Consider the following 60948-nt stretch of genomic DNA (forward strand, 5'->3'; position numbering starts at 1 on the left):
CCTTTTTCAACATTACTGCAATGTGGCTTCTGAAACAAAAAGATTGTATTGAATTAGTGCAAGTGGAAAATTGGTTCTTCGACCAAAAAGGAAAAAGCAGGGGGAGGAGGGAGCTGCGTGGGAAAGATTCTTTTAAATAAACTTTTTTTTTTTTTTTTTTAATTGGAGAATTTAAAAAATAAGAGGTTGGCAAATTTTTGTCAAAACATTTCAATAGCCAAAGCCCAAATGCTGGATACATTTCACTGTACAAATGACAAAACCTTTTGAAAAATGTCAATAACAAGAGAAAAAGTTATTTTTGTTTTAGTTTTCAGAAAAAAAAAAGAGCCTGTGAGAGTACAACTCTCATTTCAGTCTCTACCCATCATAAGCTCCACGGGCAGATGTTCTCTCCTTCAAAGGACTTCTGTCCACTAAAACTTTCCTGGGGAAGGGAAAACAAGAGAAAGAAATGGGAGGAAGAGAAGAGCAGTAAAGGAATCACACAGTAAGGGATACAAGAGAAGAAAAGAGGATGAAAGTTCCCAGCAAAATACCAGGAAGTGTGGAAAAAAAAATCAGCAGGAAGTGTGAAAGAAAGCACAGGGATATGTTTTTCCCCACTTCCCATTACAATGAGTTTAATTTTCTTCAGGTGTTGCAGGAAACCCAACATGTTTCTGATTTAAGTGGTTAAGACAAAGGCTGGGAAGGGAAACAGAGCAAAGCAAGTTTTACAAGGTCATGGCCTGTTTCATCAGCTGAATCAAGGTCTACACCTTTGTGCACACTACTTCAGATCTAATTGACATTTACTGATCTGCTGTCCATTAGCTTCCTAAGCAGCCCATAGATAACAAGATGGCAATGAAAAATTTTAAGTGAAACTGATTTAACACTGCAGCATTTGAGAAAGTTATAAAATGTCAGAAACTATTGCTTTAAAATGCTACAAAATACATTGCTCTGGGGATTTCTGGCATGCAAGACAAGAGGACAGCCTCAGTTCTGAGAACTTATCTGCCTAGCATTTTCATGACACAGATACAGAAAGCTGGCAGCTCACACTGCTCTTTGGTGTGCCAAGAGACATCTAGCATTTTGAAAATGCCTACCCACATCCATAGTTCAGAGAAGAGCTGTTTGGAAACAGAGAGGTCAGGAGCTGGGAAATATTTGCAGGGAAAAAAAAATAATCATTTTCTGTAGTACATTTCTTTCAGAATGCAATGGGTAAACAAGCCCATATTAAAGAAATCAAATAAGAAAACCTTTCAGAGACACAAAATGGATTCATGCACTGTTTTGCTTGCAAAATATTAGTTCTTCCCTTGAAAACAAATGTCAAATTGGGATGGAGATGCTTAGCCTGCATACAGTATTGACTGCTTCTTCCTTAATATGCCTATGCTATTTATCCCTTGAGGTATGCTTATCACAAAACCATCCAACCATGCCAGATAACCAAAGGACTATGGATGAAAACAAACACAAGAGCTGTGCCTCACCCATCCCCTTCTCTGCAAAGTCCTGACTGAGCAGATGGGCATCAGCCCAACACTGAGAAACTCCTTTCTGAGCTGCTAGCAGAGCTTGTTGACTGTCAAAGACCTGGCAGGGTGGCTGCAACAGGGAATAGCTTGCAACACTTTAGGCACTGAGCATGTACTTGATTTGGTGAGCAAGGAGGTTAGAGAAGCCCACTGCCACTTGGCTGCCCAGCTGATGCAGGTGCGTCCCTACAAGCTCTGGTGGTTTGTGGGGCATGTGGGCGAGACGTTTGCATTGTTTTTTGCCTTGGCCACATAAGCACATGGTGAACGTCCCTGGTACATGGAGTTCCTGCTGGAAAGGGTATGTTCACTTTTCCTGAAAGCTTGGCAAGAAGAGGTGGTGAGCTGCAGCCATTTGTGCTGAGCTGAGCTGAGTGACATGCCAGCAGTCCTGGTGCCCAAATGTGTGGCTAGGGGAAGAAATGAAGCAGCAGGCTCTGAGCAGGACACGATAATACCGCCAGGCATGGTGATTCTTTATGCCAGGGATAGTCCAGCTCAGAAATCAAGTGGTGAGCTCTCCTTTCCACCTTTGAGCAGTCCTTCAGCACTCAGAGACCTGAGTATTTCAGTATGTACCTTCTGGAGTCTGGAAGTGGCTCAGAGCACACAAACACCTTTTTGGAGCCATAGGGCCAGGGAACTGTGTCTGACTCAAGTAGAAGTCTTCTAAGCAAACTTACTTCTGATTGAGTGGTTCCAGGCTGCAAACCATAAAAACCTAAATCATTCATTTAGCCATAGAAAAATTCATAGGAAATACCTCTTAAGGCTTTACAAAGAGCTATTATTTAACTGTATTCCCCCCCCCCCCCCCCCCCCCCCCCCAAGAATATTGCAGATGAACATACATTTCTCAGAAAGATTTCAGTAGGTTTTGACAGAAAGTGAATTTATCACTGCTGACTGTGGGTACTCTTGGTGGAAATCTCAGGGTTGCACTCATGCAACTGTGGAATAGAAATGACATTTTGACTACCTAAATGCTCGTAGGCAAGCTACAAATAAATGATTATTCACAGAAATTATGGGCAGTATTATTTGAAACAACAAACACATTCAAGAACATGCAGGCAGGCTCACAAATAGTTTGCAAACAGAAAAAAGGCCAAACACTTCCATTCAGTTACTTGCTGTAGATTATTCACACAGCTCTAATAACAGTCCCCTGTCTCCACAAGCCTGCATTAGATGCGGTCCAAAACTAGGGTGGTGGTGAAAGCTCCCACTCTATCATTATGAAAACCCATAGTTGAAGCTTTTTTTTTTCTTGCCCATTCATTTCTACAAAACAAAAACAAAGGATGGGATTTTCTTCACAGGGGTTGGTTTGGAGTTGCTTCATTTCAGTGGTATGCAGATATTTTCACTGTGATTTTGCAGGGTGACCAGAAACACCTGTTAACTCTAAAAGAAAAGCACAAAATCCCTGAAAAGCCTTTTCTTCTGTTTTTTTCTTCATCCTATAATGATCTGGTCTTGACATTATGACAGCAAACACAGCTTGCAGCTAACATTGTTTGGAAGCTGTGAAAAAAAAAACAGTAATTGCTGTTGATCGGTGCCTGGTTGCACAGTGTATGATAAATGGCCTACCAATGGCTACACTTAACACAGCCACCAGGCTCTCAGCCAGATGCCCTCAATGGCTCACAGCTTCCCACCACCCCTCTCCAGAGGTAGCATCCACCTCCCAGCTGCTCTCCCTTCCCTTACTGATGCTGTGAAATACTCTTACACCACACTCAGGACTCAGGCAGCTGGGATGCACACCACAAACATCAAGCATTAACCCTCTCTCCTGAGGTAGGGAGCTGAAAAGGGTGTCCAGTGGAGCTGCTCTTGCTGCAGGCAGCTGAAGTTATTGATTTCCCTGGTTCAAGCCCATCCTCTTCACCCTTGGTAGTCAGCATGGCTCAAGACACTGATTTGGACTGGTGGTATGCACTGCTGTTCACCTGGATATGCTCCTGTCTTTCTCCTAGAAAGGTTGGTTGCATCTTCAAGCTTTCTGTGAACCAGAGAGTGGTTTGATCTCTTCAGCTCAAGGGTTTTCAACAGCAACTCACCTTTTATGGGTCAGTCTGAGAACTGGATAACCATACTACTGTAGCCCTGGACCCAAACTCCCATCACTTGATGCGCTCTTCACACATAGAAGTAGGGCTGTGTGGCTTTTGTGCCAACTCTGGTTCAAACCTGGTCCCCTCAGAAATGCTGAGCACTGTCTGCCACAGGCATTGCCTGTAGGGGCCCCCTTTGCTTGAAGGATTTGCTAGTGTGCCTTAATTAAATGCTATGCAGGTCTGCGGTTGTTTGCTGCAAGAAATAAACTGTGATACATCTGTGCCAAGCTCTTAAACAGATGCCTCTGTGCTGTCAGCCAGCACTCCAACAGTGCCCTGGGCGGCCTGCCCATCGGCATATGAGGGGATGTGCAAGGCAAAGGTGCACATTTGTCCAGGTCAGTCATACAGCACTTTATTTTTTGGACTCACATGGGTGAAATTCAAAGGTGTTCCTGCGCTGCACATCAACTGGGTTGGTAGAAGAGCAAGAGAAGGGCTGACAACGATATGCCCTGCCACAGCCAGATTCTCTGCTGAAGGAGCACAGCACATTAGAAAGATACTGTTCACTCCTGTTTATCCCAACAACCCTTCTGCATGTCTGTTTCCCACACAGCCTGACTCAGTGTGCCAACTTTACATGTTATGTGGAAGAAATCCAGGGGGTAGTTCTCCTTATTCAGGAAGAACGGCATGAAGTTGTCTCTGCCTAGGGATGACCCACCTGCCAGCCCAGATGAGAGTGTCCATGTAGGTTTTAGCCCGTGGGCTCAGCCAGTTCAAGTTCAGAGAGCTGCCATGGGCAGGCGAGGAGATCTGATGTGCTTGCAAGGAAAATCAAACTGGATTACTTTAGAGGGAACCAGGCAGGGGCTTCAAGGACCCTCTTTTCTCCCACTGGCATTTTGGAGTACTTACTGTCCTCCCAGGACAGCAATTGCCCAAGAGGGTCATGCCTGTAACTTACTCTGATCAAGGATGAAACGTCTGCAAGGAGATCTACCCATCAAAGCAGCCACACTTGCATGGATGCCTTAAGGGTGGAAGCTCTGCCCTCTTCAATTAGGCCATATCTGTATGTCCATGAGAGAGGGCTCACAAGCTGCTTCTTGGGTTTATGACTCTATGTTTCTGCAAGAGAGACTGGGAAGTTGTCCCATGTGCTCCAGCAGACTGGGCAGCACCATCAGAGAGCGCAACTGCTTGTTTTCCAACAGGTCTTCCTAAACCATGGAGCAGGATGTGTTAAAAGCATGTTAACTTCTTTTCAAGGCCTCCTGTCAGAGCTAGTCTTTTACCAGCTGGCGTGTTTTGAAAAGAATCAAATTACATGCCAAATTGTGTTTAAAATCATAGGCAGGCCAATACATTTTCTAATAGGCTTGGTTTCTTGGCTCTTACCTGCTGGAACAGGCAAACCAGTTCTAGCTTCAGTTGCAGGGTTACTGCATCAAAACTCCATTTGAGACCCCACAGGGGATACACTCCTTGTTCACTGCAAAAAGGGAAGAAGTGAGGAAAACAGAAAAGGAGCTCATAGAAACATCATGTCTGATGCCTTGGGCTGGGCCTTCACATCCTGCCCAATATTGACACAGCTTTTTATTAACTTCTTCATCTCAGTTAAGTCATGGACACATAAACAAACAAAAGACCCACCTGCAGATGTTTTCAGACCTCAGCATTCTGGGATGAAGAATCAGGAAAAGCTTTCCAATTGTGACCAGAAAGGTTCTTTGCTGGTTTTGTTTCAAAGCTATTGTTGTTTAACTGTTATTCACCTGAACAATAAGCAACCATAAAGGCACCACTGCTATCCATCTTCTCCTCTGCCCCTTGGCCTGGCACATGAACAGCTTTTGTTGAACCAGGGCTGGGCAAACGGCTTCTCAAACACAAAACTTTCTGGAAAACAGGAAGTTTCCAAAACAAAATCCTAATTGTTGTTGAAAAGAAAACTCTGTTAACTGGAGAAGCCAATGTTTTCACACAATGATTGTCAAGGAAATGAAAACCTTTCAGATGAAAGTTTAGAAATGTTAGGTTTCAACCCCTCAAAAAAAAATGTGATGAAGAAAAGCAGGCATTTTCTAAAAACAGTCATTTTACTAAAGCCTGAGTTTTCAATCAAAAAATTAACAGTGAAACAGTCAGGCATAAAAAACTCACATTACCCTCCAAATAGTCTCCTTGTTTGTCAAGAGAGCTGGCGATGGAGTAAAATGACCTGTAAGATCAGCAGCAATAGGTTAATATTTAACACAGGGAGGCTGTTGGGGAGCTGCTGTTTGAAAGGAACACCTCTTTCCCCAGCCAGCACACACCAGCTCTTTGGTGGCAAAGCCAGGCAGCAGGATGTTTGGACAATTTCAAGTACTATAACTACACTGAATAGCAAACAAGTTTGGACAACACAGACAGACTCTATACGGAGCAATACTCCTTCTGCCAGAGGAACGACAGCTGCCCAGGGACGTGGTGGGAGATCTGAGTTTTATAGCACAGCGTCACAGGAGCAGGCTCTAAGCGCTTCCTAAACTGCATGGGCAGCATAAAATACTCTAACACGGGAACCGTGTGATGCTGCCTAGCCATTCCTAGCCCAGGCAGCAAGCTCAGGGTCCCAGGGGAGGGAGGAAAAGGAAAGTAACCTTTTCTTTCTGAGCTGCATTAAGTCTGCTCCCTTCCTCAGCTCCAGGACTGAACACAAAGCTCCCTCTGCTGAGCCTGCCACACAACTGTTGTCTGCCGGGCGCAGCCTATGAGGGTGGCTTCCAAACTCTTGACATGTCCTGCACCTTCATCTCACCTTCTAGGCAGATGGCAGGCCATGGAAAAGCCAGAGAAGGACCTCTCTCCCTGCTCCCCTATTGCAGAAAAAAAGAGCTGGAGGCGCAGAACAGGACAGCATCAGCTCCAGGGGAGAATTTTTCTCAGATAAATGTGCATGTATACATAGAATCCTAGAATCATAGAAAGGTTTGGGTTGGAAAGGACCTTAAGATCATCAAGTTCCAACCCCCTTGCCATGGGCAGGGATGCCTTGCACTAAACCATGTCACCCAAGGCTTCATCCAACCTGGCCTTGAACACTGCCAGGGATGGAGCATTCGCAACTTCTTGGGCAACCCATTCCAGTCAGCACCCTCACAGTGAAGAACTTCTCCCTTATATCCAATCTAAACTTCCCCTGATTAAGTTTTAACTCGCTGCTCCTTGTCCTATCACTACAGTCCCTAATGAAGAGTCCCTCCCCAGCATCCCTATAGGCCCCCTTCAGATACTGGAAGGCTGCTATGAGGTCTCCACGCAGCCTTCTCTTCTCCAGGCTGAACAGCTCCAACTTCCTCAGCCTGTCTTCATACAAGAGGTTCTCCAGTCCCCTGATCATCCTCATGGCCCTCCTCTGGACTTGTTCCAACAGTTCCATGTCCTTTTTATGTTGAGGACACCAGAACTGCACACAATACTTCAAGTGAGGTCTCACGAGAGCAGAGTAGAGGGGCAGGATCACCTCCTTCTACCTGCTGGTCACGCTCCTTTTGATGCAGCCCGAGATACGGTTGGCTTTCTGGTCTGTGAGCTCACACTGAAGCTGGCTCATGTTGAGTTTCTCATTAATCAATACCCCCATGAATACTTAGCTATCTCCAAAGTCTTGTTAAAGATCATTGTTGCAGTTTCACTGAAGGACAGTAGCTCAGCCAGCCTCAGTGTCTGGGCTGAAGACCTATCAGCAGCTGCTCAATCTGGTTAACTGGAGAGATGCTATTACCAAGATAGGAATAAAACAATCTCTCAGATTCAAACCAGATTTTGGAGGCTTCTATATCAGATGCAGGCCAAACCAAGTGTTGTCTCAGCTGGAAGCTGAAATATGGTATGAACAGGCAATTTTACTTCAGACTATCTTTGTGATTTTTCCATGTTACCCCAATAAAATGTTAAGTAAAAGGTGAGAATTACCTGTTGTATATGCACAGGTATTTTTTCTCACTGCTACATTACTCCTCACTTAACTACACACCTTCATAACTGTACTATCCTGTTCTCAGAGCCTTACATTTCTACACATCCTCCATTTCCATCACTTTCATATCATGGCTTTTCAAAGCACATGCCTTTTTCCTCACTGCAAAAAAAAATTAATTCTGCCTTCCACCTCTCAAAATGCATTCTTATCTTCCCACAGCCCATGAAAAAAGCTTGCAGCTACACAATCCCTTCCCTGTTTCCTCCTTTAACTATGTTCAGGTCTTCTGATTTCCATTTCTACCAAGTAATCTAACTAATCTCTGTAAGAAAACTCTCATGCCTAGGGTTGCCAGGAAATCCATTTGAGGCATTAAGACCCATATTAGATCCTTTCTTTCCTGAAGTCAAGCATTTGGTGCCCACAAGTTAAGTGGATTAATCACATGCCTTCTATAGGGTATTGTACAGTAAAGCACCAAAGTGCTGTTGCCCATAAGGACATTGCTGCAGGACCTCAGAGTTTCTGTCACCTGTACTCGTCCCTCATGCTCAGAAATGCCAAATACATCTCCAGACGATACTGTGACTTGTTATTATTTTATGAAGGGTATTTGAGCAGACAAAGGATTCCTGGTATTTTTTGGTAGCCTTCAGTTCCTCAGCTCCAGAACTTCAGAGCTCAGTGGTATAGCAGCAGCCTGTCTGTAAGCTGGATGAGTTTCCCCCCAAAATCCATCAACATGCTCCATAACCAGAGAGGCAGATTAGGAGCAGCCTCTTTCCTCATTCCCTGTCCCACAGACAGGCTGAGCAAGTCCATCTCTAACCCTCCCTCGCTCTGTTTCCAAAACATACACTCTCTTGTTTATAAAGCCATCTCTGTAAATTGAATAGTAAATAATAATGTTCTGCCTATATGTTTTGCCACCACAGTAACAAGACAGCAGAAAATACCACATCCCTGAGGTATTTATACTGTCAGCATAGCTGCAAAGTATCCCTATCTATATCCTAAGAAAAAGGGAGCTGAAGCACAGAAGGATTAAAGGCTATAGATAAACCACCTACTGTGGCATCTGTAAGAGACTTACATTTATGTGGTGCCTAATTCAAAAGACTGAAGGAGTGTTTAGACCTCCTGTTCCCAGGGCTGCCAGCCCTTGGCTCCCTGCAAGACATTAAAAACAAGTAGAGTTGCATTCAGTTCCCCTCTCCGGGTAACTTAGCTCAAATGTTGTGTCACAATACAACGCCTCACTCACTATATAAGAAAGTTGTCTCCTGACTGCAGAGCAGGAGCTGAGAATCTATCCTTGCTCCTTTTAGCCCAGACCCCAGACCTTATCTTCTGGCAGCCACAGCTGGGTATGATTCCCCATAAGTAGCGTGGACAGCACTGGTAGGGCCAGATAGAAAATTCCATCTACGTCTAACTCAACCTGCCACTGCCACCAGCATTTCATTAACTCACCACCTCAGAAACTGGTTTTTACACAAGAGAATCATGTCAATCTCTGCTGTGTGCATCCACCTCCAGCATAGAGCAGAGCAACGATGAAAGGCAATTTGATTATACCTGCACCCATTCAATTACTTAGTCTAGATCTCAAAAGATAGTCACCATGGGCTTCACAGCTCACTTATAAAAAGCAGCATTGTTCCCAAGCTACACTTACCAGCTGTCTTTACAAACCAGCAAAGTTGTCACTTTCGCAGATGAGTCCAAAGATGGCAAGAACGGAGACACTGCACAAACGTCCCCATCTCAGGGCATAGCATCTCTATTCCTAACATATTATAATTGCTTGAGTCAGGTGTGCAACAAGTGATTTGTGCTGTAGCCCTGGCACACCAGTTTTTTACCATCTTTATTTTACAGATGGGCAAATCAAGGCCTGTGAGATGAGGCTATCTGCCCAAGGAAACCACACCAGCAAAGTCAGGATGAGGTAAATCTGTTTAAAACATAGTGGGGGACTTATCTATAGAGTGCTAAAAAACTTAGGAGCATGTTTTAACCAGTCACAAAGCTCCCTCCTGCAGCTTTCCGCAGTGCGCAGCCGACAGTGGGGAGCTTACCCTAACTCACCGAGGAGAAACTCCCCCAAACATCCCTTGTCTCTGTGACATTGCTGTCCTCGCACTCCATCCTCCACTCATTTGTCTGACCCATATTTCTTCTGGGTTTCACCAGGGTTGTCTCCGCGCAGGATGCTCGGGAGATGGGCTGGTGGGGCTGGGAGCGTTGGCTGGAGCTCGCTGACACCTACTGACTGAAGCAAGGAGTGCACAGGGGCTGGGAAGCAGGGCAGGAGGTAAGGACAGGCTGCCCGGTGGTGTCTGGAGTCTCCATCCCTGCAGATATGGAAAACCTGAGTGGACATGTCCCTGGACAGATTGAGTGTGTCTGCTTGAGCCGGAGGTCGGACCACACAGCTTCCAGAGGTCCCTACCAGCTTCAGCCATTTGTGTGTGTGCAAAGAATGGAGAGAAGGAGAGGAAGGACACGGCTTCCAGATGCCACGGGACCAAGAAGACCCAAACGCTGTCAACGAGGCACTTCCCACCTCTGAACTAATGAGCACCTCACATGTGCAGCCTCACAGGGTCCAAATTCAGTCACGACAGGCTGATGTGCTGATGTACACCCAGGGCCTTGCTCTTCTGTAACTGCAGAGCCTCCATGCCTGCTCTCCACCTCTGGAAGTCCCCCTAGGCACCTCTGTTACAGTCCTGTTCCTTTCACACCATGCCCCACCACTGGTTATTTGCCTTGCAGCAGCCATGCCCTCCTCTCAAGCACTGCAGGCCAAAGATATCTTCCACAACCCCTTGGCAGTCGGTGCCTACATGGCCTGATTCAGCATCCCTGTGAGATAAGAAAAGTGCTGCTATACTTTACACATAATGGCTGACACACAGATTGTTTAAGTAGCATCCAGTGTTACAAAGACCATGTCTTTCCATTAGCACCCAGGAGCCCTTCTCCCCTTGATTCCCAACATTCTGATAACCCAGCTCTTTGCTGTCTTGAGACCAATCTATGTCATGTCAGAAGCACCAAAGACAAACCATTTTCAACCCCTTCCAATAAGATTATTCATCATTCCCATTTACAGGTACTCACACCTAGCAGGCCATGTCCATCTACACAAATTTCAGGTACCATATACCACCCAGTTTAAGCAGAAAGGTAGGATTTAACCTTAAATGAACAGAATGCTCCCTCAAGTATAAGCACTACAACCCAGAGACAACTCTTAGGAAACATAACCCCTGTCATCCCAAGAGGCCGCTGTGCACCAGTATGTGCCGTAGTAGGGTGCGCTTTTGTTAGCAAGCCAGTGCCCCACACACAAGAGAACAGCTTTGCCAGCTCTCACTGCATTAACTTGGGTCTCACAATACCTGGCAGTTTTCCTATCATCCCGTTACTGATATTCTATGGCTGCTTTCATTTTAGAAGAGAGGAAGAGAGGTTTTAGCGCTCTCCGGTTGCAGTAAAAGCCTGATCCAGGCATTTAGACTGTGCCAGGGGAAAGAAAAAAAGGTATAAATTGATACTTATTTTTTAATCCTTTCTAAGCCAAATTCACGGTTTAAGGGAGGGCTAAACACTTTAAAAGAGTAAAGTCTGCAGTGCTAAATCTACAGCCTTCTACAGCAAAAAAGAAATATCCTCTAGTCACCTGATCTACCTCATTTCACGAAAGAGCCCATTAAGGACACTTCCTTCCTCTCCTCTTCCCTGAAGTGCTCACATGCTAAATGATACACTGGAGAAAGTACAGGAAAAAAGGTCAGACAGTATGAATAACAACAGGGGAGACATCTGTCTCAATTTTCCTTTCCTAAGAATGTCAGGATTCCCATAACTTCATCGCTACGGAGCACCAGCTAGCATAAACCAGCACAGCAGCGTCAATTTCAGCCAAACTTGGGTTCATTTGCAATCTAAGGCTGGGGACACTGGTATCGGCAGATGTTTTTGTGAATGATGCTGGTTTGGAAGAAGAGAAATAGCATTGTCATAGTGAAACACATGCTGAATTTCACCAGACTATGCAGGTCCTGGGGGAAGAGGTAGCATGAGGCCTGGCTTGCTGAGGTGAGGCAAGTAATTCATTTCAGGGCACCAGCAGAAGGTTTCCAGCAGCAAACTGGGGCATTACAGATCTGACCACTGCTCTTAAAGCCAGTATGCACATACAGCACCTGCACATCAACCATGTGGCTGATGTGCCCTTTTATTACAGAGGTGGCAACCCTAAATCACCCGTAATTACAACCCTAATTATATATAATGCATTTTAATCTGCTACAAGTATGGTCCCTCAGCACCAACTTACATGCCCAGCCATTTCTCAGCGCAAGTAATACCTCACCTGGGCTTCATTATACTTCCTATGAACTTCACATCTGACAAGCATTAAAATCCAGTCAAAAAATAGAAAATCTGCTTCTGCAAGAGCAGTCTTGCCCTCTGGAGCGATTCCTTATGACTCTTGGCTCCCCTTCCCAACTATGGAGCTGGGGGATGGGAACACTCAAGAGATGCCAAATTTTCCCCTCAGATGTGCATACCCTCAGATGCTGATGTCAGCAGGATTTGCATGTGAGGAGAGAAGTCATCCTGGTGTCTTTCTGTTCACAACATTCGAAGTGTCTCTGTTGAAACAGGTATGCCTCTTGGTTGACCCACTGCTCAGCTACAATAAGCCCAGGTGTGCTGTTTTTTGTCTTGCTTATGGAAGCTCAAGTAGAGCTGAACTACACTGAAACATGCAGGTGTATGATGGTGTAAATGAGACCAGAGTCTGGGCTTCTTTTATCCATTAACCCCTCTAAAAACAGAGTGATGTGGTATAAGAAGCTAGCCCCAGAAATGCTATTAGAAAAGAGGAGAAATAGTTGGTCAGAGCTGTTGGATTTCACTCTGTCTTGATCTAACTTTTCCTGAAACTCTTCATCTGCTGCACTTTTTCCTGTAATCACAAGGCCAGCTTCTGCTCTCCATACAAGGGAGTCAGTCCAGTTACTCCAGTTACTCCAGGGTAGTTACTCCAGATTTAAACTTAGTACAGCATTTAGCCCTGTTCAACACATCACCACCTCCCCAGCGTGCCAGCTGTTAGCCAGCATAGCACATTTGTTTAATCTACAACCGCTGTTGTCTTGACATTCCTTCACTAAAAACCCTCCCTTGCTGAAGTCTCATTATAGCAGTGCAGGCATCTCTGGCCCTCGATGGCCAGCAAATGCAGGTCATCAGAAGTGTCCTGGATATTTTTTAGTACAAGGAATGGGTGTATTTGTGTGAAATAGGGAAGATAGATGAGACAGTGTAGCCTCTTGAAGAGCCACCACATTCTCCATCCAGTGGCTGAGAAGTCCTAAACAGGCAATGCAGTTAAAAAAACAGGATTCAGGGAAGCCTGGCTGTGGTCAGCACTGTCATTGCCCAGAGACTGTGCAGGCACCGATGGCTGCTCAGGCTCCTGAGTCTGCATTGGTGGTCTCGAGTTCCCACTCCAGGGAAAAGGGCAATTTTCTCCAACAGGCAATGATGAACAACTCAGTTAAGTTTATCTGTTATCATTCTGTTTTCATTCTTTGATTTACCAGGTGGGAATTCAGACTCAGTCACCTAATTGCGCTGTCAGAATGGGGGGAAGTGTGAAAAGCCGGAGGGTGGAAATCCCACTGCCTGACGGCTCTCCCTTCTTCCTCCAGAGCAGAACAGTCACGCAGAGGTTGATGGACATACGCAGTTTCTTCCTGGCAAGGAGATCCCGAGGCCGCAGGAGGGCAGCATTGGTTTTCTTTCGAAGAGCCGCGTACGGGCTCTCAGATAAATCCATTCTTCAGGGAGGGAAGAAGCTTTTGCAAGAGAAATTACGCGAAACTGTTGTGAGTCTTTGTCTCGGTGAAAGTGTGAAAAGTTGCAATGGAGTGTCACTAAGAAAGTATAAATGCAGCCTTGGCAGACCGCTGGTGGGCAAAGGCAGCACCTCTTTTCTGGTTTATAAGATACTCAAGTAAAATTCACAATGGTAGAGACTCCTTGGCTGGGACAAGGAACATTGCTGTCCTGAAAGCATGCTGAATATAGACAGTAAATAACAATAACCACCTATGGCCACTGCTTTGTGTATCTCTTTGGAGTATATTTCTCTCTTGTATAGTTTCATGCATATGAGAATTTTCTATGCCGTGACTATGAAAATCTGTTGGGGAGGTAGGGAGGAGGTGGAAGCCCCTGTAATGTGCGTCCTTCTCTGTCCTGCTAGAGCAGTTCCTAAGAGGTGCACGCTTATGTAAGCTCTCCCAGCTCCTAGCAGCCTTCAGAAAGCGGCTCAAAGAGTAAAACCTGAACCTGTCTTAAGAAGGATTAATGACCTGGGTGCTGAGCTGATGCTCCAGAGAGGAATTTACATCCTGACTCTAGCACGTCCCTACCAAATCCACCTCAGGTACCCTGCAAGCAGAAGAGGTCATCCTGGTTACCACCACCTCCCAAACCCTTGCTGCACCCCCCTTGGTGCAGTATCAGAGCCGGTGTCCCCATGGTCACCCCCATCTTCCTGCATCAGCATAGTCCCTGGGATTTGACGCTGGGATATAGTATGCAGCTACTGCTTCCCCCAGGGAAGACAAAGGACCTGGACCCGGCAGCACTGCTGTCGACACTTCAAAGGGGTGACTCCTTTTAGGCTCTTCCCAGCGAGACAGGGTTCGAGCTAAGGACTGGAGCACTTCACAAATAGCCTCAAAGTTTATTGCACAGTGGGGGAAAAGAAATTACCATATCTGTTCAAGTAAGAAAATCTGGTGTCCCTTGTGAGTGACAGTTGATGCAGTTGATGGCTATTTTTATAATAGACACATATAATAGCCTCACACTCATTTTTAAGAGCAAATTCAGAGGTTAGGGGAAACAAGAGCCAATATGTGGCAAAACCTGGTGCCTATTTGCAGGGCTTGTCCATCATTTGTTTTATTTTTGTCTGAAATCATTTCCCCATTTCTCTTTCACAATGGTAAAGCTAAGCCAGAAAACAAGTTGCCTTTCTAATGATACATTATGCACAAAGCTTTCTATCTCATGTTCTCCTGGAAATATATTTCACAACTGTAGTAACATTCAGTTTACCAACCGGGTGTTCTGTAGACATCAATAGTGACTTGGGTTTCCAAACTTCGTGCGCAGCTTTCTGACACAGAAGTTACTTGCTTTGTTAGTCAAGATTTATAACAATATGGCACTTATAAGTAGTTCATAAAAGACTGATGGATAAGCATGATATGCCTATCAGCAGCATTTATCATGGGTGCTGTGAGAACATCAGTCAGGAGTGGTTTATCAGCAGCCCTTTGACCTCTGGTCTCTGTAAGAATTGAGTCATCAGTTATTAACCCTGTAATAAGTTATTTATGTAAGTAGCTTTAAGACAAAGCCTGACCTTGCTTCCCTTGTGTAACTCAAGCAGACAGTTCCAGGGTAGGAAATTATTTCCATACTGAAGTCAGTATGAGTCTTTTTATTGATTTTAATGATACTGCCATCAGGCTGAAAGCAACTGTGCCTGTAGCACTTCTTGGGTGCATTTTCTTTGCTACAGCAAGGAAATTCCATTGATTGCATCTTTTGGAGGGACCTGATTTTCCAGCCATCTTTGTCAGCCAGGCTTGATCAGAAGGCTGTGAACAAAGATAATCAGAACATACAGGACTCCTAAGCCCTATGCCAGATTTGGTGAATGCACTCCATCTTAGAACAGTCAAGTAGCTAAATGTTTAAAAAGGCAGCATGAGAAAGGAAGAATGTAACATAAGAAGGTCATTGAGACCTCATGTGGGCTCAGGCTGTGTAGGAAGGTCCCTGGCCCTCCTTCACTGAAACAGAAACCAAGTATAACAAGGCAAGATTTTATGAAGGGTATCTGAAAATAGCCATTGCACTAAATGTGAACATGTAAAAATGCTTATTGGAGTGTTTATCTGAGGAATCCTTCCAGTTTAGATTACTTCCTGGGAAAACTCAAGAAGTCCATATTACTGATCAAAAAATTAATATGTCCTATTACTTTATTTCCCTAGGCCAAGTGAGGAGCATGCTTTCGCTGTTGATAAAGGCTCAATTCACAGTTCTACCAGTATCTAGCATTTTACTTCTTTTTTCTTCTGTTTCTCCAAGCATAAGACAGAGCTTATCAGAATTTGGCCCAGATAGTGGAAATATATTTAAACATTGCTGTAAAGCAAAGTTAACATTGTGGGAACCCTACCCTGCCTATTGATAAGCATGTTAAACTTACAATGGGGATAGTTCTTCTAAGGAGAGCCATGGAAGCCTACAGTAGGCCAGTCTTCTTACTGTTTTGATTCGGTTTGGTTTAGGGCAAGCTCACATTGTCAGTTCTGGCCTACACCAGGCCCCCAAACTCAGCTGACTCACTACAATGGATCATTTCTGTCACCTCTCTCACACCAACCCTAAGAAAAAATATACAGTTCTTCATCAGGAAAGTAAAAGCTCCTTTTTTGCTCTGTGAAGTAGAAGATAACAATCCAAAGAAGATCTCCTATTCAGTCATGTTCAATCAGGAATGTGCATCAGATTAAAATAATAAATTGTGACTCCTTTTTACTTCACACTGGCTGCCTCCATGCCTCCTGTGCTTGCCATAGCACCCTTTATAGCACTACTCTCCCTGTTTAGGATTCCTTGATTGGCATTGCCAGAAATCCTTTCTGTCCTGATCCTGGTGACCTGACTTTGACATCATTGCATGACTGGAAACTCCCTCCGAGTAAGAGGCACAGGATCAGTGTCTCCAGGGAAATGAGTTCCTCTTTGATGCAGGTACAGATCTTACTGCTGCTTCTGAATGAATGCTTCAGTGTCAGTCTTTCCCCTCGTTTTAAATATATGCATTAATTTAAGAATGTAGATGTGGCCGCCACAGAATTCTGACTCATCCCAGCTGCACTCTGTGCATGTAGGTCACATGAAATGTCATCTGTTAGAATGCACAATACACTATATTAACTTCAAGGGCCAGAGAATCCTGCTTTGCATGCGATGCGTGGGGAGGAGACAAAGAAAACAAGTTCACATTAAGCTTTGATTAAAGAGAAACCTAGACATTCCCCCAGTTTTCTGAACGCAAATAAGAATGAGTCATATTTCTTCAAGGCATCTTACTATTTCCCACACCAAGAAGATATGACATGACCCCAGAGCTTATTATCCCAGAATTTCACTTCCTTTTCAGGGGTCTGTGCTCAGACCTTACAGGGGTCTAAGCACAGCTATGCAAAGCTGTGGCTTTTGCTCAGCAGTGGGACATTTCTCACTACTCTCTGAACTACTGCTGGGATTTAAACAGGTGAAACCAACAAGCAAACCCAAAAAACCCAACCCTTAATGGGCTGTCCATTAGGGGCACAATTCATACCAGACTTAAAGTCCAAAGGGATCTTGCCTGAGATATATAGCAAGTCGCCAGCCCATCGCTCAAATGAAACCAGGCTGAAAGGCAGCGTTCTTAGAGAACATGGAGTCATTCATGAACTGGTCCCAGTTCTCAAAGCCCTGAACAAAGTTCCGCTCAGAGTTTGGCCCCATGAATAAATCACAGCTGCTTTCCCATTCTCTGATCCTGCAAATACAGAGGTACGTACCTTGTGAAGTACCTCAGGCATAATGGTCCCAATACACAGAAGGCACAGCATAGCATGTATTTTTATCTGCACCTATTATCCCATATCTCTTAGTATGATTTGGTTTTCTGCTTCTTCCCTTTCCCCCCCTAAGCAAACTTTCTGTCACTGAACGCCCTTTTGTCTCTGGTCAGGTGTCAGCTGAGGGACCTGACGTCTCTGTCTGGGTTTGTTGCTGTATTCATTGATAGGAATAAAAGCTTCTTTAATACCAGGAAAGTGACAGGTGTCAAAAAAAGAATTTGAGATTTACTTCCAGCTTTGGTCAAACAAATGCACAATTCAAGACAGACCAATACTGAGTGAAAATATATTTGCCCTGCAAAAACAATTCCAAAATAATCAACAGCAACTGTGACTCTGGCAACAGTTGACAACAGATTTGGGATAACCTGGGTCATTCGGGACAAACTTAAGAGAACACTAAGGTCTTGTCAGAGAAACAAATGTCCAAATAACAGCAGCTACGCCGAATGAGGTGCACATCATCGCCTCTCTTCCAGTTTATCAATACTGCAATAAGGTACTTAGATTTTATAAAGGCTCGATTAATTCAGCAGTGACTAGAAGAGATAATGTAAGCTAAGCTCATGAGAAACCAGTATCACTGTATTTCAAGCTCTGATCCTTATGTCGAAGTAGCAAGAAAGAGAAAATGAACCCCCAAACAACTGTCAAGTTCTTATGCTTTCTCTCAAAACATCGTGCATTTACCACTGCCAAAGGCTGCAATCCTAAACTAGAGGAACAATCATGTGTGTCAGTCCAGAGGTTTCCATGTCCCTGTGAAGCACTCCATCACCACCAGTGTCAGATAACCTTTCTTCACCTTCCTTCACTGTCAGTGAAAGCATGTTTGAAAGAATGTGAAAAATAAGATTATCTTTCATTGATACTGAAAATCACAGGGAAGAAAACAGTCAAAATAGAAACTTGCTCAGGAAAATCAGCAGTTTGAAATATGGAATGTGAAATATCTGGAAATGAGCTGGTGGATGGTCAAGCTGCCATTACTACTGCCATTCTCTAGCTGGGCAAGAATATATTGTAGATGTATTTGGAAAGTCACACTCCCACCTCAAACTTTATAAAATCATTGGCTTGATTATAACTTTCACCGAACCTCAGTACAATACTTTCTCTAGGAGTTCTCCCAACTTCCAACTGTTCTGAGCTCAGAGTTTAGGTCTGTTGAGCCCTTTTCCAAACATTCATTCAATCTCCCCTCACACTCACATGAAGTTCTGCACCCACAACATCGTTTGGCAAGGAGCCCCATAGAGCTACACCCACACTTCGGGAAACCCCCACCTTCTGTGTGTTCTGAACCAGATTCCTGTATTTGATGTCTCCTTCTAAGTTCTTCAAGTTGGAAGATGAACAGAAAGTCCCTGTGCATACTCTTCATGTAATTCGCTCTATCAATCAAATTTGTTCACATTTAACCCATTTCTAACTGAGAAACACAGTCCTCATCTAATTGAACCATTCCTTGTATAGAAGCTATCCCATATTTCTGACTTGATTCCCAGGGTACCTGCTCCACTGCAGGTAATGCACTACGAAAATACAAAATACAGGAAATGAAACTATCCTGCAGTAATTACTCGGGGGGGTTGGGGGAGGAACACTGTTTATTTCAATGTTCTTCCTTGAAAGTAACTTTCAAAAAGCAAATGTACTGCTCCTTCAGTGCCCTAAAGACATGTAGTAAAAACCATAAAATTATACCTGGGGTTCTCTGCTGAAAAATGAGGACAAACAAGGGAAAGCACCCAGCCTTTGAGTCAGCCTGTGTTGGTTCAGCTTACCCATGTACCTAATGAGACATCCTGGAACAGGATAAATCTATCCCCCAAACAAATTTCTTGGTTAGCTCACAAGCAGAAAGTTTGTCAAGGCTATAATGATATATTCCTGCCTTAAACTGATACTGCAATATAATTCATGGATCTGTTGTACTTCTGTGGGACAAACATGGAAGTGATCAGTTCGCTGGTGAGAGACTGCTCAGTTTGATTTGGGGACGGTTGTTGTTACTCCACCTTGCTTAATAAAGTGTATGTGGCAGAGAACATAAAGAAATGTTGTCAGTGTCATGCCCTATAAAATGCAAAAAAGAAGGTGGCCAATGCTGAAAGGGGGGACCAGACAATTTGATTTCTCCTTTTTTCCATAACGAGTTTCCGTGTCTATGTGGTAATTTAAGAAAAAAACAACAAAAAAAAAACCAAACAAACAAACAAAAACCACCATAAATTCCCAGAGGCATCTAATTAAATATTCTCTTCACCTCCTCCTCCTTATTCATTCGCTCTGTTTCTTTCAATGGGCAGGGTCCCATGACGACCATCGTGGAAGACAAGCATCCTCTTCAGCAGCCGCACCTCGCCATAGCAACCGTCACGTCAGCGCCGGCAGCCAAACCCGGCGGCGGGCCGAGGGACAGCCCTGCCCCCGGGGCTGCCCTCCCCTGCCCCCTGGGGCCTTGCGGCGGGGAGAACGGGGACCGTGAAGGGATCGGGGGGCTACAGAGAGCCCCGCCGCTACGGGGTGGTGGGGACGGCACACGACACGTCCCGGTGCCCGCCCCGTCGGGGTCCGGGCGGCTCGCCGCTGTCCGTGGTGCTGACCGGCCCAGCGCCGCCGGGCACCGACGGGGCGGAGGGTGGGCACCCCGCAGGGAGAGGGGAGAAGAGAGAGGAGGCGGCGGGCTTCTGGGGAGGTCCTGGGGCGTCTGAGTGCTGAGGAGGGACTGCCACATGATCCGCATCCCACATGACACAGAAAGAAACTGGTGGCAGCAGCCAGCCCCGAAAAACGTCATCTTTTCCTCCGTCAAAGAAGAGGGGTAGAATACCCCATCCCTCCCCCTCAGCCAGATTCGCAGCTATTCAGGAAGAGGAAGGCACAGATGTGAATATACTGTGCGGTTTCCAGTATGATTGGCACCTGCCCAGAGGTGCCTCCACTTGGGATAACAAGCAGAGAAAGGACGAGACCGGCGCCTCTGGGATTATGCTTTGGAGCAGGTATGTGGATGGATAGGTACTGTGATGAAGACTGCTGTAGCTAAAAGGATAGCTTTCTTTACCGAGGTGATCTTTCCCAGTAATTTATCTTCTTATATTTACTTACTTGCATATAAAATCCTTGGGGTTTAGCAAAGAGGACTCATTCCTCACGAGCAAATGCCCTGCAGGGCTTGAATTTTAAACTGATTCTGCTGAAAGCAGGGAAGTGTGTAGAATTACTGCAGAATAAATGTCCATAATTTCTGTACAAATCTACATTGTGTGCATCTATATTCATTATTTTTAAATTATGCTACTTATTTGTCTTAAATGAGTCCCCTGACATGATTAGTTCGCTGAAAGCAGAAAATTATTTTAACTGAGATGAAGCAGACCAATCTGCCCATCTGTTTTTTCCCTGTCTCTAGATACATTCAAACAGCTTCTTCCTTCCTGGTGTTACTGCACTAAAACATCTGCTTTTGTATTTTTCAGTCATTAATTTGAAGTCACCCTTTCTGAAAGCCTTGTCTCCCTTTTTTTTCTGTGGGGATGCCTGGATGCAGCTACTTAGGGCAACACCACAGGCATAGTAATCTTTGCTTATATGTAGCTCGCAGAGACAAGAAGGCGATTCTGGTTTTGCTAATTCAGGCACATACTCTCTAAGAATGCATTGCAATATTTTTCATTCACCCAGCTGGCTTCCGGCATGTCAAACAGTATGTTGGCTCCATGGAGTAATGGAGAAGTAAAACTGCTCTCAAAAAGTGATTTGTGTGTATGAGGCAGGATTCACAGCCGGTTCTTTCTGGCAAAGGTTTTTAAATGTGGTTCTTGAAGATTTGTTGTTAGAGACCCTGTTAATGGCTTAAACAAGTGGCTTGATTTGCAGGAAAATTGGGTGCCAACCCAGAGGCATCCTTAAAAGCTGATCTTTATTTGGGTGTCTTCGGATTTTTAGAAGCTTGATTCGTGGGTTTATTTTAAACATTTTGGTCTTGGATGAGTCAGTAAGGGGAGGAATTTCTATACCTCAGGCACATTCAGGGAGCTCTGCTCCTTAGCTTGAAGTAAGAGCTTTCAGACTCTTACTCCCCCACAGTTCTCCTGTGAAGCCTCTATTTGCAAACCTGTGCAATGCAGTTCCCCCATCTGGGTCACACCATATGATCTCCATCTGCATCTTCCTTTGCAGCCCCGCCAGTCATCCCTCCTCAGGTGCTTACCAATCTATGGAGCAATTTCAACCAGATGCAGAATAGCCCCTAACATCCTCAGTCTGCTCCCCTTCCCCACTACAAACACAGTTCACCACCACCAAAACATGAAACAGCACTTATGTGTTTGGGATTTCTCCATTCCAGCAGCTTCCATCATTCCCTAAACTTCGTATCTGACAGGCAGACAAAATAGTTCTTGCCACTGGCACCCTTTGTAAGAAAACATCTCCAGTTCAGCAGTTACCAGCAGGCCAGCACCTTGCCTCAGTGGTTTTTCCTACCTTTTTTTGTCTACCCTGAGCCTAACTCAGCTGAAACATCCATTCCAACAAACATCTCTGCATCAGACATTTCCAGCCTAACTATGGCTTTTGCCCTTGTGGCTTCTCCAGGAAAGTTAATATAGAAAAGCTATGGAATGCTCTCACTAATGGCCATATCCTCTGACATAGGAACACCCTTTTACTGCTCATTCAGGTCTCCTCCTCTTATTCCTGTCAGATAAGTCTTCCCGGAAGCATCTTAAGATCTCTGGCAACTCTATCCATAGTATGATTATTAGTCACCAGTGCTACCCCGCTTTCTACCACTATGTCTTGCATAGGTGACCTCTGTCTTGTGAGCACTACATCCAAGTTACTGAGAAAGGTCATTAACCATATGACAGGGACTCCTAGATCCCAGCACAGTTGTTTGCACCAATGTGAAAATTCTGTTACCACATTAACTTCTTGTGTGCTGAAAAAAACAGTTTTCACAAGATTTAATATCAAGAATTAACTGTAACATGACATCTTCATACAGAAAGAACAAAAAAATCCCACACTTAATGTTCTCCTAGGATGACAACTTGTGTTTATTGCTAGTGAGAGGGTGAGCTAAGCTGCCAGAGTCCTCACTGATGCTGCTGGCATGTTCTTCCTGTGGGGGAGAGGACACTCAGCAGGGAGGGGGTGAGAATTGCCAAGAGATGGGCAGAGAAATCAGCCAAGTGTGAGATTCACCACAGCTTATCTGTCAACACCCACCGTGGAAAACCAGCCCTGGTAAGCACTGTGTTCCTCACATCAAGCAGGAGAGCATGCTGTGTTGTGGGCAGGACCTGGCGTTGCCAAAAAATAATATAAGTGTGTGGGAGAGAGCATCTATTTTTTTACCTCTGAATCAGGAAAGGGTCCAACCCAGCTGTGTCCAAGGACAGACTCAATCCCTATTAAGAAGGCAAACAACCTGCAAAGGTGTATTTCAAGCTTCTCCACACTCTCCTTGGACAACACCAGTGGGTGAGAACCTAGCTTGACAGCAGAGTTGGAAATTAGGTCAGTCCCTCTTCTCCTTGTTCCCACTTTTTCATGCCCCCATAGACACACTGGGCAGAGATCTGGGTTTTGCTATCATTTTTAGAACAGCCCTAACCTAGAGTTTTACTACTAGTCGCTAGTAATAATACTAATAGTAACTGCCCCCATAGACGCATTGGGCAGAGATCTGGGTTTTGCTATCATTTTTAGAACAGTCCTAATCTAGAGTTTTACTACTAGTTGCTAGTAGTAATACTAATAGTAACTACTAGGATGATAGAATAAAGCCTGAGACATGATAAAAGTCTGACACACTTAAAACTCTGTGGGTCTTTCCTTTGGGGAAGAAAAGCTCCTACAAGAAGCCCATATCCACTGTGCACCTGTTTGTAAACAGTGTGTTGTACTCATGCTCGTGAGGCAGTAGACAAAGCACTGTGCTATGTGTCTCTCTTATCATTAGCCAGACCATGCTGTGGGCAAGAGTAGAGGGAGCAGATTGAAGAAACAGGCAGTCCAAAGGCCATTACAGACCCAACAATTTATTTGGCACAGCCCAGGTCTGTGGAAGGAAGACTGTGTCCTCCCTGGGCCTTGCACATGACCCCACCCTACAGCTACTGGATGATTAACTTCCCACTGCATGTGATCCTGCCTATGTCATCCTTTCTACAGATCTGGAGGTTGCAACCTCCACCTGTGCTTCAGCATAGCCCTGGCTGAAGAGAGTTACACCTCTGTCCCTCACTCTGCAGATACAGATGAGGTAAGGGTGTCTATCTAGGCAGTGTTGAGCACAAATATGGCTCATATTTTACCACTGTCTGTCGCTGAACCAAAGAATGATGTTTGGTATAAGTGGAATCTGCAGTTACCATAAGGTCTCCTTCCCACCACCAACAAAGAATAAACATGCTCTTAGGGTTAGGTGCATGAATAAATTACTGGGTCTTAGAAACTCACCTCAAGTTAATAGACCTATGGTGGCTGCCTGTGTGTCAGTCTTAACCCACAGTAAATACATGAGAAAAAGTCATTGACTTCAGATGCAGGAAAAAGCTAGTGTTCTTACAACCTTTAATACCACAATGAGCTTCAAAAGATGGCACTGTCTCTTAAGTAGACTCAGCCAATATACAGTAACTTATGACCTACATATGGTTTTGAACCCTGAATGTTCATCAGAATCATGGCCCATGAATTTGCCCCAGGCCAGGCCTTAGTGCTACAGGTATGCAGAGTAGTTAACTCCAGATTTCAGCTTACAGACCCAGAAGCTTTAGATGGACCCTGTTCTTGGACTATTTAGCTACTGCATGGTTCACCACTTATTAAGCTCAGTTAAAACGATAAAGCTGAAAAAGCATTATTCCTTAGGCAACCAGTACAAGAAATATAAATTTGCTCAAATCCCAGCAAGTGTTGTAGTATATTATATCCTTGTTCTCAGCTTTAATACCTTGTTAAAATGGTCAGGAAAGAACACAAAGAGTTGATGAAGGTTGAAGGCAAAGAGACTGTCTACTTGCCCTTACTTTCCTCAAGCATACAGTAGAAAAATCTTGTTTAGATTCATGCTCATGCAGTAGCTAACAGCATCTTCACATCTTTAGATGTGCTGGAAATTAAGTACATTTCCTTCCTTTATTTGATTCCATCTGTATTTCCTGCTCCCATGACCGCACCCTGCAATACAGGCTAGGCTCTCAGATGCTGATAAAAGATGCAATAATGTGTATTGACTTACATCAGCAGTACAGAATCTGTAAGTTGAACTGTGACCACACTGGTACTGAAAGCTTCATCCATGAAATAGCCCATCCACACTTCTAGTCATGTCATCTTTAGCTACCTATGCTGCAGAACAGGAATCTCCACCAGTGGAGTAGAGCAGGGAGCAGGCAGAGGCATATGAGAAATGCCTATGGATCACAAAAATTTCCTTGTGTCCGACCCATGTTATTATCCTGATAAAATAGAGGCAGATGTTTTCTATCCCCATATACTGGAATGCAGAGAGCGAGGAAGAACACACTTCACTTCAAGAGATTTTCAGGCTTTGCTCTGCAGAGCTGCTCGAAGAATAGAAAAGCCTTCGTAAGGGCAAAATAGCTGAGCATTTTTATGAGCACTAGACCAGAGAGAAGAACTGGCAGGGAATCTGCGTGCTTACAGAAGCATGTGTATCCACATTCCTCCACTGCAAGCAGAAGTGCTGGATGGCCTCAATATGCGCACAGTTATCTCTACATAGCAAGAAACGGGTTAAAAGAGTCTGTGTTCTTCTATAAAAGGATTATTACATTGAGACAATGCACACACAGGGTAGTTAACTTGAATTTAGTCAAGGATGAATGTTGCCTTCTAGCACCTTACACCCAGACAAAAGTCCCCCCATTCTGATTCAATTTGCTCCCATTTCTAATGTTGATTAAACTCAGTTAGATGAAGCATTTCTCTTCCAGTCTGGCAGCTATTGCTAAGATATTCTTCAGAAAGGGAATTTTATGGAGTAAATGACCAGCTTAATGCTTTTCAAATAATTTGCTGGACCAAAGCTTGCCTGGTATTTTGAAGGTATGATGCAGAAAGGTAAAATATGTTGACTAAAAAAGCCCCTTCTGTTAGTGCAAGGTTAAATAATGTATAGCAATCTATTTTTTAGCTACCTTTTTAATCCTGAAAAGCTATGGCTGGGAAACAAAAGGTATATTATTTGGATTAAACATTTTAAAAGCCATTTAATGCATTCCTTTGCAAATCTTATTAAGTTTTACTCTTCCAAATGGCAGTGAACACTTATTTTGTTGAGAGGACACTAAACATGCAAACACACAGCAACTATGCCATATGGGCTTTATGCAACAGCAAAGTAGACGTGGCAGTGATTTTATGAAGTTCTGGTGGCTCAAAGACTTAATCTCTAAGAAACAGATCTGTTTTGGAGAGTTAGCAAGAATATATTTAACTTGCTATCAACCCAAGGGATAATCCTGAAAATGGAATGTTCGTGCCTTCAAACTGCAAATTAAGGTCCATGACATAGGAACTGTGGCACCAGGAAATCCCTCTGATAATTATGAGTCATTTCACATGCCCCTTATTTTTTCAAGCAAATGCAAAAAACTTTGGGGTTTTAAACAGAAATACAGGAAGTCCTTATACCAGTTTTAAAAGGATTCCCACTCTATAATGTTCAAAAAAAAAGTGAGATTTTTGGCACTGCTGCATTAATGCAGACTCAGTAACTAGAAAGTAGCCTTTCACTCAGCACAGTATTACACAGGTTTAAAGGTAAAATCAAACAAAAGCATTTTTCTTAAGCAAAAATGTAATTAGGTCTCAAGTAATTTTTACTTTTGTATTTCTAATACTTCCTTTTTGACCTGCAAGCAGAGGGAGACTAAAGAGCTCATTCCTATTTTCTTATGGATCTGGTATTTGCTAGCTGAGCAGTTCACTAACACTTAAACCATATTTCAGTAATGATGCAGCAGTCAGGGATGTGGGATACCTAATGTAGCAATATAGAGAATCTGTGGTTATTTGCATCCCAGACCCAAGAAGAACAATGCATACACTGAGATTTTCTTGCTCATGCTGCCAACAGGAGCATTACTTATTATGTAGAAGTTTATGTCTCCATTATAAAAAACAAACTTGCCCACCGAAGAAGAGATGCTGGGCAATAGACACAAAGGTTCTTACTGCTAAATCAAGGCATGATTCTGATCTTGTTACCACCTACGAAAAATAGGGTTGAATACAGATCCTTTAATATAAAAGAAAATCAGCTTCTGGTCCCTTTGACAGAAAAATATTTATGACTAGGAATGCAGGAATCTCAGTGCTCCTTAATCAGATAGTATTTATTTTTCAGAAAATAAAACAAGTAATTGACATTCAACCAGAGCAATTGAATGGTCAGGATAGTTAAAGTCGCTATATTGCCCTTATACATTCACCTGGACCTTGGGGGCAGTGTGCTAAATGACTTTAGATTTTCCCAAGGAAGAAAGAATCACAAAATAAAGTATCACTTTCACCTGTGTTTGGTGCCTCTCCTGTTACACTCACAGTGGAGGAACCAGCACCACCACGGACACATAACCAAATACTCTCTCTCTCAATGCAAACACATGGTATCTGGTGAAGGATGGAAAAAGGAAGGTTTCTCCCATTGAGGTGCTGCTTCTTCTGTTAGCAAAGCTCAAACACAAGACAGCTGGATACAGCTCTTGCCATTGTCCTTTCTCTGTAGGCACCCACTAGTTAGCTCACCTCACACACCTCTGAGGATGACACATACTGTTCCATGGTGGGGTTGCTGAATTCCCAGCTTCTTATAGGCGTGCTGGCAGATAACCTGAGTTCTCCATTAAAGAGTGTCTGGGCTGACTTTTAGTCAAAATGAAACAGAAATACTATCTGAGTGTTACAACCTGCATAACTAAATGTCTCGGGTCTGAACTGACACAGACAGCAAATTTGGCTTGCCAGGAGAATTATCATGAGAACAGCGCTAGAGAGTCGGCGTATTTTAACAGCTTAGGAAGGTCATTTCATTCTCGTGCCTGACTTCCACTGTTCTTCCGTATTGGTCAAGAAAATGTCATCTGGTTATTCTTCTATGAAGCGTAATCTGTGCAGCTGGTTATTTTTAAATAACACGTGCTTCTGCATAGCAAGAAGCGAAATTAAGGAAGCAAAATAGCCCATAATGTTCTTTTCTATCTGGTTAATAGGCTCCATGTGTATCATTCTATTACAGATAATTCTAACATGTAATTTAGTGGGTTGTACTGTCAGTACATCCTGCCATTCTGCCAGAGACAGCAGTTCAAATACTGTGCTGACAGCTGGTGATGGCAGGATATCTCCAGGGGGCCAGATCCACCCGATGGAGGGTAAGGAAAGGCAAGCAGGAGCTGTTTGAGAAACCAGGAATCATCTGCCAGGAAAAGCTAGTAAGAAAACAATGAGAGAAGGGATGAGGGAAAGTGAAGGCCAGGCTGGGCAGCACCCACAGCCCTCCAGCAGAAGACGGGATGAGGGGCAATGTATCATCTGCAGATGGTGCCCCTTGCACAGTTGGTAACTCAGACACCAGCAACACATTGGGTCTCACTGCTGGTGTCCTGAGTGCTATTTTGACAGGAGGCTAGCATGTGAAACTCCTTGTTTAACACACCCCTGAAACAAACCCAGCTGTTGACTAGCCCCAGACTGCTTCAGCTACGAGTCCAACTTAACCTGAGTCATGCTGTCAGCTCCCAGACACTACCTGCACGCAGAAGCTCCAAAATAAAGCTAGCTGCACTGGAAGCAGCATTGATGACATATATTGGCCCATTTTCTGCTGATGCAGAGTAGGCAGCTGGGCATGGTGCAGGGCATAGAGAGGTACAGGGGGGTCCAGCAGCTCTGTGGCTGCAGCTACACAGACTGGCAGTGCCCATGCAGCTGTGCCACACTGCAAGCACACTCTGCATTTTCAAGTATGCTAAATTCATGCCTGTGCTGTGCAGCTGATTGTACATCAAGCCTGTTCGTATGAAACATGCATATTTTATGTTCTAATAAGTGCAGCTAATGAATACAGCTAGAGGAAACAAAACCTTTAACCACATGAAGCAATTAATAGATCTTTTTCTCTTCCACATCTGACTATGCATTGCATTATTGAAGATGACACATGAAACAGCACAAAGATTCCATGTTCATCCAGTGGCTTTGCACCATGGAGCTCCGGTCTGAGTAGGGAGACAAGGAGAAAGTAATTGGTGATAGATGCAGAGCTGGAGCAGGCACAGCAAAAAGCATAAGGATAACACTGGGGACAAAAATACTCAGAAAGGAAGGTTGGGAATTTGGATTGCTTGGAAAGCTGAGGAGGATGCTGGTGGCTTTTTGAACTTGTCCATTTGGTTTCTGGGATGAACACTTGAACTTCTGATCATTAACTGAAGACAGATTTATCTTTTGTGGTATCAAGACTCTGGACTTACGCATTCACACAACATATCCACAGAAACACAGATTTTCTGTTTCTAATGAATAAGAATTTGCATCTAAACACCATGATTTGAAAGGATACTTCGGGATCATTAGGCCCAGGCAAGGTGTTTGCATACACACAGCCACTAATATTTAGCACTTTTACATTTTAACCCTGTGATAGCCTAGGACCAAGACAACAGACTAAATTCAAGATTGCAGACTCTGTCTAGTAATATATTCATTCCTGTCTCACTTCTTAAAACAGGAAGTCATATATATGTCATACCATGGTGTGTCCCATATCTGCCACAAAGGACAGGCTAGAGTTTGATCCAAGGACTGATCCACTGAATCCAAGGATTCAGTGACAGCTTGGAAACACAGAAGTCATTAGAGCACCCTGGCAGCTGAAAAACACCATCTAAAAAGAAGATACAGTAGTGATTGTGTTTGCCTTAGGGTGGTGGTGGTGTAGTCAGCGTATTCCTCTCACTCAGTTTGCAGGTCACCAACATGGGTGAAAAGGCACCTCAGTCTCTAGCTGTGAAAGGAACATTTATCTTTCAGAGGACAGAGGTGGATGTCCTAAAACAGTCAGGTTCTTAATAAAACTCAACACAAAACTGAATGGCCTCTGCTGTAACAGAGAGACTAACCGTATACTTCTGACTGTTTCTCTGATATCCATATGTTAAGCAGTATGTAGGTTACTTAAAATTATCTTTCATTGCTTAAGGTAGGTTTTTCCCACAGACCTGTTAAATAGAACCTTGCTTCTTCTCCTTTTATGCAGCCTGAGCAAAAGACGTGGCCATGATTGCTCACAGCATGGATAACAACGGCGGTACTGTTGTTCTCCCTACCTTCCTGCTTCTCCTGCAGAGCGAGAGCTACTCGAACAGCCCCATCCCCTCTGCTGGCTATGAGATGACAGCATCACCCACAGGACCCAGCTCAAGCAGGAACCTCACTGCCTCGCTGTATGACCTGCAGCAGGGGGAAATTACAGCAGCCAGCATGGTTTTGGGAGCGCTGTGGCTGGTGTCCTTCGTTGGAAACTCCCTCGTTTGCTTAGTGATCCATCGGAGCAGGAGGACGCAATCCACCACCAACTATTTTGTTGTCTCCATGGCTTGTGCAGACCTGCTGACTAGTGTCACAAGCGTGCCCTTTGTGCTGCTTCAGTTCACCTATGGCAGGTGGACACTGGGGAACTCAATGTGCAAGCTGGTAAGGTACATCCAGCACATCACCCCTGGAGTCCAGATATATGTGCTCCTCTCTATATGTGTGGACAGATTCTACACTATCGTTTACCCCCTGAGCTTCAAAGTGTCCAGGGAGAAAGCCAAGAAAATGATTCTGGCCTCTTGGCTCTTTGAGGCTGCATTTGCATCACCGGCTTTCCTTTTCTACAGCTCCAACAGTGACGACCACTGCAACTTTTTTCTCCCCAGATCTTGGGAAGGAGTTACCTATGGTGTCATCCGCCTCTTGGTGGTGTTTTTGATGCCGTCTACCCTCATTGTCTTCTTCTACCAGAGGGTCATCAAGTACATTTGGAGAATAGGCACTGATGGCAGGACTGTCAGGAGGACAACGAATACTGTTCCGAGAGCAAAAGTGAAAACCATCAAAATGTTCTTAATGTTAAACTCAGTCTTTCTCCTCTCCTGGCTCCCTTTCTACATGGTACAGCTGTGGCACCCACAGGAAATCAACTACAGAAAAAGCTCCCTGGTTTTCCTGTTCATCACCTGGATCTCCTTCAGTTCTTCAGCTGCTAAGCCAACCATCTACTCCGTGTATAATGCAAACTTCAGAAGAGGGATGAAAGAAACTTTCTGCATGTCTGCCATGAAATGTTACAGAAGCAATGCATACACCATCACCACCAGTTCCAGAATAGCCAAAAAGAATCATGTTGGGATCGCAGATATCCCAGCTCCAGCCAAAACTGTCATGAAAGACTCCATCTATGATGCTTTTAACAGAGAAGAAAAGGAAAAAAAGGTTGCCTGGCCTATTCAGTCCAATCCCCCCAATACATTTGTCTAGTTGGCTGCATTGCTTTGAAGAAACCACTATGTACCCACAGAACAAGGAGCTTTATATCCTTTCTGAATATTGATGTATATTTACATATTTTTAACACAGATTTGGGGAAGAAGACAAGATGTTTTATTTTATTAAATGCCTTGATTTTGATGTGTCCAGTTTATTTAATTCCCCTTACCTTCTGCTTTCTGGAAAGACTCTCCCTGAGTCACAAGCATCCCTTTTCTACAAAACAGGAAATTTCTTAGACTTTCCCTAGACAGGCAAAAAAGGGTAGGAAGAAACACTGCTTTTTTTGAATCCCTGTACACTGGCCACTGTGTATCAATGCATATATCCACCCAAGGCCATCTATACTTCTGTCTGTTATGTCCCTGCAAATACCAGCACACTGTGGTTTTCCTTCTTGTGCAGACCCCATGGGCAAGAGGTCCACAGGTGGGCAGTCAGGCTTAATCCTGACATCAGTGGTGAAACTCCCAGAGCCCCACAGGGTCGGCATCAGTCCAGCATTGAATGCTTTTGCACTTTCGTTGTTGTGCCTCTCCAGAGGTCCTGTGGTCCAACCACCTCCTCTCAAGCTGCTTCTACACCCACCCTAGTGCATCCACACAGAAGATGGGGCTGGGCACAGCCTGAGAGAAGACCTGCTGGTCAAAGCAGTGCCAGGCACACAGGGACTCCTCACAGCCTCAGTTTGGTGTGTCTCCTGGCCTGAGTTCCTTCTGCTGAGGTTTTCTGCACTCACACACCCTCCTGGGAGCATCCTCCTCCATGGGAGCACCTTTGAATAGGTCCCTCACAGGCATCCCGGAGGAGATGAGCTGGCAGACAGCCGTGGCTGCAGGTGGAGCTGACTCCTGCCGCTCTTTATCTGCCAGCACAGAGAGAAAACAACCCAACAGCACCAGTCAGGGCTTCAGCTTCCCACCAGTGTGAGAAGGGGGATGGCACCTCCTGTGCCATCTGCACTTACTGGAAGAGACAGGCTGGGTTTTGGTGGGGTTTTTGTCAGTTATTGACCTCATTAATAAGAAACGGGCTGAATCCGTGAGATGAAAATTGATTTATTCTCCTAATTCTCACAGTATTTCCCAGAAGTAAAGTAGTCCACCCTCAGAAAACACTGATAATACATGTCTGGTTGGTGAATTCCCTTCCCTCTGCCCAATTAATGTGTTCCCGTGAGCTGGACATGTGGAACGTCCAGGCCAGGCCACTCTAGCATTTGCCTGGGAAGTTTCCTTTTTGCTTTCCTGCAGTGTCTACAGGAGAGTCCCACAGGGTTCAGACCAGACATCCGTCCATGCCAGTATTTTACTGTCTACTGCAGCCATCAGCAGGTGCTTGAAGATAGAGCATAGGTACCAGGGAAGCTACAGAGTGGTCTCCTGACACCTCATTCTAGTCTCTGGCAGTCGCTGCTAAGAACTAACACCTCTCACAGGGCAGCTGCCAAAAAGCAGTGCCATTCAATAAATATGGAGCAGGTCCAGAATGGGCTTAGTCATAAAATTCCACAGGTGGGAAAGAACACACACCCCCCCACCCCCCACCCCCCTGCTTTTCAGGCTCCATCTGAGTGGATTTCAAGAGAGTTTTGCCTGAGAATCAAGGTTTTAACCTCTTTTCAGTTGAGAATCTCAAGTGCTTTTTTTCCTACTCTCTATTTCCTTCTCAACTAGCTCTGACAAAGTCAGTACCTGGTGAATAGCTGTTCCCCACCCACACTCTCTGTGCCACTCTTGCGTTTGTAAACATCTATCATGTATTCTCCCAGTTATTTCTTTTCTGCATTCAAGAATTTCATCCTACTCAGTAATTTCTTGCACAGAACTGGCTCCAGACCAGGCTCTCCTTGGAGCACCCTAATGTAGCAGCCAGGGCTTGGCCAAGCATCCTCAAATCCAGAGTACTAGCAGGCATTTCACCCTCCAGTCATCCTAACAGCATTGTGAGAGCTTTGATTGCAGGTGTCAAACTGGAAGACAGTGTGCAGGTGACAGTTACTCCTCCACATACTCCTGGGTTCAACCTTAAACAGTGGAGATTTGTGTTAGATCTTAGGAAGAAGTTCTTTACTATGAGGGTGGTGAGGCACTGGCACAGGTTGCCCAGAGAAGCTGTGGCTGCCCCATCCCTGGCAGTGTTCAAGGCCAGGCTGGATGGGGCTTGGAGCAACCTGGTCTAGTGGAAGGTGTCCCTGCCTGTGGCAGGGGTTGGAACTGGATGATCTTAAAGGTCCTTTCCAACCCAAACCATTCTATGGTTCTATGATTCTATGACTCGACGATTCTATTACAAAATCTCTAGCTCCCCACTGTATGTCTAAAAGAGACATCCCTCAACCACAACCTCCTCAGAGAAGGATTGTCTTTTTCTTCTGCTTTCAGAGCAAATGTGGCACAGTTGGGCTCCTGCTGGTGCCTAGGGACTGGAAGTGCTGAGTTAATGAAAGTTAATAGACCAAGAGCAGCAAGTACTACAGGGTGTATTAAACACACTTGGGTACCTCCCTTTCCCATCAGCAGGGAGCAGAAGCACACGTGGCGGAGCCCCAAGCTGACATCCTCTGAAAAGACTCTCATGCGGGCAATATGGGTGGGGAGACTCCTTTGTTGAGAAACAATCCTGTATGTATGGTAGAAAGCTTCCTTCTTCCTCCTCTCACGGTTGTGAGAACCCTCACGGATTGCAGGAACACTTCCAGTATCTATTTCACAAATTCAGAAATCCCCATTAAATGAGGATCTGGTATTTCTCACTGAAGTCATTAGCAAAAACTCCCATGAACAGGGAGGAGAGAGGATCTTGTAACTGAGACAAGACCAATATTTTCTGTGTGGTTCATGTTCTGAGCAAGTTGTTTCTCCCTTAAACGTCACCATATGCTTAGTTTTTCTTTGCCACTTAATTACCTCTGTCACGGTAAAGTCAGACCTAGGGTATGCAGGCCAGGTCAACCTTGCAATGTTATTTTTAATGTTGGGTTGTGAGACCGAAACCCAACAGTTGTTCTTTCGGTTAGTCACTTTATTAAAGAAATGCGACTGAACAGAATAAGCCCTGAGATTGCAGAAGACCACAGGGTCGTGGTTGCCCACCTCCTGCTAGGTCTGATTCCAGAGGGACCCAGGACACTTGTTCCTTCAAGTCAACATGAATAGGAGTGCGTGAGGAAGCCTTTCTATCTGGACATAATGGACAGGACAGGCCATGACAGTCACTGTCCTGTCAAGGTGCAACCAGAGGTACTGTAAGGGGCGAGTCCTTGAACCGTCGGACCCCAAAGATGTTCCAGTGAATGTTGCCTGCGCACTTCCAGCCCACAGATAAAGGACACTCCTCAGACCATTGCAGATCCCAAAGGAAAATACTGCTGCAGCCACCACATGCAGGGCTGATCTCTCAAACCTGCTCCACTGCTGAAAAGGACAGGAGAGAGGCAGTCCACCCCTAAGGTGCCAGCACCACGCTGCAGACCCACAGCCTGCCAGATGTCTTTTCACATAGAAAGCCCAAAGAACACACTGGCAGGTGTGAAACCACAGGCTTCTGTGCAACCTTCCCTCTTCTGAACTCAACCATGTTCCTCCACCCCCCAGAAGCCATAGAACTACACAAGCTGGCCAGGAAAAGTGCTATGACACAATAGGTAGGGACAGTGTCCCCAGGTTGAAGAAGCTGGCAGTTCTTCCCTGAAATCATGGGCCTAACTGGCCCTGCAGCCATCAGTGAAGTCTGGAGGTTGGCTTTCCTAAGCCACCTTTCCCTATCAGTAAAGCCCAGTCACAGCTGTATCAGAGTGTGACCCTGCTTATATAGCTTCTTTTAGCCAAACTACACTGGTAAAAACACATCCTCACAAATACAAGCTGCATTTGAACTTGGAGGAGTTGGCCAGTGCAGCTGCCCCTTTATGCAGTTATACTGATAAACCTTCCTGATTTCTACTTCTGTATGACACAGCTTTTGGTACAGTTAAAAAAGATTATCCAGAGCAATCAAATAAACCCCGTTGCTTCAATTGCTGACATATCCTCAGTCTGAAAAGCCAGCCTTCACCACACAGCACAAGCAAAAGGAGCACTGATGTGCCTGTACGTCAGGTGCATATGCACGTGCTCACTCCCATCTCCTTCCTTTTGCTTTTTTTCCAAGTTCTGCCAGGCATCTCTATCCATTCTCCCAGCAGCCGTGGCTGCTGACCAGGCTCAATGCCCTGGTGAACACTGTGCTTCTGGGAGAGGTGCCTAAGGAAAGGCTGCCTGAGCCACCCCAGCAGCTCCAGCCCTCAGGTAACATCCAGCCACTGACAGTTTGGCGCTGCCACTGTTAGAGCTGAAGAAAACACCACAGTACAGCGGTGCTGAAGATGGAAAATATCCGGCAGCTTGACTTTTGAAATGGCAGCTACTCCATGCTTAGTGCTGACTTTGGAAACCTGTAATGAAATGGATGGACACTGACAAGTGCTGACCTGGTGCCAGAACAAACAGCAAACTTTTCCATTCCTTCCATCATTTTAGGACAGGTAATGGATGGGTTTGATAGCACCCATCCAGGTCCTTCTGGTCCTTCTGGTCTGCCAAGGCCCCAGAGGTGCCAGAGACTCAGAAGGAAGATCATGCGTTACCTAAGCAAGAAATGGAAAATGATGAAGGATTTGCCTGATCAATATAAACAAATCTCTCCACACTCCCTCACAACTCCTCATTGCCAACACACAGTTTCAGTGATACATCTAAAGCAACAATAAAATTAATGAGGTGTGGGGAAAAAAGAAAGATTGGCAAGGAGGATTATAAATACACTCAAGTGACCTGCACCTGTGCAGAACACATATACCATACTAATTGTTGTTTAGCCTTGTCTGTCAGACAGGTAGAACATCTGTGTTTCGGTAACATAAGCCTGTGATAGAGGCAGCTTGAGATTCCTGCCCTGCGGTAGGAGATATCAAGGCACTGTGGTAAACTATGCCTGCCCTGAAACATAGGTGAAACCAGGAGGTTCAGAGATCCTCTAGCACGGACCGAGCATCATGGTACCTGCATCCACGCTTGTGTGCCTCTGCTGGGTACCCCTTTGGGGCTCCCTAATTGGTGAGGTAATGAAAATAAATTTACTCTTTGCATTTCATCCATGGTTTGTGGTTGTTTCTGTGTCCTGCATCCTTTGTGGCTGTTTCTGTGTCCTGCATCCTTTGTGGCTGTTTCTGTGTCCTGCATCCTGCCTGTGCCGGCTCATACAGAGAGGTGTGGAAACTTCAGGACTAAACCAAGCAACACTCCTCAGATAAAGGCATCTTGAAGAATCCACAATTTAATGTGGGAATAGCCAGTGACTGTCCCTGGAGCTTGATACGGAGAAAACTCCAGGAACAAACTTGCCAACAAAGTTTTCAAGCTGACAAGCAGGTATTCTTTACTGGGGTGCCGGGAGGCACGGGGGGTAGCTCCTCCTAACATGTGTCCCCCAATTGCCAAGCAAGCCGTCCTTTTATAGCCACTGGGCATACATACATATTCATGAGGCTATGTATGGATTACATCATTTTCCAGAAAGTTCCCCGCATGCGTACAGAATTGTGGTGGTGGTCTCTGAGGGTCGTTTACTTCTTCCAACAATCTTCATCACTTCTGGCCACCTTTGGAGCACGCGCAGTAGATGCTTATACCAGCTTAATTGGTTCGTTAGCACCAGAGACATAATAATCCTCCTGTCCTCCTACTTATCAGTTAGTTTAACTGTAGCCCATCCTGGACACCTGCCATTCCCAGATACTCCTTATCCCTGCGTCCTGTTCTTCTAGACTGTTTTTCTTAGACTATGTCACAACTATAACAATTTATCCTGTGATAATTCTCAGTATGTTCTCTAGCTGTACTCTATTTCTTTTCTCTATGTATCAAGCTTCACACAGTTCTTGAGACACTGTGTCCCCCTGAAAGGTTGGTAGGTGCCCAGGATGACAGCCACTGCTCCTGCATGGGTACGTGTGTGTGCTCATGAGCACACATCTAAGCAAGGAGGAAACCAGCAGACATGGGCTGAAGCTGGCAGGGTCACAAGGGCACGTTTGGCACTGAGCAAACAAAACCTCCCAGTTCTCAAACACATCTCAGCCCCATCTGCAAACAAGCAGTTCTGGGAGAGAGTACTCCTGGGTCTCTAGCCATTCACCCCTTAGTCTTAACTGTTTTCTGTGTAAGAACATGACAGTGCCAACTATTAAACACTTTTTTTTCCATTAAGTGGACATCCATTAAGTGGAAATTCCATCACTGCCGTTTACTTTTGGTATCAAGTGGCTTGTACTTGGGAATTACTATTACAAATCATTAAATTATGTGTGTGTCCCCCCTTTTTTATTTCAGCAGAAAGCTGGATTTTTGGCTAAACATACTTTACAAATTTCCAGTTGAGGGGTGAGGGCTAGTGAGAAGCAGACACACACCACTTGAACCTATTTTTCAGCCAGCCTCCTGGAGGTGATAGCGAGGTGGCTATCACTCATAATTAGACTTAAGAGTTTCCATATGGCCAGTTAAGTATCCCCTGAGTTTTCTAAGTCTCCTCAACTCAACCAGTTTGACTTCAGAATTAATTGACATTGATTTAGGAGTGGGTTTTCCAAGGTGTTGAACGCACGCCATCGATTTTAGCTGAAATTCTGAGTGCTCAGCCTCTCTCAGTATCAGATCCTTCCTGTTTAAAAGAACAAAAAACAGATTTGAAGTTTATTAAAGCCAGACCCATGCACTCAAAGGAAGGGTTATTAGCCCCCTAAGTGATTTTGTAAGTTAATACGTCTTTATTAGTTGGCTCTTTTCAACCTAGCAAGTGTTGTGGAATAGGCCATTATGAATTACATGAGCTTTATTTGAACTGGCTTCTAGTAAAACATAGCGCACCTACTGGAAGATTGTTATATAAATGTCACCTTCTGGTGAGCAGCCTGGCCTAAACCACGGATTTATTCTACATTACTGCTAACACACACAAAGTCTTCTTTCAGTTTATCTCCTGGATAAAATTCAGAAGTGGCATAGACAGCAGTAATTCCCTTGTGCTCAGCATCTCAACCATTTTAGGCCAGCTCTTGATTTGGTCCTACATTTGCGGGGAATAGAAAAGATTGCATCACCAAATAATTTCATTTGTCCTCATCTTATACCTGCCCAGACACATTTCATCACACGTATCACACAGTAAGGGTTGAGGGCTGCCTTGGTTGCAGCGACCACGAGATGGTGGAATTCAGGATCTTGTGTGGTAGGACCAGTAGAATAGCAAGTAGAATTGCACCCCTGGACTTCAGCAGGGCAAACTTTGGCCTTTTCAAGCAATTGCTAGGGGAAATCCCATGGGCAAGGCTGTTTGAAGGTAAAGGGGCCCAAGATAATTGGTTGGCATTCAAGGATTGCTTTTTCCGAGCTCAAGATCGGAGCATCCCGACACATAGGAAGTCAAGGAAGAGGGCCAGGAGGCCTGCGTGGCTAAATAGGGAATTGCTGGGTATGCTCAAGTGGAAGAGGAGAGTTTACAGGTCATGGAAGGAGGGGCTGGCCACTTGGGAGGAATATAAAGCTGCTGCTAGAGGATGTAGGAAGGCAGCTAGGATGACTAAGGCATCCTTAGAATTAAACCTGGCGAGAAGGGTCAAGGACAGCAAAAAGAGCTTTTTCAAATACATGGCAGATAAAACTAACACCAGAGGCAATGTAGGCCCACTGATGAACGGGATGGGTGCCCTGGTGACAGAAGATACAGAGATGGCAGAGTTACTGAATGCCTTCTTTGTCTCTGTCTACTCTGCTGCAGGCAGTCCTGAAGAGCCCTGTACCCCGGAGACCTTAGATGAAGTCAGGTCAACGGAGTGGTATGCCTTAGTCGATGAGGAATGGGTTAGAGACCAGTTGAGCAATCTGGACATCCATAAATCCATGGGTCCAGATGGGATGCACCCGCGGGTGCTGAGGGAACTGGTGGAAGTCATTGCTAGACCACTCTCCATCATCTTTACCAAGTCTTGGGAAACGGGAGAGGTGCCTGAGGACTGGAGGAAAGCAAATGTCACTCCGGTCTTCAAAAGGGGCAAGAAGGAGGACCTGGGTAACTATAGACCGGTCAGCCTCACCTCCATCCCTGGGAAAGTGATGGAACACCTTATCCTTGGTGCCATCTTAAGGCATATCAAGGATAAGAGGGTTATGAGGGGCAGTCAACATGGCTTCACCAGGGGGAAATCATGCTTGACCAATCTCTTAGCCTTTTATGAGGAAATAACATGGTGGATGGATGATGGCAGAGAGGTGGATGTGGTCTACCTTGACTTCAGCAACGCATCTGACACAGTCTCCCACAGCATCCTCACGGCTAAATTGAGGAAGTGTGGTCTGGATGATCAGGTAGTGAGGTGGGTTGCGAACTGGCTGAAGGAGAGAAGCCAGAGAGTTGTAGTCTATGGGGCGGAGTCTAGTTGGAGGCCTGTAACTAGTGGAGTGCCTCAAGGGTCAGTACTGGGACCAGTATTATTTAACATATTCATCAATGATTTAGATGAGGGAATTGAGTGTACTATCAGCAAGTTTGCTGATGACACTAAGCTGGGAGGAGTGGCTGACACGCCAGAAGGCTGTGCTGCCATCCAGCGAGACCTGGACAGGCTGGAGAGTTGGGCAGGGAATAACTTGATGAAATATAACAAGGGAAAGTGTAGAGTCCTGCATCTGGGCAGGAACAACCCCAGGTTCCAGTATGGTTGGGGAATGACCTGTTAGAGAGCAGTGCAGGGGAGAGAGACCTGGGGGTCCTAGTGGACGACAGGATGACCACGAGTCAACACTGTGCCCTTGTGGCCAAGAAGGCCAATGGCATCCTGGGGTGTATTAGAAGGGGGGTGGTTAGTAGGTCGAGAGAGGTCCTCCTTCCCCTCTACTCTGCCCTGGTGAGACCACATCTGGAATATTGTGTCCAGTTCTGGGCCCCTCAGTACAAGAAGGACAGGGAGCTGCTGGAGAGAGTCCAGCGCAGGGCAACTAAGATGATTAAGGGAGTGGAGCATCTCCCTTATGAGGAAAGACTGAGGGAGCTGGGTCTCTATAGTTTGGAGAAGAGGAGACTGAGGGGTGGCCTTATTAGTGTATATAAATATATAAAGGGGGAGTGTCACGAGGATGGAGCCAGGCTCTACTAGTGGTAAACAATGATAGGACAAGGGGTAATGGGTACAAACTGGAACACAAGAGGTTCCACTTAAACTTGAGAAGAAACTTCTTCTCAGTGAGGGTGACAGAACACTGGAACAGGCTGCCCAGGGAGGTTGTGGAGTCTCCTTCCCTGGAGACATTCAAAACTCGCCTGGACACATTCCTGTGTAACATTATCTAGGTGTTCCTGCTCTGGCAGGGGGATTGGACCAGATGATCTTTTGAGGTCCCTTCCAATCTCTAGCATTCTGTGACTGTGACTGTATAAGTAAAAGCGAGAGATGCTTTTGTTTCCATGGTCTGGGGAGGAAGGACTGATCAAGGCCTTTAATTTTGTTGAGGGCATGTAGAATTAGATAGCAGAGACAACATACACATAGGTGTAATTACCCATCTTATTTCCAAAGTCACTACAGCAGTTCTCTTTATCCCTGGAGATTTAGTCTCCACTGCCATACACATTCTGCAGAGCCCCTCTCTGTACTGATCCAAATACAGGAAGGAAAATGATTAAGCAACATCCAAAGCCAGAAAGATTTCAGATTATTTACCAGTTAGCTGTAAATGTGGTAGGAGTAGCCCTGATTTTCTTATTAACTCACAGCATTGCTGAGAGCTGATCTGCTGTCAAGCTTTTTGCAGACTCTGAAACACCTCTTGCCACATCATTGACTTAGTCTTTTATATCGATCCAGAGCATCTTTCTTGGAATGAAGTCTTGAGGGTGTATATTTTTTCCTTAAGAGGAGGGATGTTAGATGTGACCCTTGGCCCTCATACCAGGAGCTGCACTGCCTGCACCAGACTATGGCAGAAAGCATCAAGTTTTCAGAGCTAACCCACGCATAATCTTAGAACAGCAGCAGAAGGCAGCCACCACTTCAGGCCAAAAAGAAGTTAGATAGACATATAAAGGGCTATTTCAAAATATTGCAAGGGAGGGTGATGCAGCACAAGGTGGCCTTCCAAAAACTGCTCTTGAACTGTCAACAGCACCCATGACTCCCACCCAAGAGCTCCAGGCCTGGGTGCAATGACAGACACACTGCCTTTCCACTATCACACTACTGTTCCCTGCCCCCAAACAGCAGCTGCCACCTGCACATCCTGACACTATTAATAGCCAGGTCCTAACAGCCATACAATGGTTTTGATGGTAGTCACCTAGTTGTATCTTAAAAGACCACTTCCTGCTTGTTCATAGCATTAACCATCATGAGAAATTCCTATCAAGGTAACAAAGCATTTGAAGTTTTGTCTTCAAGGGAAATAATAATCTCTTTCCTCCACTAAAAATCTATTCATACTAGGAAACATTTTTTAAATGTACATTTCACATTTCAGGTATTTGATGTTATTGTGGACACTTTGCTTGAGAAAGGACACAGGAGGAATGTCTTTGATTGAAAACGACACTTTCAGCAATCTACCAAGACTCTCCACAGATCTGGCGCAGCTGGAAGAGTGTAAAAGGAAGGACTTACTGCAGCGGCTTTTGTAGCACAAGCAGAGTGTGCACAGGATGTACAATAGCATCCGCCTTGCACAGTTCCAGCTCACACTGCACATATGCAGAATCAAATTCAGTGCGACCTCATCATTAGCATGCAGAAATCTTGCTGGGAGGTGGTACCTCTCTTTAGTCTTCCCAGCTAACCTCCAGCTTGGTGAAGGGAGGAACAATGGTCTGTACAGAAAACTCTTCTCAGAGCCCAACTACCCGCCTGCCACACTGATCTAGAAATGAGTGTTCCTTACACTTTTCAGAGCACTCTGTAAGTCGTTCCTTACATCCAGGGTTTTTTTCCCCAACTATTGAAAAACCAGTAGCATTCTCACCCTAGTTCTCAGGATTACTTTCTTCTAAATTTCCATGAAACCACACTTTATTTCTCAAAGGTTTTTTAACTTACACCATAGAATGGTTTGGGTTGGAAAGGACCTTAAGATCATTTAGTTCCACCCCCCAACCATGGGTAGAGACATACTCATGAAGACAGGAAAAAAGATTTTTCAGTAACAAAGAAAATAATTTTAGTCAATATTAACAGGTAATATTTAAAGTTACAGCAGATTATTGTATTTCTGACAGACCAAGGCAAAGTTGTGCTAATAACAGGCAAATTTGTTCACTTTATATGACTTATTTCATGCAAAGAGCATGATTCAGAAAAAAGCTGCAAGGTGAATGGAAGCAACCCCGAGAGGCCATTCATCATTGTGCCTACGTTTTCTTATTAATACATCCACTGAACTGCAATTGTGGTCATTCCACAAGCAATTCATGGCAGAGGGATTAAAACAGACAGCCTTTATAATCATTCTCCAGCTGTCAGTCAGCCTTTTTTATCTGCTAGCATGTGTAGACAATATCAGCTTCATTAACAATGCCACTCCTTTAGTGTGGTGATGACAACGATGACAACACTGAGCAGCTACTGCGAAAAGACACAAGATTACGTAAATCCAGAAAGCTGTAGTAGTTAATTGGCTGTTTCTCAAACACCTGCAGTAATCCACTTTGGTTCCATTGGTATATTAGTAATTAAAAAGCTAATTACTATTTTATTTCAGAAAGCAAGAAGTCCTAAGAATAAAGTAATGAGAAACGCAGCTTGCTGAAGTGAGAATGGAAACGCTCTTGGTTCTCATCAACAGTCCCCTGCAGTATGAATGAGCTACCACCCTGTGAAGGTTTACACAGATACTGGTCACAAGAGTAATTAGCTGAGCAGAAATCTAGGAGATACCTCTGGCCTCTGTCTCTAGCTGAGATCCCAGACAAGATTTTAGGTTTAAATGGAAAACTAATGCTACTACTCTGTTTGATGAAACCTCTTCTGGCTGATGTTCATGAGGTAAAGGCCTTGGGGCCAAAATTTTCTCTCTTGCAAACAAATTCTCCTCTAGCTCCATAGAGTGCTTCAGGTACGTAAATCTAAGCTGAATTCACCCTTTTGTTTAAGAACCTTGTCACTGGGCAAAATGCTGGGCAATCTGCAATTACACAGAAATACAAGTAACAGAATAATCTAAATCTCAGTGTTTCAAATGAAAGAAGACATACAGCTTTGTAAGTAGTGCAACTGTTTCAACACGTGTCCAACATCTACAGCTGCACAATGTTGTCATTGGTGCCTGCTGCTGCTGTCTGCTAACAGTGTCACCTTCCTCCTGATCATACAGCTAAACAGAACCACAGAAAGGTTTGGGTTGGAAAGGGCCTTAAAAACCATGTGGTTCCAACCCGCTGCCACAAGCAGGACACCTTCCACTAGACCAGGTTGCTCCAAGCCCCGTCCAACCTGACCTTGAACACTGCCAGGGATTGGCAGCCACAGCTTGTCTGGGCAACCTGTGCCAGTGCCTCACCACCCTCACAGTAAAATATTTCTTCCTAATGTTTAATCTGAATCTACTCTCTTTCAGTTTAAAACTATTCCCCCTTGTCCTGTCCCTACAAGCTGTTGTAACTCTTGTAGGCTGCCTTTAGATACTGGAAGCTGCCCTAAGGTGTCCTTGGAGCCTTCTCTTCTCCAGGCTGAACAAGCCCAGCTCTCTCAGCCTGTCTCCATAGAGGAGGTGCTCCAGCCCCCGGAGCATCTTTTGGCTTCCTCTGGACATGCTCAAGCAGGTCCATGTCCCTCTTGTACTGGGGGTCCCTGAGCAGTAAGAGTGCTTGAACAAGCACTCTGTGGTGAGCTGGTATCAGCACTACTTCCACTAGGCTGCAAAACAAGAACCAGGTCCAGAGCTACCAAGGATGATAATACTATTAAGAGCTTGTAGTGCAGAAAGAGTATTTATGCTGATATTACCAAGAGCTTAAAATGCAGAGTAGGTATTCAGGGTGAGTTGGTGCGCGTGACAGAGCATGTTGCAGAGGCAAAGAGAAACAGGAGAATAACCCCTGGTTTTATGTAGTCCTCTGGAGAAGGAACCCTTGACAGCTTTTGAGAAATAGCTGCCAGGCCACCTGGGAAGAAAGATTTACAGAACACTGTTTTTCTGTAGGTAAAGAGGAATGCATACTGAGAAGTAGATTTCAAAGGGGAAAGAAAAAGCCCAGAAATGCAAAACAGAAAACACTGACCTAGCAACACAGCAGGATCTATGTTTGATAGGGAATAGGAAAGAATTGTTCTTACACCAAGAGGCATTCAGAGCATGCCACATAAGGAGATGGTGAAGTTGGAGGACACTGCTGGTATGCTTTACTAGAGGAATACAGAGCACTGCTGTCGCCAGCACTGTATGACTTGATCAAAATGTATTCTGAAAGTCGCTATGAGAAAGAAGGTATGGAAAAAAGTCACCTTTCACAGCAAGCTACTTCTATTCACATGGAACACCCTGTCTCATGAAAACACATACTTAATCCACTTGTAGTCTTTTACTCACAAATCCTTCATCATTAGAATACCTATCAGCTGCAGCATAGTTAAAAATGCCACCATTACCCATCCTAATATATAAAGATCACACAGAATAGCTTGAAGCAGCAGTTAGTGTTAGTAGCATTGATCAGGCAGTTGTGAGCTACAGGCAGAAACACAAAAAAGCAAGGCAAATCTTGTACTACTTATGGAAGCAAAACTTCTACCTCCCAAGTGCTTTTAATGGGGGAAACAAAGAAACTGAAAGTCAGTTGTTTAGGAGTTTGGGTTTGTTTTTTTGTTTTAATGAGGTGTTGCTGAAAATCATTAGCTGAACAATGACAGCATTTTTTAGTTAAAATGTGAAGATGAAATACAAATAATGGTATAAATAATATCAAGCAACAGTCTTTGCAGAAATTGCTTAAGGCAATTCCTGTGACTGACACTACAAATTCTACTTGTATATCCACCTATACAAATCTATACATTCCATAGGTACAGCATCAGTTGAATTTTAGTCCATTGATGTGCTATTCAGTATACAATACCTCCGATTTTACTGAGGATTAGAAGCTTCTGTTTTCCCATACAAATTCACAAGAGTCATACAAGAAGTTCAGTTATTGACACAACTTATACAGAAATTAATGCTCAGCAGCACTAAGAGCAGGACACTCACAAGCTGGTGTTTTGCCTTGCTTACCTACAAAAGGTATTTCTACATCAGATGATCATCTGTCACTCATGCTGTATCTCATAAGCATAATGAGAAGGACCAGGGTTCTTATTTCAGCTTTTCCTTTGATTTCTCTGCATTTTTAGACTAGTCTCACATATTTGGTCCTTATATTAACAGTAATTTCATAGCTAATTATAGAGATTATAATTTATTGGAAAGTAGGAAATGGAATTATGATGTCAAATCTCCTCCATCTCTTCATGAGATGCCAGGAAGAACTAGACTCATTATTTATGTAGATTTATCTTTACCCTAAAATGTAAAAGAGAAAGAAGGAAAAATAAGTCACAGGCATTCTCACAAAGCTAATCAGGTGTCAGCTGTTAAGGAGGAGAAAAGCTTTTTGAAATTTATCTCATCCATTAAAAAAATGAACACCTCTGATACATGTCTTTTGAAGAGCACTTATTAGAATACAGATTCTTTGACAACATTTATTATTATCAGGTATAACAGCAGACTGATTTTTTTTTTTTTTTACATATGAATACAAAATGTTCTCAGGTAAGTGACAAGCCAATTAAATGTATCCACTTTTTAGGAGTCTATGCACAAAGCACATATACAGCATATGAAAAGGCAAGACTTACTGCATGTTTTTGTGTTTGGTTTGGTTTTTTTTTTATGAAATTTCTACTATCTGGTAAATCTTTAGGTTACATTCTCCAAAAGGATTGTGTAACTTTGCGGTGCTTACTCCATCAGCATGAACTGAGTTCAGTCTTATTACCTTACTGTAGCAGAGTTCCAGCGTTGTTGTGAACACCAAATTCTGCAGACAGCATTTTCTGAAGACTGTGGATAGTTTCCAAAAGATACCCACCTTTAGCTGGACAAATAGTTCTAGATGACCATCAGATTTCCATGGCAAGTGGGAAAATGAAGCATTTCCAGGTTTACTTCCTTTCTTCAATGTTTGTGAGAGAGAACCAGCTGCACACACTCACTGCAGGAGAAATGGATGGAAGGCTGTACCCACCTCACACAAAAAGAGGATAAGACTAAACCATCCTCCTTTATTTAGGGTACCATACGAGACTCCTAGTCAGTCCTGGTTATACCGCTTCTAGGAGACACCTCAATATGGATGAAGACTGTAAGTATCAAATGAGCACGAACCACAAATATTTGTTAGGTTTCAAGGGGAGCTGCTAAACTTTAAACTCCAAAATAAAGGACTCCTGAAGATCCATCCAAGGCCAGAACATTTATAACATAGCACAACCTGCCATGTGATGGAAGCCACAGAACTTTATCTAATTAATGATCGTTGCAGGGAATCCTAAATTTGTAATGAACCACAGCATCCAGAGCAGGTTTGAAAATTGCAGTTAGAGCCTCTAACTATGTATCACATGTATTTTGGCTTGCAGGACAAACAAGGAAATGGTTTAAGATGATGTAGGCTGTAACACATCTCCTGTTCCATTTGCGTGAAGCACAAAGAACCTGTTAGAACATGGATGCCACTGTTCACGCCACAGAGCTGGGCCCAGGCTTGTCAAAAACAGTCCTGTAATGCCAACTGCTGGCTAAGCCATGAAGCAGGGGCCACCATGATGGGGAACAGAAGAAAACTTTTGCTCATCACAATGCGAAATTCTAACGCTCTGTTTCCTCCACAAAAGAAAACTCCCAAGAAGTTTCTTGTTCGATACCACAGAAAGTGACACAAAGAAAAAGTGGCAGGAAGAGAGCAAGTAGGGCATTTCTGGTGAGATGAGAGCTGCATTTGTCACATTACCTAGTGCTGAGTGGAGTTGTTCTGGTCACGAATACCATAACTCTTCTGCATGTTTTTTACAACCCCGATTCAGAAAGACACTTAAATAGACACATTACATTTGAAATACATGTTTAATTACAAAACACAGTTTACATTTGAAACTAGACTGTGTAAGTCTAATTCTAACATATTATACTTCTGGCACGATCCTGTTACAAAGCCCAACTGCAAAGTTCACAGAGTATACTTTTGGACATCTGGCCTGGGGTTTGGTTGTGGTTTTTTTCTTCCAAAGAATCCAGAAAAAGGACAGGCAAGCATTCAACATAGACAAAAATCCCAAAACTTATGGGTTGGGTTTCTTGCTATTTTTCAGGACAAACTGCAGTTCAGAGCTTAAAATATAGGGCACAAGGACACAACACAACTCTCATATCCTCCCCTTCTCTGCTTCACTGTTACTTATCGTTTCATGATAGTTTTCTATGTCTATGCAATATTTCTAGCAATTGATAACTAAGGACATACGTGGAGGGTCTAGAGGATAAACTTAAAACTATGCTTTAAGAATTAATATATGAGTTCTTAGAATGGAATTCTGAAAATAACTGTGCTGTACACTGAAATACAGCACTTTATTATTTCCAGTGCTGTTGACTAATTCTGAATTGAGATAATGCTAAACAAACCAAATTATTTCAGTAAAAAGAAGACAACAGTCTAGCAAAGTCATTCATTATTTTATTCTATGAAACGAAGAAAATATGAGATTAAAAAATGTTCCATGCACTTCGTATAACACAGAGAAAGACACTGTCACAAACAAAAGAGTAAGAAAGCAAAACTTCCACTGAAAATCCTAAGAGCTACACTCTCCACATCGCATCACATCAGTGCAAAAAGCATATACAGGAGAAAGAGAGGTCTAAAGAAAGTGGCAGGTTATCTGTCAATACCTAAGATGAGCAAACCAACCTGCAAGAATTTGCCATCACCTCTCTTCCCATAAAACCAAACCGATGCAACTTGTTTTCCTTGCTACCAAATTCTTGGCATTATCTTTGGCTAAGAAACAAGGATAGCATAGCAAAATTCATATTAAGTTGCAGTTTAGAAAGATACACAAAGATAGCAGGGCATGATGGGTGGGAGGAGATTGCAGCTGTTCCACTGCTAGAAGCAAGGTAGAGGGACATGATCTGACCAAGAGCACAGGGGGTGGGAAATACATCCTGTGAAAGAAGTATGGGCAGAGAATATATCTAGTGCCTCTCCTCAATCGCATAAAAGCCATGCTGCATTATAAAAGGATGCTGAGAGCAACATCTTTATGTAGGTTACAAATTACATTATTATAAACCTTACTGCTGAAAGCTTTTGATCCAGTTTCTTTTCCTCGACCTACAATACTGCATTTGACTTTAGCAAAGTTGTTATGAGATCCTCCTCTTGCTTTTATTTTACAGAACCTCTCAGACTCCCATAACAGTTACCAACCACATAACTACAACCACAGAGCCAGTTAATTCTGGGCTCTGACACAAAAGCAACTCCCATCTCTTACTGGGAGTGCCCAAAAGCTGCCATAGCTGTATTTGGGGAGGGTGGTGTAGAGAAAGGAAGTACAAAGCTCTGCTTACACAAACACCCAGAAGCCCCATTCCACGCAGGCTTAGGAACACCATAATCAAGGAGTTGCATGTGGGGAGGAGCAAAAAGAAGACAGGAGACTGGGATCCTTCCCCCTGCATCTGGGGATGCGTCCACTTCTCTCACAACAGCATTCTTCTGCTAGTTACCAAGCTATCTCTGCTGCAGTGCTGAAGGTTCTGCATTGACCTCCTGTGAATGATGCACCATGGGGGAAGATTGTTACAGTTACAGATGTGATTTTCACATTTCTTAAGAACATAAAGGTAGAAATTCCTACTTTAAAAAATGTACAGTAATTTAACCTTTCACATGAAATATTACATAATTAGAAGATGTGAGATATAGAACTGCCCATGCTACACTTTTAACTTTCCTCTGCATGTACAGATCAGGAATATGACTCTATCTCACACGATCTTTTCACCTTTCAATACCCAGAAGAACCTAATTTCATCCCCTGGACAAGAACAAACGAGGCACAAAGAAGACTCCAAAGGAAATCCCAAGTCCAGCATTTCTCACTTCTGAGTGCTTGCAGCTAGAATAATGTTTTCTTGATGGAGTTTTTAAAATTCAATTATGTTTTATGTGCTCCATTTACTTTGCATTAGGAAAGTAGAAAACACTCTAAAAGACGAAGGTCTCAGGTCTTCACAGGTCTCCACAGGCCTTGGTGAGACACAAAGACTGAGTCTTCTTTTAAAATTAACTGCCCAGCTTCCTAGCTAGTGTAATTTCTATGTTGTTCATGTAAACATTACACAGAGTCTTTGTACCACCCACTAAGCTCTTTGCTTCAATCAACTATTTGTGCCCAAAAGCACATCCTTATGTTTCTTCCTACACCACAGCCACCCTCCTACACCACAAAAGATGTAACAAAATAGGAATTAATCATAGTCTGCATACTTACAGGGATTGCTGCTGTTTGCTTCTGTCTTCCCAGCCTTAGCAAGTTTCGCTGAGTTCTGCTGTGCTTTGCCATGCTCCTCTCCAGTTAGCAGGGCTTTTATTTCAGAGGGGATTTTCCCTTGGTCCATCGCCATGCACCATTGCTTATACTGAAATATGCAAACACATTAGGCATTAGCAAACTGCCAGGATCACATTAGCAGACAAACCAGAACTGTAGTCTTTACCTTCCGGTATATTCATTTAAGGTTTGAATTTACTGGGCTGAAGCCTCTTACAAAACTGCAGAGGACTAATGAGCTAAGCACGTGTCCATGGTTGCATACCTGTCCTCAGTAAATTCAGTTTCAGGCAATAAACTGCTACTTGGTGGCAGTACTAGACAGAATACTGTAATTATTAAACAACATGGAACACTTTGTGAATTTTCTTGCTGCTGCCCTGCCAGAATACCGTTCCAGTTCATGGCCTATTAAAAAAAAAAAAAAAGTATTTCACATGACTCTGGGGCTGAGTGACTATTAAGAGGGCCTTTCTGATTGTGTAAGGCACAGTTAAGCACATGGACCTTATTCCTAGTTCCCGCATCTTGAATTCTTCATTGACAAACCCTGAAGCACACTGAAAAAATCTGTGGTCAGACGGCTGACTTTCCACCCAATCCTAACCCTATTCACTTGTGATTAGCCCTGCATGTTCAAACAAACCTACTGCAAGGTCAAGGCAACAGCCTCGGCTCCAGTGGAATTTCAACAGCATCTCAATATCACCGAGGAGCAGAGTTTTTGTTTCCAGATGAAACATTCTCTTGGGATAATGTAGCTTATTTGGCCAAGACACCCATCTTATACATGCTAGAACACAGGACAGATGTGCAATCAACTACACAGTGAGTATGCTGCAAGAATCAACTTCCCCAACAGAGACAACCATCTGTGGGAAGCAGTGACTTACTGTGGATATATATTCCCCCCTTGATATATTAACACATCTCTTTCCATCCTCTACCTCTTTCTACCTCTGTCAGAGGCTTTCCAAAACACACATTTCACAGTCATATGCGATGGCACTTTCTTTGCTTGCTTCCAGTTGAAAATCAGCAGATAACTGATGAGTTTTGTATTCAACATGTAAAGTAGACAAACAGCTGAATGCATCTGTTACTGATGTTTTGATACCTTATGGCTAGCCAAATCCCACTCTCAGACACAGTGATTTTGAGAATAAGAGTCCATGAGGACAGGTCCCAAATAATATTGAGGGTTAGGTTAAATGACAGTTTCTTACCATCTCAAGCTCTTCTCTGAGAGCACAGATGGCTCGTTCTCTGCTTGAAACCAGCTCTTCCAGGTACTGGTACCTCAGCTTCTTCCTGGCTCTGCACTCTCTTGCACTCTGACGACTTCTTTCAAGTTTTGCCTTCAAGTCTATCTTGGCTGGTTTACGACCTCGCTTGCCTGGTTTCTTTATCTTGCCTCCAACCACCTGGAAACAAAGGGTAAAGATCATGTTCTGCAAAGGTAATACTGTAACCATGTCACTGCGCCTACAAGATGTCTCAAGCAGACAATCTTCCATATGTTTTCACTGATTCTGGAGCAACAGACAAAGAAAGGGTGCTCATGTATGAAGTTTTCAGTGGCAACATCAAAAAAAAGCGAGGGATACAATTTCATAGTGAAGTCAGCGCTTAAGCAGTCCTACTGTAAAGGCTATTAATCTGATCTGTAGGAGCTCCACAGAATGGCTGAGGGTGGCAGGGACCTCTGAGCACCATGTGGTTCAAACTCCCCCCAGCTCAAGCAGGGCCACCTAGAAATGACCACACAGGACAGTGTCCAAATGGCCTTTGAATATCTTCAAAGAGATTCCTTGAAGCCCTCTGGTCAACCTCTGGAAGTGCTCAGTCATCCTGACACCTGGTACCACTCAAGAGAGCATGTCTCAGTCTACTTGCCAGCTCTAGAAATACAATATTACAGAGTTTAACAGTTTAATTTGGAAGAAAAAAAAAGAAATATTTATTTGTATCAACATAACCCAAAACTTAGCTTTGTTGCAATAGAATGACTACAGTTTCAGCCTATTTTAAAGATGAAAATTGTCAGAATTATTCATTAGCCATCTGAGCTTCTCCAGCCCCAATTTCTTTCAAAAGAATACTCTGAGGAGTTCTACTCAACAGGGAACTCAGTAACACTGAGTCCTGCCTCTGTTCCAGTTGTATCAATCCACTCTGTTCATGTTTACCTTCAAAACACTACTACACAGCCTGGCAAACTGTCTCTCCTACCTCTTCGTGCAACCTAATCCAGTGTTTAACTCCTCCCCAGTGCTTAATTTAGATCTTCCTTTCAGAAATGTAACTTCATAGTTTCCTGCCCTGTGGAGTGCAGATTTGGCACCATTTTCTCCAGCCTTCTTTGTGGTTCATTTTTAGAGGTCTGAAAGCCTCTCTTGCTACAAATAACAAAAAAAGGGAATAGTTTCCTCAATGCTTACTCTATGCTTCCCCACACAAATATTCTACCCTTAACATGACGGCATGACACGAGTTAAAGTCTTAAATATTGCCTGAAACTTAGTACACTGGCCATCAGATAGTATTGCCCTGTAAAAGCATTACGTTAGCTACAGTCCCCACCTACCCTCTGAAGTAAGGATTTCTCTTTATTTGCATTCTGACCACACTGTTTAAATGGAAGGGGTGTGGAGAAACACACCTAACACACACCTGTATACAAGAATTTCACTGCTGGCTTCATGTTTCACCACGCTGTATACAAAAAAGACTTCTTCTAATAGGCAGTGTACAAAATACCAGAGTTCATCATAAAAAAAGCACTTTTAGCTGTGCAATACTACAAAACAAGCTGGCTTTGACATTCAAAGAAGTCACTTGTTCTACAAACTTAGCAGGCTGCAATAAAAACAACAACATAGTGAACTGATGTGTTAGAATGGAGGAAAAAAAGGATTATACAATTGAGCCTATTCTCTTTGGAAAGTGAGTCAACAATCACATGCCAACATAATTCTATCCTCTCTATGTAGCCTCTCCTAATTTATTCAGGAGAGTTGCCCACCATAAGCAAATGGAGGAACAGAAAGTATTTAATGGACATCTAGTGATAATGCAACAAACACAATACATTCAGAAAAGCAAAGGAAAAAAAAAATCAAGCTCTTTAACATTTGAGCTGCTGAATACAGTTTGAACAATCCATTCACTCTGACAAGGTGTTCTCCTTACGATCACCTAGTTCAGAGACTATATTCACCAACATAGGACAAAACTAACCAGCCATGGCCCAAGAGAAAAGGAGCTCCAAAGAGAGGAAAGTGTTTGTCCCCTTTTGGGCATGACAAGCACAGCTCTGTCCTCTCATGGAACCACAATCGTATTTATGCATGGTGTATTTTATAGTCCTAGCTCAGCAGGAGTTAGAAATACGCATAGTCTTCCAGGAGGGGCTGTAGGCACTTGACATTTGCCATCTATTACTACTTGCACTTTAAAGATTTCTTGATATTACTTTATACACTACAGCCAAAGTACTTCAGTCCTCAAACACTTTTAGTACCTGAGGGTTTTTTGTGTCAATGGAAGGTAGTTTCAAGAAAATCTTTGAATTCAAGAGGTAGATAAGGTCTGGTAGACACATATACTCTAGCTCTCCTAAAAAACTTTTGCCACCCTTGAGTTCTGACCCTCTAGAAGAGTGAGCTAGCATTCAACGTCAGAGCCCCAGCACACCACATACTGCCGTATGAACAAAACGCTGCATCAACCCTTAGTCCCACACAGGAGCATCTCACAGCCATGCTCTTTCACCAGAACCTCAGGCAGGACAATAGTTGCTACCACTCTGCTTCTCACTAACAGCAACAACACTAGCGAATAGTACCCAGCCCTTCCCCAGCCAGCACCTTGGTGTAAACTGTTTTGAACATTGAAAATGCATCCTTGATCCATCATTATCGTTTTCCCTCTGGAGAGCTTTCTACAGATAGGTAACCAAGTGCTCTCGCTCCCCCAAGATCTTTTACCACTGCAGCACTACACAAGATCTCTTAAGGAAGGGAGAAGGCTTGTACCCCTTGGGTCACTGCTTGCCAATGCTCTAACCACTAGGACTACGGAAATAATTAAAAGCTTCCTTCCCTTTTAACTCTGACTTTAAGCAGTAAAGCCCTAATAATCTGTCTTCACACCACCCTGAAAGACTCATGCTGTCTTCATGGCTGCTGAATTGGAGTTCCCCATACACTTATGCATCATCCTGCACAGCTAGTTTGGTAAACAATTTAATCAAACCCTGCATCCTAAACAGTTTTTACTCACCAATATTTAGAAGCTCATCCTGTAACCTTAAGCAACCCAGACAGGGAAAAAAAAAAAAAAATAGGCCTGATAAATCCTTTGCCACCATCCCACGTCCCCAGCCCAGCTTCTAGTCATGTTTGCCTGCCCAGCTGCCATGCCGATGTGACAGAAAGAAGACAAAGAAGCGCTAGCTTGAACGTGGCAACAAACCAAGAAAAAACAAGCAAGCAAACATTTTTGTATTCCCTTTGCATTCCTCTAGAGTGATCTATTAGCATTCAGAAGTCAGGATCTGGGGTTCTTTTCAGGGAGCCACGTGCAATCAAGACCCAGAACAACATTAATCATAAAACATGCCATAGAAATATTCATAATGGCATGCATTTGTCAGAAATCTGACTAACCTCCTATTTCAGTTCACTCAGACTTAAGAAAATAGTAAAACGTAACTCCCTCCCTTTTAATACAGTACTTGGATCATAACATTACTCTTGCTTGGCATCAGGGTTCAGGTACAAAATCATGTGACCTGGAATTGGAAATAGCTGCAATTACTTGCCCCAATAAAGAAAAATATCTCAGATTTCTGGATTTTTTTTATTAGAGGGATTCAGCAGACCTCTACAGAAGCACTGCCAGATTGCACAATGAAGAGGTCCTCCTTAGGAAGGAGATACATACATAACATGGCTACTAGTATTCACAAGGACACAGGAACCAAGCCACTCCAACAGAAGATTGTGATAAAGCTGACCTCACCATGACATGTGCAGGTTTGCAACAATTTGGCAGATTAAAACAATACTTTCTGAAGCACTGTTCAGCACTACTGATCAGCAATGCTGATAGCATTGATCAGTTCAGCACCTTCCAGCAGCTCTTCGTTCATTCTCTGATAACTAAGACGTTCTTAAGTGTTCCATTAACCGGCACTTGAGATCCAGCTCAAGGAATCATCTTAAACGGAGTCTTGGTTGCATTGCTAGCTGAAGGTCTGAAGAATTTAACTTAGCATAAAGAAGACGATAACCTCACCTATAAAGGCTGAAATCTGAGTGACACTTTTACTTATAAAAAAATAAATTAAAAAAAGACATTTATAAATAAGGTATTTCTCTAAAAAAAAAATCACTTATTAAAACTCTACCTGCTCATTCATGTTTTGGCTCAGTTCATATAGCAGAATTAAAACAAGTGCAAGGGATTGAGACCTACTCTTAAAAAAACCTGACGAGTGGACAGCTTTATTGTCATCAGAACCGGGTAACAAAAGGTCTTCCTAAGTCTACTTTTTTTACATTCCTTCGTGTATCCAACTGTAAGTAACTGCTTTGATCTAGCAAAGCATTTAAAGAAGCTGTTGGATGTAGGGTACACTGGCAATACTTATATGAGTAATTGATTTCTCATGGGTAGAAATGAGTGACAAAATTTCTCTTTTTTCCTGTGCTCAAATACTTCAGAGGTACATAAGTGTTATTTTAACAGAGATTATTTGCCAAGAACACCTACATCACTACTCTCTTTCCCTTTCACAACCAATAGCTCAAACCACAGCAATGAGAAGCAAGACCAGTATCTGAACAAGCCCTAGTTTCAGAGTAGCTCTAGGAGAGAAATTAAAGGTTGTATTCTGGGTTTGGTTGGGTTTTTTTTCTGTGAATAATTAAGAACATGCTATAAAAATGAAACATAGAAGTTTTCTAGATCTGACATTCAGCTATTCTACCTCTCCCTTTATTTCTTACTATTTCCTTCCCATTTTGAGAAATCTGTTAAAACGAACTATTTTTCTAATGCTCTTAAACCAGGTAAGGCTAAATTATACCGCACTAAGACTTTAGGAAAACGTAACAGCCTGCAAGCCCAATTCTAAATTCTTTATGACATTTAGATGAAGGAAAACACTGAACTTGAGTGGATGCAGCTATAGAATGGTTACTTCACTACTAATGTAACCTAGTTATCTCAGTTTCTAGAGGGAAATTCCCTTTACAGTCACATTTGTTCAGCTCACAGGTAAGACACTCTGAACAGGCAGACCAACCCTCTCAAGTAAGGAAGACAACATGACTCGGTGAACTTTTAGAAGATATTAAGGACAAGCTGGGTCAAGCTGTAAGACAGCACTGGCTGTAAAATGAAGTATAAATAGTGCTTGCCTCATCCTGACACAGCGATATGCAGCCTGAAGAGGCCTCCCAAGAGAAATGGGATCTCTTGAATGGAGCCACCAAACCCTTAGTGCAACCTGCTGCCTTACGAACTTGTTTTGAAAGGAACCACAGCCTTTCAAAACAGCTACAGTGAAGCCTTTCAGAGCAGTGAGCACTTACTGACTAACATCAGCTAGTTTCAACAGAAGATATGAGGAACCAGTATCCCCTGAGGTTATCACTTAATGAAAAACTTGCTGAGTTAAGAAAGATATTCAAAGCTTTGCTTAGGTACAGCCATACTCAGTGGTTCTGGGCTGGACCCTTTTCAGTGCCACTGTCCTCACAAGTATCTGGGCAATAAGTTCTAAGTCAAAACATCATACTAGGAAACTGTAGCTGAGACTGAAGATAGGAGGAGATACTCCACACTGATTGCCTTTTCTTTCTTTCCCCCTTCATTTGACATCCATTTTTCTAAGGAAAAAAAAAAAAAAAAAGCACACAAAGACTTGTCTTACTGGGTGAAAAGATGTAGTTTATTTAGTAAAGGTGCCCAAAAATGTTTCAGGAGGAAAAAAAAAAAAAAGCAAGCAAGCAGATTATCATGTCTCCACAAGACACAACAATCGATAAAAAATATTTTATAAATGAAAAATTTGGAAGTTTCCTGTTACCAGTGAGTTAATTCTGATACAGGACAAATGAAGTGCTCTTAACACTAAAAGAAACAAAAACCATCTAACACTCACAAGCTGCATATGCCTCCAGAATTACATCTTCTGGATCTTCTAAACTACTGCTCTTATTACATAACTTTCCTGCAGTTCTTGCATTTGGTTGACTTTAGTGATGCTGATTCCTCCCACCCTCCTTTGCAGCTTTCAGACAAAGGCTCAATAAAACAAAATAGTATACACATTAAATTGGCAAATTATTATGAATTTTTCAAATACTTACAGTCCATTCTGTGGATTTTCTATACTGTCAGATTATTGACCACATCTAAGTTTCTTAGATTTACTCCCTAAGAAACCACATCAAGTATTTTTTCCTCCTTTGAATTAAGGCAGATCAGCACTAGCATTGTAATTTTGTTTTACTAAAAATCAAGTGGGAAGAAAACCAGGTAGCTGGAGAATGGATAAGGTACCACAGGCTCATGACTACCACATGACCACTTTTAACATTCAAGCCAAGCTGAGTTTATTCCAAGTCAGAAGATGACTTACCTCAAGCATGGTTTCACCTAGCTTAGGTCCCCAGGAGCTAGCTATCTCCGACACAAACCCCAGGATACTACCATAACCACTCTAGTGATCTGGAATCTCAAACTCAACAGGTAACTTCAGTTGTCGATTGTTGCAGTGAGTGGACACAGCAGTTATTTTCTCATTCCTCACACATGCCCTATGGGTCCTGCTCTAGGGGCACCCTGGTACAAGCAGGTGAAAGAAGTATTCCTTGTTCATCTTCTGATGTTTCACTCTGCTTAAACGGAAGACCTGTACCTTCAGGGAAGCTGCTGTGCTGTTCTCATGCACAGATGCAAGAAAAATGAAAGCACCAGCACACAAGGCTGCAGCCAAAGCTCCTACACAGGTGCTAGAGAGACGTGATCCACCCCACCAGACCACTAGCTTCTGGCCCATTTCTGGAGCTCTGAGGAAAAGCCAGAAGCAGCATCCAAGCGCTGTGCCTCATTGCGGGCAGCAAGCAAGAACAAAGGGGGCAACCCCTCCTTTCTACCAACCAGAGGCCTTCAAGAGAAGGCTTCAGACAAAGTTTACTTCAGAAGCCTTTATCGGGAGCACTCCCCTCACGCGCAGTTCCCTGTCTATTCGCTGTTGCGGGGGCTCACATCACACATTTGCACATTGCTTGGAGCTTGAACCCGCCGGAGTCAGGCGCAGGAAGGCCACACGAGCTCCCTGCACTGCCGAGCCAGCTCCTTACCTTGCTGTCATCCATGTGTGCAGCCAGCCCCGAGCCCGTACCGCCGCAGCCCTGCCCGGGAAGCACCCCGGAGCCGCCGGCCCCGGCGCACACTAGCACTCACAGAACCACAGCAAAACCCACTACCACCGCCATCGCCCGGTTTGTTTACAGCCGCCGCTCCGCCCGGCGCCGGGCGGGCAGGAGCAACAGCTGCGGGGCGGGGGATGCTGGGAAGTGTAGTCTTTTCCGGCCCGCTGCTGCTGAGCTGTGCGACGGGAAGAACTACAATTCCCAGCGGACCCCGCGGGGGGAGGTGGGTAGCGGGGCTGCCGTGGGTCTCCGCCTCGGGGGGAGGGAGGACTACACTTCCCGAAGGGCTGTGGCAGGCCTGCCACCGGGGTCCCGGGTCTCTTACGCAGACCCTGCTGGCGGGGCTGGTGAGCAGCCGAGCTGTCTGCTGCTTGCGGCCGGCCGTGAGGGCAGCTGTAGGCTCTGACCCAGTTCACGGGCTGTCCCTAGCGCTGAGCCCTAATAGTAACCTCAGTTAAAGCGGTGCCTTCTCCTCGAGTCCAAGCTCGCTGTGGTGACTTGCTACAGAGCTACTAGGATTTCAGCTGAGCAGCCGTGTAATGGCTTGAGCATTAAAATAACAAAACAAAACAAACAAAAAAAAACAACTCAACAAACTAAGCTTTCGCATATTGTTTGCCTTGCTTTGCCCCCTGAGTTCCTGAAGTCTGAATTGAGGCTGCCTGGTCACTTGGACACTGCGTGGTGTACTCAGCCTGTGATCGAGAGCCACCCGAATACCTGAAGAAGCAGTCCTTCCAATCGTTGGAGCAATATTGGGTTTCCCCTCCTTTTCATGTTGACACACAGCAGAAAAGGTTAATGTTGAAGATGCGAAACCAAGCTGAGCATCATAGTGTCCGCGTCGCTGCCCGCCCCCCCCCAGGTCCCTTGAAATGAGGCCCCTGCTCTCTCAAAAAGATGTGTGTACCCCAGTGAACAATTCTGTAAACTCAGCCTGTATTTCGAGATTGCGGTGAAACCTGAAGCTAGGCATGTTTCATGTTGCTGCATGTTCCTTTTTATTCCTGCAACCCCATTCACGAGAGTTTCCCATGACTTAATCTCTCTTACATGCAATTGTTAGGGCTAAAGGCTTTGTCATGGGATTTTCCCCCTGAATCACAGACCTTCCTCTTGGAGGGGTATGCTTTCTGGATGGCAGAGCCAAAGCACTTTAAGAAGGGGTTTTTTTTTCCTATACGTTTGTACGCTTTCCAGTTGTTGAAGACCAGGCAGTTTGCACGCTGCTTCCTATTTGCCTGTCCAAAACCAATGAATCAGTTCTTGTAACTCTGGCCCTGAAGTAACAATAATAAAGAAGCAGGGATGATCAGTATTTTAAACTGGTGGCATCAGCTAATAAAGTGTAAGGAATAGCTCTCTGTGAGCTTGCTTAGGTTGTCTCCTGTAACACCCTCCCCCACCTTTGCCTCCAAATTCTTGAAGAAGGTGGTGAGGTGCCTCATACCGCCTTTGGCACTATCCTGGGGCCATAAAGCTGGCTTTAAAAGCCAGTTGGGGGTTTCCCTGGTGAAGGGAAATATTGAGTGGCAAAGAGCCAACATAGCTCACTTAGGCAACCCTCTGTTGCAACATGAGTGGAGGAAGGAGATTAGACAGAGCCCTGATGCTGATTCAGAAAGGCCAGAATCCTTTTAACCAGCAAATTAAAGTTATAGCTGCATCTTTTCCTTCCACTAGATTACCCCGCACTACCCATTCTACTTAAGAAGCAGAGTTCTCAGCTTGTGACCAGGATAAACACAAGTTCCCTGCCTAAGCACTTAAGGACTTCCTTATTTTAGCACTGAACAACTCAAAATATGCATTTCTGTCTGCTTTTTCCACTATGGCTGTACTGTCCTCCTGGATGAATATGAACATGTGTGTTGAGTGGAAGTCTGTCACAAAGAACAGTTGTGAATAGAACTGAATAATATATATAAAGCCATATATATAGCACATAAGTTTATGATGCTTTAAACTGATTTACCAGCTAGAAGAAAAGTACTTCTTTACACAGCAAACAGAGAACTCTTGGAGTTTACTGCCACAGGAAACTGTAAGACAGAGACTGCAGAAAGTTCAAAAAGGGATTAGAGAGATTTATGTTTCATAAAGAGCTACTAAAGGGATGTATTATCCACCATCCCTAATCTAACAGTGTAGGATATGGGGATGTATGAGAGGAGCAAAGCATGGAAAAAGGCCAAGTTCACATATCCTCCCTAAAAAGCACCTCCTCCTGTCATTCTGAGACAATAATGAACTAAATGGAACCATGGTCTGGCCGACCAGGCCTTTCTTTCTTTCATGTTGTCTCACAAGTCACCATTTTGACCCCCAAATACTCACAATTGAATTAAGATTTTTAAGTAAAACTTCATTGGTTAAAGTAAAGGCAGATGATCTATGTACTAGACCAGCTATCCTGACTAATTGCCATAATTACTTACCAGGCAAAATGCCAGGTTACTGTTTTTCCTTGTATGTGATGATCGCTAAGTGATTCTCCGAGACATCCTGATGGCCTTATTGCTAAACCATAGTGATGCACACTAAAGAAACACTACCTTTTACACTACCCAATTTCGCAAAGTGTCTTACGCAATAACTATTGGCAGTTCCTTGCTCAAATGAATTACATTTATTAAAAGAAGGGTTGTACTTCTGAGAACCAGAAAGACTTTGCATATATAAAGAAACTGGGTTCAGTAATCAGGCAGTAGTTTATGTCAGTGTGACTAAAAAAGAGATGGAACTCATGAGGTAATTTTGCACTATGTGCTTGTATTTGCAGTGATGTCAACACATCCCAAAGAGGTGTTTATTCTCTCTGGAACTGTAAATGTTATAATTCAGGCAAATGGAAATCTGTTCCTCTGAGAGCCTGCTTGAAATAAGAATAAATCTTGCAACCTGTTGGTATC

At 43.9% G+C, this 60948-nt stretch overlaps 2 protein-coding genes and 1 long non-coding RNA gene across 7 annotated transcripts; 1 reads left to right on the forward strand and 2 right to left on the reverse strand.

Annotated features, from left to right (window-relative positions):
• Positions 1-19979: 19979 nt before the first annotated feature.
• GPR19 (G protein-coupled receptor 19) lies at positions 19980-31051 on the forward strand. Its single transcript, XM_057426329.1, has 3 exons — positions 19980-20156; positions 20246-20337; positions 29637-31051. Exon 3 carries the CDS (start codon positions 29657-29659, stop codon positions 30899-30901), a length of 1245 nt encoding a protein of 414 aa, XP_057282312.1. The 5' UTR covers positions 19980-20156; positions 20246-20337; positions 29637-29656; the 3' UTR covers positions 30902-31051.
• Positions 31052-44991: 13940 nt separating this feature from the next.
• CREBL2 (cAMP responsive element binding protein like 2) lies at positions 44992-58105 on the reverse strand. Of its 5 annotated transcripts, none has more exons than XR_008974543.1 (5): positions 57965-58105; positions 50813-51010; positions 49527-49674; positions 46058-46213; positions 44992-45486 (listed from the first exon to the last, which is right to left on the reverse strand). XR_008974543.1 is itself a non-coding variant. In XM_057426368.1 (4 exons), exons 1-4 carry the CDS (start codon positions 57977-57979, stop codon positions 45482-45484), a joined length of 366 nt encoding a protein of 121 aa, XP_057282351.1. In that variant the 5' UTR covers positions 57980-58099; the 3' UTR covers positions 44992-45481. The 5 variants fall into 5 exon arrangements, 3 of the variants coding, with proteins under 3 accessions (XP_057282351.1, XP_057282361.1, XP_057282370.1); XR_008974544.1 differs by having other exon boundaries at positions 46058-46203; positions 57965-58099; XM_057426368.1 differs by lacking the exon at positions 46058-46213 and having other exon boundaries at positions 57965-58099.
• A 908-nt stretch (positions 58106-59013) lies between these two features.
• On the reverse strand, positions 59014-60577 carry LOC130608495 (uncharacterized). The gene is made up of 2 exons (XR_008974552.1): positions 60475-60577; positions 59014-59316 (listed from the first exon to the last, which is right to left on the reverse strand). It is a non-coding gene; the product is annotated as an uncharacterized LOC130608495 (long non-coding RNA).
• Between the last annotated feature and the right edge of the window lie 371 nt (positions 60578-60948).

The sequence above is a fragment of the Pezoporus wallicus genome, unplaced genomic scaffold (genome assembly GCF_028554395.1).
Source record: "Pezoporus wallicus isolate ANWC-B61680 ecotype Strahan unplaced genomic scaffold, APGP_CSIRO_Pwel_v1 scaffold_3294, whole genome shotgun sequence".
Classification (NCBI taxonomy): Eukaryota; Metazoa; Chordata; class Aves; order Psittaciformes; family Psittacidae; genus Pezoporus; species Pezoporus wallicus.

Bases quoted from the DNA above. Each gene is read 5' to 3' on its own strand.
- GPR19 (XM_057426329.1), top strand. From the start codon at position 29,657: ATGATTGCTCACAGCATGGATAACAACGGCGGTACTGTTGTTCTCCCT.
- CREBL2 (XM_057426368.1), bottom strand. The intron at 49,675-50,812 runs GTAAGAAACTGT...TGCATATTTCAG, and splicing joins TCAGAGAAGAGCTTGAGATG to TATAAGCAATGGTGCATGGC.